Source organism: Leopardus geoffroyi, chromosome C2, assembly GCF_018350155.1.
Source record: "Leopardus geoffroyi isolate Oge1 chromosome C2, O.geoffroyi_Oge1_pat1.0, whole genome shotgun sequence".
NCBI lineage: Eukaryota > Metazoa > Chordata > Mammalia > Carnivora > Felidae > Leopardus > Leopardus geoffroyi.
Window position 1 is genome coordinate 139,543,118 of NC_059333.1, and position 72,089 is coordinate 139,615,206.

Genomic DNA, 72,089 nt, shown 5'->3' on the forward strand with positions numbered 1-72,089 from the left:
TCCCCTACGAGGCCTGCTGAGAAATTTTACAGCAGGCTTTAAAATTGTTGAGATGAAAGAGAGGATCAGAATTAAGTCCTGAAGTACATTTCTCTTTTCCTTCTCTAGCCAGGATATTTTTGTTAAATACAGTTTAGTGAAAGAAGTAGGATTAATCAAAAAGGATCTGCAGAAAGAAAAAAAACAATAATGAAGTCTGCAGTCTATCATTAAAATGTAAGCAAGAAGACAGTGTGTTGTAAAACAGGGAGTAAGGGCGGGATATGGGAAGGCTGAGTAAGACCAGGGAAATCTCCAGCTGGGAGGAGAACTTTGGATCCCATGTACTTAGTAATTTATAGCACCCTGACATGAGATAAGTCATCTTACCTTTGACTGTAGTTTTCCCTTAACTCATTTATTACAGCAAATGACTGGAAACCCAGAGCATGTGATTTATTTATCTATCAACTTGCTCAAGCCCAGAACTAACCCAGAGAGAAAACAGGGATGAGAAAACCATCTATCATTTTGAATTAAACACTTGTTACCAAATCAGGAAAATTTGTCCTTTGTCCAACCTATGTCCATGATCAATAATAAAAGGGCATGCCTCGGAAACAAGGTGACTTGAAGGCTTCAACTTAATCCCTAGACTTCTGCAAACTTGAGCTTTAACCTTCAAACACAACAGAGCATGGAGTTTGGCAGCAAATGATCCAATAATCTCAATGCTGATGGGAAAATTGTGACTTGCTTAATTTAAAATATAGTTTCACTGTGAATGTTTCAAGTTTTGTTTTGATTCTGGCCTTTAATACTTACTGATAAGTATGCAGAAAGAGATACTTTGGGACTTTTTATTACCATATTGCCTATTACTGCTTCTGTGTTTAAAAAATCTACTTATTGCAAGCAGAGTACAGTCAATTTGTGCATATTGGATTTAATTTTCTACTAAGCAAATAAAAATGCCTAAATGCAATTTACATATCTTCTTTTTTTCAAATATTGTATATGTACTTTGATTTCTAGTGCCTGAATGACCCCATGCTGAAAGATTTTCATTTCGCATTTCCAAAATACATACAGAACCCATTAAATGAAAGAAATGTAAGTCATAATTTATATAGGAAAGAAAATGCTCCAATCATAACCCAATGATTTTATATAACCAATATGTCCCTGGCCTCATTGGCCTACAATTGACCACAAAATGAGATCACATTTTCTTTTGTACACCCAAACTATTACACCAAAGTCTTGGCTACCACCCACACCCCTCCTCCAAACGACCTTCAGCTATTTCTGACAATGTTCCAGGATGCTGCCAGCTACGTGTGGACTCAGGTGAGGGGGGACAAGCCTCCCCTCTGACACTCCCCTTCAGCTATCTTCGTCATTCAACCTCTACTGCCCATGACCTGCCAGATATCGACCAGCCCATGACATGGTCATCCTCTGCCACTTACTGCTACTGCTCCCAGCTTTATCTGAGAGGACCCTGGTCCTCCTATCCTACTCCACAGCAAAGACAGGCAAAGACCTCTGTTGAACTCCCCCAAAACGTCAACAGACAATCTGGAAACAAAGCTAAGTTGATTCAAGTTCAGAGCAATAAGGAAAAATACCATCCTGACAAAGGCTCAGCAGTGTCTTAAGGCAGAGAAATCAAAGGTAGGGTATTTATAAGGCTTTAGAGCCTGGGTTCAAGAGGTTTAAGGTCTGTCTTTCAAGGTTAGGGACTGACTAGGATTGAGCAAAGTTTGTGACATAATAGTTGAGGATTGGTGGATGCAGAGGTAATGGTCTGGAAGTGAATCTTGATAAGTATTGTTTGAGAAGCAAGCTGTTTGCCCAGGTGAGCAGACTGCTGGCTCTAATAAGTTGATAAGTGGGAATTTCCTGAAGCAAACAGGTTATATATTGGTGTTATCTTTCCCAGGCAAAGGTCTCCTGGAGCAAATAACTAAGTTTTGTTAACATTGGTGGACTAGAGCCTAATTGACATCTTGTTGACATCAATGGGCTCGGTTTCACCTCCCTTCTTTGACAGGCCACACCTGCCTAGGGTCTCAAAGACCAGCTTCCTGCCCTACTCCAGATCCGTCTCATCTGCCCAAAGGAGGTTCATTCCCTTCTACCAAAGCATTCCAGAACCTCAGAATTGGCCCAACAGACTTTCAACCTCATTGGGAAAAAACAAGGAACACTTCCCTTCTTTCTCTTCCAGATTAAGGTCAGCCTTCCCTTTGTTCCTTTCTCCTGCCCAAACTTAACACAGACTTGCAATCAGAATGCCCTGACTCCCAGCGAGGGTACAGTCTGGCTCTAGCCCTATGATCCAATAAGAGAATCACACTGGCATATTTCTCAGTTTCTAGGTCAATTAGTCTTTTTCATGGTCTCTTTGTAACCAACATATCCTAGAAACTAGACCAAAATACACGTTCTTATACTTGTATGGCTACATTCCTACCCAGATTTTCCTTCAAGGCAACAAGAAAGAGATTGACTGTTGAAGATAATGAGAAAATGCCCTCTTCTGCCCTGTAATTTAAAATCGATTCTAGATAATGTGTTAATTTTTTTAAAAATTCTCATCTTAATTGTCCAAACCAAAGGAAGCCTAGAATGACTAAATATATAGGAACCTAAACTGAGAAAATAAATACTATGCAATACATACTTTTTTTTTAAACCTGTGTTTTTAAAGCCATTTAAGGAGATATTCTATCCCCAAGTTGGAGCCATTCATAAGCAGTCTAAATATGAGATTCTCCTCCTTTATGGCTTCAGTTAATGCCTTAATTTTAAATACAGTGACAAAATCATCTGACTCTAGGGTATAAATTCTGGAGTCACAAAAGCACTAAGGTCCCTCAACATCCTGTTTCATTAGGCAAATGTGTACAATTCCAAAATCAAGAGACAATTGGGGTATCTTGCAATTAATGCCATAATAAGTGCTCTCCTAGGAGGCAAACATCCAAATAATCATAGGAAAATCAAAAATACACATGGACTGGGATAAGTATTATTACCTTATCTGATCCTATCAACTCCTTGAAGTCAGAGCCTGTCCCTAGTAGCAAATACAAAATAATTGTTAAATGTTTGATGGTTGATTGACTGACTAAATGAATGAATGAATAAGTAAGTAAATGAATGACTACAATCAGCCCTCCTGAGGTTCAGCACACTGAATTTGGCAGAGAGATCTTGGAAATGCAATCAGGTAGAGCTACAAGAGAAAGAATTCTTCATTTTGAAAACTTTGCTGACACAGCAAATTAATATGAATTCCTAAGCTCCACAGGAAACTGATAGACCAAAACACGAATCTAGAAATAGTGGAGCGTACCAATATAGCAGCAGATCTGGAGGCAAATCCCTGGCAGGGGGCAGAATCAAGCAAAGAGGCTAAGAGATGGAAAACAGCTGGACCCACTCCTTTGAGCTGAAGCAGTCCCTCCGTTGAGCAGGACAGTGAATCCAGATGCAGTTAGGCCCTCAGACACTATCAATATCTTGCAAGCGGCTGTAGAACTTGGGGATCTTGCCATTCAGCATCTACTCTTTGGCTGTGGTGGGAAGTGGAGAGAAAATGGCCAGGTCAGAGTTCTGAGTGCCGAACAAATACCCAGCCACTGAAGAGAGAAATTGTCCCAGGCTTCTATGTCCTAGTCAATACAAGTATGAAGCTCCCTCAAAATAATTCAGGCCTTATGTCCCAAGCATCTCTAATGTAAGAGTCACATCTACAAATGCTGCATGCTCATTAATTCTGACTTCAAATAAGCAAAGTCTTAGAGTTGTTCCTAATTAAAACCTATGCTTCATGGTGAATATATATTTCAGTTTCTATTTAAAATCTGATCCTAGGGGCGCATGGTTGAGTACGGGCGGTTGAGTGTCCCACTTTGGCTCAGGTCACCATCTCACTGCTTGTGAGTTCGAGCCCCAGTTGGGGCTCTGTGCTGACAGCTCAGAGCCTGGAGTCTGCTTCAGATTCTGTCTCTGTCTCTCTTCCCCCTCCCTTGCCCCCCTCTGTCTCTCTCTCTCTCAAATATAAGTAAACATTTAAAAATAATAATAAGGGGTGCCTGGGTGGCTCAGTCGGTTAAGCATCCGACTTTGGCTCAGGTCATGATCTCGGAGTTCGTGGGTTTGAGCCCCATGTCAGGCCCTGTGCTGACAGCTCAGAGCCTGGAGCCTGTTTCAGATTTTGTGTCTCCCTCTCTCTCTCTGCTTCTCCCCAGCTAGCAATCTGTCTCTCACTCTCTTTCAAAAATAAACGTTAAAAATTTTTTATAAATAATAATAAAAATAAATAAAATCTGATCCTAACAACATCCATAGAAGCAACTCTTGTTTGGACCTTGAGATATTTTTTACAAATAATTTGTATGTAATTCAGTCTATTTCAAAGATAAAACAGACACACTGAACAATGTGATTTTATTCGGTGGCTACTAACATCTACACAGAATTTCAGATTACCAAGGGTTAATTAGCTCAGGCTCGTTGCAACCCAGAAGTATTTTTGCAAGATGGTTTATTTAAATATAATCCATTCCTGGAAATGTATTATACATTGAATTTCCAGACAGGCGGAGACTCTATTCCATTATGTTGAATGGGAAAAATAAATAATGTGTTTCCAGCCCATCCAAAATCCCCAACACATTTCCCTAACTATCACTAAAAAAACCCTTAGACACCTATACGACAGTACACCACGGATCTCTACAGAACGCAAACATTTAAAACACTAGTTACTGAATTATTGAACACTTAATGAGCTCATTAGTGGGTATGTTTATATGTAGTACTTACCGATTCTAAACAATATTAGACATGAAATACATTTTTTCTTCTAGTCTGCCACAAATACATACTTACTGTAGAAAATAAGCAGTATATTAAAGATTCTAAAGAACACCAAAGCTACTATATAAATTGAAGCAGGTTGGTAGGACAGGGAGTGGAGTGGGAGGTAGCAGTGCGCACAGAAAGGGGTAAAGGGGCCGATATCAAGCCAAACCCCACAAAGGGTGACTTTGGCTCAACCCCAGGAGAGGTGGCACTCTGAGACCACGTGGCCACACTTCAGACTTGCTCCAGTAGAGGGCAAGGGACTGGAAGTATGTTTACCCTCCACCTATCCATTTTTGGTTAAGGGTTGCCTTTGGGGTGAGGTATGACTAAATTCCCACCTATTTCTGACTCTCTGTGTATTTAAACAAAGCAGATTCTGGAAGCCTGAGGGCAGCCCTTAAACAAACGGGTGCTGGTTATTAGTAGTAAAAGCCCCCAGGCTGAACACAACCGCAGACATTCACTACTCTGGTACCTTTTCTGTACAGATATAGAACTGAGGCCTCCAGAGATGAAGTAATGTGTCACACGGTGACTGGGAGGTACGGGAAGAAACAGCAGGGCTTTTGACTTCTTCCTTTTCTATTTTGTTAATTTTGATCACATATATCAGCTAAGCTATCATTTTTCCCAACTGCAAATCCTGATTTCTTTGGTTTTCACTCATACAAAAGCACTCCATTGACTCAGGTGTCTTAGGTGACTTAGGTGGCTCTGGTACCTGTATTTGAAACTGGGTCTGTTATATCTTGACTTTCTAATCTTTTAATTCCAATTGACCAGAACTGATAATAACGTTTCAGAGGTGCAGCAAATGCAGTTTTGCATGTGAGGTAGAAGGCTTTCTCATTTTGGTATAGTGCTTTTACCATGGGTTTGGGTTGCCTATTTTGATTAGGGGAACCCATTCAGCTAATGACTCTGGTACCAGTTGACAGAGACTCCTGAACCTCATGCTATCACCCAAGGCCTTTTTTAAGACTTTCTGCCTGAAAAAACTCTCCCCCAATCACTATCCTCCATGAAACAAACTCCTACTCATTCATCTCTAGAAACTACTTCCTTTGGGAAGCTTTCCCTGCTTACCTCCAAGACCAGGCTGGATGATCCTGGGTGCTGAAGGAGCATGTAAAGGACACTAATGTGAGATTTACCATGCTGTCCTCTAATTGTCTTCTAGCTTTATTCTCCAATTATATAATCAGATATTGAAAATAATCACCATCTTATTACTATTATCCTCAGTGGTTGGCACATGGTATATTATCTGTAAATAACTGATGAATAAATAATGTGAAGGGGCGCCTGGGTGGTGCAGTCGGTTAAGCGTCCGACTTCAGCCAGGTCACGATCTCGCGGTCCGTGAGTTCGAGCCCCGCGTCAGGCTCTGGGCTGATGGCTCAGAGCCCGGAGCCTGTTTCCGATTCTGTGTCTCCCTCTCTCTCTGCCCCTCCCCTGTTCATGCTCTGTCTCTCTCTGTCCCGGAAAAAATAAAATAAAAAAAAAATAAATAATGTGAAAAAAAATTTCTTTCTGAATCATAACAGATGGTTCAAAGCTCTCAAAACACACACACACACACACACACACACACACACACACACACACACACCCAAGATCTATTTTTCACCAATAGGGAAATGAGCAAAGGTTTTCACACATTTAAAAGCATCTTCAGCTCACCTTTAAGCTTTAAAGGACACTGGACACAGGTCCTTTTGAATTTAGAGGCAATATCCTTTCCTACAATCACTAATAACCTATATAGCTACTGGGAAAGAACCAAACCCTAGTCCTCTCACACAATCCTAATAAAAGTAAATTACACCAGTACAGTAAAAGACAAAAGCTATTCTGGCCCTACCCTGTCTATCTATGTCCACAGGATTCGCTACACTTAGGCACACAGATTATCTACAACTATGACTACTAATCTTTTGTATAAGGATAAATATTTCCCAACAATTCAGAACTGCCTCCGGATGTAGCACTGGACTAAATTTCAAAGATTGTCTTAAGATACTTTATCTAGCTCCACTAGTCTTGTGAGATGCTCTTCAAACAGATACACTCTGCTACAGAGCACCGGGTACCATGTGGGATGCAAAGACTCTATCCAGTCACTATATTAAGAGTCAATGTTATGTGCCCTGACAGCCACCTCCATGCAATCCTTTCCTTTTTAAAATAAAAGGTCCAAGGCAACACTCTGAATTCTAGCTCTGTTCATAAAATAGCCCAGAGAGTTCAATAAACTCCATTCATAAAATATATCATAGCTAAACTGTTCCCAAGGTGACAAATTTTACTCTCACATCGAACATGCCTTCGAAAGAGATATTATTTTAATGACATATGCCCTCTCAGTCTTCTTCTTATCCAAGTGGAAAAACCTTCTGAGCTCACCTGGCCTTGCCTGGGCTTGGCTCCAGGTCATAGGCTCTATTCAGGTTTGATTCATGTGGCTTTCAATCTTCTGGGGCCAGTGGGCTGCCCAGGACTTGTTCTTCTCATTGTGATGGCAGAAGCTCAGGGACATAGTCCAACTGCACCAGCCTCTGCTAATATCCCATTGGAGGAAGCAAGCCATATGTCCACATGCAGAGTCAAGGGGATGGGAGTATATCCATCTCACATGGAGTTGGAGAGAAGAAAGAGAATTCAATAAAACTTTCGATTGCGAGTAACTTTTCTCCAAGTGTTCCGCACGACGAGCAAACATTTCTAATACATTTTAACTTGATAAATAAGCAATACGAGTAGTACATGATGCGGAATGTCACATGACCACAACTGAGCCAATGGTTCTTGAAATTTGCTTTGATATGCAAGTGCTTCGGATCACAAGCGTGTTTCTGGAACGGATTATGGTCACAAACCAAGGTTTTACTGTATTTGTTGTGCAATGGCCCAAGTGACCTCAAATGAACTGCATAAAATCTCTGCTGCATTGCTATTTTATTGCACTGTGGGCTCAACATCTTTGTAGATCAAATGAGGCTGGACATATAGGGAGGGATTTATAGCCCATGTTAATAATAATAACAATAGTAATAATGGTGGTTAACACAACAGCAGAATCTTATGCATCATGATAATAATTTAGTTTCCCCTCATGAAAAATACTCTCCATCTCCATAATGTCTTAGTTATACAGCTTTGAACTGAAGTCTGTTCCCTCCTGTCTTTCTCACTTAAGCTTATCATATTTGTCCATTTCTACATAGGTTAAAAAAAATGGACCCAATTCAATATTTTCATTAGGCCCTGAAGCACAAATGGTTTTTGGACCTTCACCGATGAGGGAGCATAAGGTAAGCTGACACCCCACGAACCCCCTCCGCCAAGGTGGGATATATGTGATATTCCTCAGGCACTCCTGACTACCCAAGAACAAAGGAAAGAACAGAAAATGGTTAAATGGATAGAGTCTCCATCAGTTTACAAATATCTTATTAGTAAAATTAGAAGAAAAGGGCAATCTTAACAATTGGCTTAACCTCCCGGAACTCTCTACCGTCTTAAGGATAATGTTTTGCTATTGGGAGAAACAACCTTAGCTTGACAAGAGCTAGGCCTCCAGGAATCTGTAAGAAGTAAGTCTTCTTTAGCATATGGAAACCCCTTAAAAAAAAACTTCCTCTTGACTTTATCTCCCCCAACTCCATAGTCTGTAACCAGTCACTCTTCGTTACGCCAGTGCAGTTCTTTCTGCCCACAGGTCCTGTCCCCGTGTTTTAATAAAATCATGCTTTTGCACTAAACATGTCTTCAAGAATTCTTTCTTGGTTCTCAGCTATGAACCCCCACCACCACTCCAAAACCCCATCATTCACCACTAGGGAAGAGATGTAAACAGAAGGAAAATAGAATAATAGCATGATACAGTCATGCGGTACACCAAGGTTCAGAGAATCCCCCTTCCTATTTTACAAATGGAGAAAATAAAGCTCTGAAAAGGCAAGTACTCAAGGCTATGGAATGGCTCCTCCAGCCAAAACTGGAACTTGAGTCACCAAAATTTCACATGGAACTTAAAATGTATTATCTAAATTTCTGATCAAATCAGTATCTTCCCCAACATTACTCCTATAAAACATGTAAATTCAGGTGTGTGTTCTACTAACCTTAATAACCTACCTTTCGGATAAAAAGAGACACAGTGCAGGATAGTGTAAGCAGAAAGAGTTAGGGATCCCCCAGATAAAGAAAGAGGAGATAGAGATTTCCTGACACAAATCAGTTTAGGCTTCCAGCTGTTTTCCTTGATCTATCCCCTATAGGCTCTACTTATCTAAGCACACTTCTTGCAGAAGTTCCTAAGAGGTGTCAGAATGACAGAGAAATGCAAAACCCTCAGTAATTAAGGATTTTAAGGGAACAAAGGGAATGCAATACTAACAGTTTCTACCAGGCCAGGAAATGGCCTAACCATATCAGAGACAATAAATCAATGGGAAAACTCCCAGGGCTATTTCAAAAGTAAGCAAAATTTACCCAACTTATTGAGCCCTAGACCCCATCCAGTTTACACTGGTTCTCAGAGCAGGCCCATAGCTCCTTTCCACCCCCACCCCTCTGCTTCATTATAATATTAAAGTCTCCATCCTAAGAGGAACACATCCTGTGTTCATTAACATAACATAGGATGCAGGTATAGACAACTTTTGTAAGTACACCTGTACAACCTTCTGCCCACCTTTACATCTAATGACAGTGCTCTCCTTTCTGAAAATTCATCCTAAACCCTAAATAAAAAGAACCTGCTCAGTCCTGCTTGGGGAGCCATGGCTATTCCCCATGGGATTATTCCCCACGATCTCATTAGCTACAAATAGTTTCCTTTGTGTGACAACTCCACCTGATATAGTCTCTATCTATAACTAACCAAGGAGATAACTCATGCTATTTTGGTTGCAATAGCAGAAGAACTAGAGGGGGAGCCTGGGTGGCTCAGTTGGTTAGGCTTCTTCCAACTTTGTCTCAGGTCATGATCTCACTGTTCATGAGCTCAAGCCCCGTGTCAGACTCTGAGCTGACAGCTCAGAGCCTGGAGCCTGCTTCAGATTCTGTGTCTTCCTCTCTCTCTGCCCCTCCCCCACTCACACTCTTTCTCTCAAAAAATAAGTAAACATTTAAAAACTCGCAGAAGAGCTGGAGACAAAGCCAGAGGACCTGAGTCCTACTCCTTGTCCTTCCACCAGCTGGCCATGAAACCGAGGGTAAGCCCATTCACCTTGTGACCTCAGTTTTCTCACACTGAGAATAATACACTGGTTCTGCTTTTGTCAAGAGTGGATGCCAGGGTCAAAATAAGCATGTGCGAAATTTATTGCTGTTCACCATCAATAACATGTGCCTTTGGTATTTTTCCCATATTGGTATTATTTTAAAAATATCCAACTAGGGGCGCCTGGGTGGCGCAGTCGGTTAAGCGTCCGACTTCAGCCAGGTCACGATCTCGCGGTCCGTGAGTTCGAGCCCCGCGTCGGGCTCTGGGCTGATGGCTCGGAGCCTGGAGCCTGTTTCCGGTTCTGTGTCTCCCTCTCTCTCTGCCCCTCCCCCGTTCATGCTCTGTCTCTCTCTGTCCCAAAAATGGATAAACGTTGAAAAAAAAAAATTAAAAAAAAAAAAGTCTTATCTTAAAAATATCCAACTAAATTAATTTGAAGATCTAATAGGCTTTATTCAATGATTCCTGAATCGGGCAGCATCCCATCTGGCAAACAGAAGGGATCTCCAAGGAGCTGTACAAAATGGAAAGGGCAAAACAAGGAGCTTATTAGAAAAAGAAAAGAAAGAATTGTCTCAGGCAAGATCATCTTCCCTCCTGGGGAAGGGCAGGGGTACTTATCATGCAGATTACCTCACTAGTGCTGATTGGGAAATTCCAGACTGGTTTAAAACTTTCTCTTGGGCAAGGCTGAAACTACAACTAGGTTAGGTATTAAGTCTTGGGGAGGTTTACTAAAATTGACTCCATTTGGTACATGTTTTTCCCCCAACAATATATAATAAGCCAAAGACCATGGCGAGTTATTAGATATTAAAAGTCTTAGTATTTACCTCAGAGGGATTGCAGGAAGGCAGGATTATTATGAATTCATCTATATGATGCATAAATAAATGATTATAGGCAAAACAAACTAGGAACTTCTGACTTAATATAGAACCAATTTCTCTGCAAAGCTATAGAATATTTATCCACATACAGCAAATATTTACTGTGAGCTTCTCCTATAGGCAGACACTGTTCCAAGCATTAGAATGTAGCATGAAATAAAACAGACCAAGAAATACAATTTAAAGATAGCTTTTTGTCTAGAGTCCTGCCAATTCAGAGAACAGCCAATTAATAAATCACTTTGACCACCAGACACTACAGCCCATATGGGTTTGTTGTCATTAAAGCAAAGTTTTCCAAGGTTGTGACTTTCACAGTGGTTTGTCTTTCTGTTTCCTTCAAATCACAGCCATCTTGATATCTTATATTAAGATATATCTGCTTCCAAAGGCCATTGACACTGACATTGGTTTTAACTGGGCCTAAATAAATGTCAATCCTAAATAGGAACCACTTGCTCATATGAAGAAGGGCACATCATTGCATTTGTAGCAAATCTGGTCATACAGGGCTTCACACATTCATGAGTGCCCAGAATGAAGCTGATAGGAGAAAGCAGGGAGGAACAGACTGAAAAACCTGCAAACTGGCCATTTTATGCAGATCTCCATGGAAATAGTTCATGGAAAGTCTGGTCTAAGATTTCAGGAAGGACAAAGTAGATAATAATGATAATTTTGTGTATTTTCTGTAATTACAGGTATTCTTATCATTCTCATACACATTAAAGGAGAATGGCTTGTAATACATCCAATGAAATAAAAGCACATCATTAAATGCACTGATTTGTGGGGGTGCGGGTGGGGGGGCATGGGAGGATAATCTTAATTTGCACTGGTGCAAGCCACCAACCGAGAATGACTCCTAGCCCCTAGTGCATACAATTAGGGACTAAAATAGAAGTAAAAGAACAATATAAAATGTTGTCCAAAGACTTGATACTGGGGGTATTTTCATTTAAAGCAGGAGGTGATAATCAGTCACCTATCTTATACTTGAATATAAGGGCACAATCCTCCATTTTCAGCTGGGAAGTCACTTACTTTGAGTAGAAAGAATAGTATGACTCCTGCCCAACTCAGATCTGAGTGAGCTTATCCCTCTGCACACACACAACTCACAGCACAATGAGTCCCCTTAGGGATACTCATATCACAGAATCATAACTGCTTGCATCCTTACCCCTTCTAGGGTAGGAGCTACACAGGAACTGTTGTGACTTCTATTTTCTATTATGTACAAACGTTATGGCCTATTTGTATGTATTGTGGAGTTAATGGGTAGAAGGAAGAATGTTGAAAGTAAACACTGAAGAATATATATACAAACACATGAGAGCAAATGAAGATAGGAAAACTGAACAAATAAATTTCTTAAAACCAATTTCTTAATTTCTTAAAACTGCTGATAGACAAAGAAAGGAACTGGTGGGTAGCTAGACTGTCTCCTTTATCAGGATCTCCCCAGCCCATGGAAGATGCTTAGAAAATATTGAATGAATGTATAATAAATGACTAGTTGAGTAACTAGAGAAGACAGGACTGTGAGGGTTTATCTCATTTTAAAATGTGCCCATAATAAGGGTTGCTTAACTAATTCTGATGCCTATCATGGATCTTCATCCTTCACAGTTAGGTCTCTATTCAATCTCAGAAAAAGTTAATTGCTATTTTTCAATAATCCCCTTTCTAAACAAGTATAAGAACAGAGATTCCTTGGCTCTTCCTGAAGCCTATCAAAGCAACAATACAAATCTCTCCTTTTGACTTGCCATTGGAAGCCATCTCCTATGGCCACCTTAAATTTTTTTAATGTTTATTTATTTATTTTGAGAGAGAGAGAATGCATGCACAAGAGGGAGAGGCACAGAGAGAGAGGGAGAGAGGGAATCCCAATCAGGTTCTGTGCTCTCAGCACAGAGCCCAATGAGGGGCTCAATCTCAGGAACTATGAGATCATGACCTGACCCCAAACCAAGAGTTGGACACTTAACTGACTGAGCCACCCAGGCACCCCTGGCCATCTTAACTTTAATCAAAATATTTTGCTCATTTTTTATTAAGTGATCTTCTTAAGGAAAACAAGTATAAACATGATTACAGGGGTCCTAACACATCACTAAGATATTGAAAAATCTTCTGGCTATAAATGTGAAGGCCACTATCAGGTACACAGGCTTGAGCAATGGAATATGCAAAGGGTCCCACAGGGACCACCTGGCTAAATACAAACAGGCCCATTAAGAGACCCACCTCAAAATATCCATAGGCCCTCACTAACCAATGGGCTACTTACAACTAGCAGAAATACCAAAAAAAGGGAAAATTCCATATAGCGCCATACCTCTTCACCTTCCCTCCTTCAAAGCAGCTCCCTCCCGCTGTCTCTGTTTCAGACAGCCTCTCCTCCACTGTCCTGCTGGCTCTGTATTCAATAAACTTCTATCTCCTTTGTTCTACCACAGGTGAATTTTTTCACCTCCTGTGACACTGGCTTCCACCTGATTGTTGCCCCACATCTGGGGACCCCATCTAATTGGCAGAGATGCCCCATTTAGGCACCACAATAAGCCCTACCTCTGACTATGTTTTTCTATGTTCTCTTTCTGTTTCAGCCTAATTTTTGATAATTTAGCTGATGGCACTCTCAAATGAGAAACAGTCTCCAGAAAGTACATCTCCAGAAGAATCTCCTAAAGAATTAGTCCACGGACTCCCTTCCTTCCAAAAACAGGGTTGAGATAGAGTTTTATTACTTTTGTCTATCATTTTAGACCTGGAAATCTATACTTGATTCTAATAAGCTCACCATTTCCTTATCTAAGTCCAATTACAGGGTGAGTTCAGTCACTGGAGAACCTAATCTAACTTTTCCAAGTCCCCAACAATCATCTGGTAAATCCTAGCCACATTAAAAATGAAATGAGAGCAAGATGGAAATGAAAACATTTTTTCTTCATTATCAGTAGATCCAAGTTGCAGATTTTCTTCTGAATCTTATTTTTAATGACTTTTGCTATGTAAATCATATATTTGGGGAAAATAGCTAATATTTTACTAATAGCTAATATTTACTGGGCAGAAAGCCTTGCTTTTTTTTTTTTTTTAGCTGTTTTTTTGTTTTGTTTTGTTTTGTTTTTTAAGTAGGTTCCACACCCATTGTTGGGCTTGAAGTCACAATTCTGAGATCAAGAGTCACATGTCCTACCAACTGAGCCAGCCAGTTGTCCCATAAAGCCTTGCTTTATATGAATGCCTGCTGTTTTCTATTTCCTAGATTTTTATCTCACAAACAGCCTCATGGACAGCAATTTATATTCAAAACACTTGTCCTGGCAGGTAAGGTGAGGGATGAATCTATTGTGCAGTAAACCACATTTGCCATTAAAATGACCTGTGGCTTTAATTTTGCCATTATAGTGGACGATGTCAGTGCTCCTCCCAGATACTGAAGATACCATTCAGATGCTATATCATGTATTGTTTCTTTGTGTAACACTCCCCTCTCAACCTTAAACCCCAATCCCTGTTTTGGTATTCATTTGCTTCCAAAAGCTAACACCTGTGGCAATTTTTCAGGACACTGCCCACAAGCTACTGGAAACTGCTTAGGCCACAATCCAGGGCTGGAGATAACTGAGTATTTACATGTCTCTATGGTGAGTGAGTGGAGGGAAAAGGAATTTATGGATGATTGAAGAGAAGAGAGTTATGAAAGCCCAGTTCCCTCATCTCACGCAGTGCAACTCTGAAATACAATTTCTTTTCCAGAGTTTTCCTCTGGCATCAGGCTGAAGCTCTCCTCTACAGGACACACACTACCTTGGCTTTGGCCCCTGCTCTGCCCTGCTTTCCAAACATCATCAGTGATTTCATTTGAGAGATAGCTTCCAAGGAAACTATCCTACCACAACCAATAAAAAATACTTACTTTTTAAATGTCAGAAATCACACAGTAATAATAAACAGTGGGTTTGTTAACATAAGTATTGTTGCTCAAACTTAAACTGATGACTCCAGTTATGTAAAGAAATGAGGAATCTTCCTAAATATTATTTTAGAATGATTAACAAGACATATTGCTAAATTTAAAAAGAACAATGGGGAAAAAGTGAGTATAGCAATGCTAACTTCTAAGAAGAAAGTAGATATAAAATGCACATATATATACTTGTAATGAACCGAATGTTTCCCCAAATTCATATGTTGAAGCCTTAAACCATATGCTTTATGGTTGAATAAAGCCCTCCAAAGATGTGACTATATTTGGAGATAGGGCCTCTGAGGAAGTGATAAAGGTTAAATGAGGTCATAAGGGTGGGGGCCTAGTCTCATAGGGCTGGTGCCCTCAGAAGAACAGGAAGAAACACCAGAGTTCTCTCTCTGCCATGTGAGGGCGCTGCAAGCCAGGAAAAGAAAGCTCACCAACCATCAAATCAGCCAGGACCTTCACAAACTTAGCTAGACTAGCCAACAATAAATAAAAGAAGATTTAAATTACTAAAATCAGGAAAGTAGAAGGGGATATCACTACCCACAATACAGAAATAAAAAACTGACTCAAGAAGATGCAAAATATCGGGGTGCCTGGGTGGCTCAGTTTAAGCATCTGATTTCATCTCAGGTCATGATCTCACAGTTTGTGAGTTCCAGCCCCCGCGTCGGGCTCTGTGCTGACAGCTCGGAGCCTGGAGCCTACTTCGGATTCTGTGTCTCCCTCTCTCTCTGTCTCTCTCAAAAATAAACTTTTTTTAAAAAAAGATACAAAATATCTAAATAGAATTATAACAAGTAAAAAAAGAAAGGCCCAGATAACTCCCACTGAATTCACCAACCTTTTGAAGAAGAGTTGACACCACCGAGCATTCATAAACTCTTCTAAAACATTGAGGAGGAACGCATTCCAACTCATTCCATGAAGTCAGAATTGCCCGGATACCAAAATACAAAGACGTCACAGAAAAGAAAACAACAGACCAATACCTCTTGTGACTATAAATGCAAAAACCTCAAGAAAATAGTAGCAAATTGAATCCAGCAACTCATAAGAAAGATTATACACGATGACCGAGTAGGTTTTATCTACAATGCCAGGTGAGTTTAATGTATCAAAATTAATTAAAGCAATATACAATACTAATAAAAATAAAGGATAAAAACCTATGGTCATTTCAGTGCATGCAGAAAAAGCATATGACAAAATCCAACACTATTTCATGAAAAAAACCCAATAAACTAGTAATAAAAGAGAACTTCTTCAACCTATTAAAGGGCATCTATGAAAAATACACAGCTAACATCAAAGTCCTTTAAAGAATCATCCTGCTAATAATAATTTTGGGTATTTTTACTTCAAATATTCTGGGCAACAAGATTGTTTCTCTAATTCCATATTCACCAAAATAAATGAAGATTTCTTAGAGAAATAATTGGTTTCAGGTCTATGACAGGAAATGAATAAGATAAGGCTAGAAGCTCAAAAGGTGAGAAATCTTTAAGATTATTGGGATGACATCTGAAAAATTTAGAAGGCAAATGGAATATTTGAGCATACCTAGAAATACAGATCAAATAGAAAAGATGTTTTTTAAAATCCATAAAGTCATAATGATATTCAAAAAACAAAAACTTATTACTTACCTTTGGAGAAAGCTAAGAAACTAACTCATACTGAAAACTGGCAAATGACAGGAAAGAATCAAACCTGTAAGCTATAAACTTACTTCTTGTATAAACTATACTGCAGGGTAATCAAATACATAATGAGGGAACATTTGTCTTTATAGAGATATTCTACCTAATAAAGAAAGAAATTATAGAATTAGAACATCACCATTTTAAATACTCTTAATGAAATAATGAATAGGCAATAATAATTCATGGCTGTTCACATAATAAAATAGGAATAATTGGATTTTATATGCCTCCTGATGGAAGTATATGTAGTAAAAATCATAGATGAATCAAACTAAGCCCCTAGTTCTAACAACCAATTATTTTAAAAATACAGAAGAGAGAGGAAATATTAACCTCATAGGCATGCAATAAGCAAACTCCAGGATGTGGAAAACTCTATAGAACAAATGATCTAGTTTCTTTGACAAATAAGTCATGCAATAGTGAAAGGATGGGAAAGAGGAACAGAAAGTATACTTTTGTAAGGTTCTTAAACTATGCATCGAGTGACATAATACTGCTCAAAAGTAGACTATGGCAAATCCCTAAAATCATTAGAAAATGAGGTACAATTACTTAACCAAATGGAGATAAAATGGAATAATACAAAATTTTCAATTAACCCCAAAACAGGACAAACACTAAGGAAAGGGAACAACAACAAAAAAACAGATGGAATCAATAGAAAACATCTAACAAGGTGGTAGATTTAAACCCAACCATATCAACAATGACATAAAAATGTAATGGTGCAAATACCCAAGTAAATAGGCAGAGATTTTTTTCAGATTAAATACAAAAGCAAGATACAACTAAAAGATATCCAAAGATACTCAGTTAAAGGTAAAATTATAGAAAATGGCATACCACGCAAACACTGATCAAAGGAAAGCTAGAATGGCTATGTTCCTATCAGACAAAGTATATATCAGACCAAGGAAGGTTATCAGTGGCAAATGGCGTCATTTCATAATGATAAAGGGGTTAATTAACCAAGAAGTTCTTCCTAAATACATACACACCCAACAACAGAGCTCCAAAAGTGAAGCAGCAACTGGTAGACCTAAAAGGAAAAATACACAAATCTGTAATTATAGTAAAAAATCCAATACTTCTCTCTCACTAATTGATAGAATTCGTATACAGAAAATCATATGGATATAGCAGATAACAGCATCAAACAACTTGACTTAACTGACATTCTAGAACACTTCAACCAACAAAGGCAAAATACACATTTTTTTTCTAAGTGCATATGAACGTTCACCAGGTTGGACCACATTCTAGCCCATAAAACAAACCAAATAATTTAAAAGAATTGAAATCATACAAAGTATATTGTCTGACTATAAGAAATTTTTGTAGAAATCAATAACAGAATTATCAGAACATCCTCAAATATTTGGAAATTAACAACACACTTCTAAATAACCCATGGGTCAAAGACAAAAATCACAAGAGAATTGGAACATATTTTTAATTGAATGAAAATGAAAACATAATATATGAAAATGTGAGGGATGCAGCTAAACAATGTTTCAAGATAAATGTATAGCATTGAATGCTCATGTTAGGGAAAAAAGGCCCCAAATCAATGATTTAAACTTCTACCCTACCAGAAAAAGAAGAGCAAATTGAACCCAAAGCAAGCAGAAGGAAGAAAATAACCTTGAGTGTAAGTCAATAAAATAATAATTATAATAATAATAATAATAATGAAAATCAATGAAACCATAATCTAGTTATTTGAAAAGTTCAATAAGAATGATAAACCTCTAGAAAGACTGACCAAGAAAAAAAAGAAGATCCACATTACCAATATGGGAATGAATCAGAAGACATCACAATAGATCCTAGAGGCATTAAAAGGATAATAAAGGGAATATTTTACGCCAATGAATCCAACAACCTAAATAAAGTGAACAATTTCCTTGAAAGGAATCAGCTAGGAAAGCTCCCTCAAAATAAAATAACCTCAATAATCCTATATCTATTAAGCAAACTGTGATTACAAAACTTTCACAAGGAAAACTCCAGGGCTGATGACTTCATTTCTACCAAACTTGTAAGAAACTAATAACATCAATTCTACGTAAAACCTTCCAGAAAAATAGACTAGGAGGGAACACTAACCAACTCAGTCTATGAGGCCAGTGTTATACTGATACAACTACCAGGCAGAAATATTACAGAAAAAGAAAACTATAGATCAATATCCCTCAGGATACAAACATATCACATGAAAATATTAGCAGAATCACCCACTAGTACATAAATTTTAAGGGATAAAAATAAAAGACTAAATGTATATATTAAAAGAGATTGAAGGTACTTATCAACTAGAAGCTTTATGTAGCTCATGTATAGGTCCTGGTTTAAAAAAAGAAAAAAGAAAAATTTGAATTACTCAACACTTATTGATATTAAGGATTTATTGTCAATGTCTTTAGTATGGTAATGGTTTTGAGATTATTTTTTTGAAAAGTGTCTTTTAGAGAAATAATTAATCATATATGCCGAAAAAAAGTACAGATCATATGATATAATCTCTAGGAACTGCTCTGAAATAATCTATGTGAGGGTGGTGAGGAATGGAAGGGGTTACAGGTGAAACACCATTGGGCATATGTTAATCATTGTTGGAACTAGTTTGACTACGCTATTCTATTTTTATATATGTTCAAAAATTCCATAAGACGTAGTTTAATAATATAGATGTAATACCAAGTTTAAAAAATAAGTGATTAAAAGTACAGCTCTCTCTCTCTCTAAAATAAGGTTCGTTCCATTAAAGAATAACCATGAGCCTGCTGAGCTACAGATCTTTTCCCCTCAACTTTGAAAGGAAGCTTTTGAAGCCCAAGCTAAACCACATGCCCTTCCCCCTTTAGGTTACTATGAAAATACTTAAAAGCCTTCAGATTTCAAGCCTTTTCTACATAATAGTAAATTAAGACCCACTTCTTATTGATAACCTTCTTCCCAGGAAAATCATTTTCTGATTTTTTTCCCTCTTTCATAATTATTAGGTGTCAGGCCCTCTGCAAACTTGCAGAGATATAGAGTTGAAAGTGAAATAAAGAGCACCTTAATTTTCAGTATATATCATGCAACAAACACAATGATGCCTATCATTTCATTAGGAGATATTTATCATCATCAATTTGTAAATGAGAAGAGACGTTTAGCAACTTGATTTGTGGCTTCAAACATATGTCATTGTTTAAACAACTTGTTTGTAAGGATAGGTAGGATGCCAGAAAATATTGTTTTGTTTTGCTCTACACCATGGGTCAGCAATCTCTTTCAGTGAAAGACCAGTTGATAAATACTTTAGGTTTTGTGGGCCATGTGTCACATATTCTTCTTTGTTTTGTTTTGCTTTGTTTGCAACCCTTTAAACATGAAAAACATTCTCTGTTCTCAGCCTTAAAAACAGGCCACAGGCCAGATTTGCATCGTGGGCTGGTCTGCCACCTCCTGGACTAGAGTATGGTATATTTTATTTTAATTCATTTATAATATCTCATTTCGACTAGAAGTATTGAAAGACTATACGGCACCATTTAGTACTAATCATGGTAGAAGGCAAATAAAGACTTTATATGTAGCCATGAGATTACTGCTCCTCCCTAGAAGTTTACCAAAAGGCTGAGAATGTTGGAAGCAAAACAATAGCACGTGGTCACCTAACCTGAAGGGCATGATTTTTGCAATTATTTTGCCAAGGGGGGAAAAATGTGATGTGCTTGTCTTAATTCTATGACAATACCATTCATTCTGTAGCCACAATAACATATAATAAAAGACTTAGATTAAGACAATTAGAGCAGAACGGAGTCGCCGGAGCCAAGTGCAGACAAGAGGCCCACGGAAGAGGGTAGGAAGGGCGGCGAGGCGGTGCATGCTCCACGGACTGGCGGGAGGGAGCCGGGGCGGAGGGGCGGCTCGCAGGCCAAGCAGAGCCCCGGAGTCTGGCCTGCAAAAGCGGAGGGGCCTGACGGACTGTGTTTCGACAACAAGCGCGACTTAGCGTCTGGGAGGTCATAAGTTAACAGCTCTGCTCTGAAAGCGGGAAGGCTGGAGGACAAAGGGAGGGAGAGCTGCTGAGCCCCCGGACGACAGAGCTCAGTTTGGTGGGGAACAAAGGCGCTCGCCAGCGCCATCTCCCCCGCCCATCCCCCAGCCAAAATCCCAAAGAGAACCAGTTCCTGCCAGGGAACTTCCTCGCTCCGCGCAAACACCCAACTCTGTACTTCTGCGGAGCCAAACCTCCGGCAGCGGATCTGACTCCCTCCCGCTGCCACAGGGCCCCTCCTGAAGTGGATCACCTAAGGAGAAGCGAGCTAAGCCTGCCCCTCCAGCCCCTGTGCACCTTGCCTACCCACCCCAGCTAATACGCCAGATCCCCAGCATCACAAGCCTGGCAGTGTGCAAGTAGCCCAGACGGGCCACGCCACCCCACAGTGAATCCCGCCCCTAGGGGAGGGGAAGAGAAGGCACACACCAGTTTGACTGTGGCCCCAGCGGTGGGCTGGGGGCAGACATCAGGCCGGACTGCGGCCCCGCCCACCAACTCCAGTTATACACCACAGCACAGGGGAAGTGCCCTGCAGGTCCTCACCACGCCAGGGACTATCCAAAATGACCAAGCGGAAGAATTCCCCTCAGAAGAATCTCCAGGAAATAACAACAGCTAATGAGCTGATCAAAAAGGATTTAAATAATATAACAGAAAGTGAATTTAGAATAATAGTCATAAAATTAATCGCCGGGCTTGAAAACAGTATACAGGACAGCAGAGAATCCCTTGCTACAGAGATCAAGGGACTAAGGAACAGTCATGAGGAGCTGAAAAACGCTTTAAATGAAATGCAAAACAAAATGGAGACCACCACAGCTCGGATTGAAGAGGCAGAGGAGAGAATAGGTGAACTAGAAGATAAAGTTATGGAAAAAGAGGAAGCTGAGAGAAAGAGAGATAAAAAAATCCAGGAGTATGAGGGGAAAATTAGAGAACTAAGTGATACACTAAAAAGAAATAATATACGCATAATTGGTATCCCAGAGGAGGAAGAGAGAGGGAAAGGTGCTGAAGGGGTACTTGAAGAAATAATAGCTGAGAACTTCCCTGAACTGGGGAAGGAAAAAGGCATTGAAATCCAAGAGGCACAGAGAACTCCCTTCAGACGGAACCTGAATCGATCTTCTGCACGACATATCATAGTGAAACTGGCAAAATACAAGGATAAAGAGAAAATTCTGAAAGCAGCAAGGGGTAAACGTGCCCTCACATATAAAGGGAGACCTATAAGACTCGTGACTGATCTCTCTTTTGAAACTTGGCAGGCCAGAAAGAATTGGCACGAGATTTTCAGTGTGCTAGACAGAAAACATATGCAGCCGAGAATCCTTTATCCAGCAAGTCTGTCATTTAGAATAGAAGGAGAGATAAAGGTCTTCCCAAACAAACAAAAACTGAAGGAATTTGTCACCACTAAACCAGCCCTACAAGAGATCCTAAGGGGGACCCTGTGAGACAAAATACCAGAGACATCACTACAAGCATAAAACATACAGACATCACAATGACTCTAAACCCATATCTTTCTATAATAACACTGAATGTAAATGGATTAAATGCGCCAACCAAAAGACATAGGGTATCAGAATGGATACAAAAACAAGACCCATCTATTTGCTGTCTACAAGAGACTCATTTTAGACCTGAGGACACCTTTAGATTGAGAGTGAGGGGATGGAGAACTATTTATCATGCTACTGGAAGCCAAAAGAAAGCTGGAGTAGCCATACTTATATCAGACAAACTAGACTTTAAATTAAAGGCTGTAACAAGAGATGAAGAAGGACATTATATAATAGTTACAGGGTCTATCCATCAGGAAGAGCTAACAATTATAAATGTCTATGCGCCGAATACCGGAGCCCCCAAATATATAAAACAACTACTCATAAACATAAGCAACCTTATTGATAAGAATGTGGTAATTGCAGGGGACTTTAACACCCCACTTACAGAAATGGATAGATCATCTAGACACACGGTCAATAAAGAAACAAGGGCCCTGAATGAGACATTGGATCAGATGGATTTGACAGATATATTTAGAACTCTGCATCCCAAAGCAACAGAATATACTTTCTTCTCGAGTGCACATGGAACATTCTCCAAGATAGATCATATACTGGGTCACAAAACAGCCCTCCATAAGTTTACCAGAATTGAAATTATACCATGCATACTTTCAGACCACAATGCTATGAAGCTTGAAATCAACCACAGAAAAAACTCTGGAAAACCTCCAAAAGCGTGGAGGTTAAAGAACACCCTACTAACGAATGAGTGGGTCAACCAGGCAATTAGAGAAGAAATAAAAAAATATATGGAAACAAACGAAAATGAAAATACAACAATCCAAACGCTTTGGGACGCAGCGAAGGCAGTCCTGAGAGGAAAATACATTGCAATCCAGGCCTATCTCAAGAAACAAGAAAAATCCCAAATACAAAATCTAACAGCACACCTAAAGGAAATAGAAGCAGAACAGCAAAGGCAGCCTAAACCCAGCAGAAGAAGAGAAATAATAAAGATCAGAGCAGAAATAAACAATATAGAGTCTAAAAAAACTGTAGAGCAGATCAACGAAACCAAGAGTTGGTTTTTTGAAAAAATAAACAAAATTGACAAACCTCTAGCCAGGCTTCTCAAAAAGAAAAGGGAGATGACCCAAATAGATAAAATCATGAATGAAAATGGAATTATTACAACCAATCCCTCAGAGATACAAACAATTATCAGGGAATACTATGAAAAATTATATGCCAACAAATTGGACAACCTGGAAGAAATGGACAAATTCCTGAACACCCACACTCTTCCAAAACTCAATCAGGAGGAAATAGAAAGCTTGAACAGACCCATAACCAGCGAAGAAATTGAATCGGTTATCAAAAATCTCCCAACAAATAAGAGTCCAGGACCAGATGGCTTCCCAGGGGAGTTCTACCAGACGTTTAAAGCAGAGATAATACCTATCCTTCTCAAGCTATTCCAAGAAATAGAAAGGGAAGGAAAACTTCCAGACTCATTCTATGAAGCCAGTATTACTTTGATTCCTAAACCAGACAGAGACCCAGTAAAAAAAGAGAACTACCGGCCAATATCCCTGATGAATATGGATGCAAAAATTCTCAATAAGATACTAGCAAATCGAATTCAACGGCATATAAAAAGAATTATTCACCATGATCAAGTGGGATTCATTCCTGGGATGCAGGGCTGGTTCAACATTCGCAAATCAAACAACGTGATCCATCACATTAACAAAAAAAAAGAGAAGAACCATATGATCCTGTCAATCGATGCAGAAAAGGCCTTTGACAAAATCCAGCACCCTTTCTTAATAAAAACCCTTGAGAGAGTCGGGATAGAAGGAACATACTTAAAGATCATAAAAGCCATTTATGAAAAGCCCACAGCTAACATCATCCTCAACGGGGAAAAACTGAGAGCTTTTTCCCTGAGATCAGGAACACGACAGGGATGCCCACTCTCACCGCTGTTGTTTAACATAGTGCTGGAAGTTCTAGCATCAGCAATCAGACAACAAAAGAAAATCAAAGGCATAAAAATTGGCAAAGATGAAGTCAAGCTTTCGCTTTTTGCAGATGACATGATATTATACATGGAAAATCCGATAGACTCCACCAAAAGTCTGCTAGAACTGATACATGAATTCAGCAAAGTCGCAGGATACAAAATCAATGTACAGAAATCAGTTGCATTCTTATACACTAACAATGAAGCAACAGAAAGACAAATAAAGAAACTGATCCCATTCACAATTGCACCAAGAAGCATAAAATACCTAGGAATAAATCTAACCAAAGATGTAAAGGATCTATATGCTGAAAACTATAGAAAGCTTACAAAGGAAATTGAAGAAGATTTAAAGAAATGGAAAGACATTCCCTGCTCATGGATTGGAAAAATAAATATTGTCAAAATGTCAATACTACCCAAAGCTATCTACACATTCAATGCAATCCCAATCAAAATTGCACCAGCATTCTTCTCGAAACTAGAACAAGCAATCCTAAAATTCATATGGAACCACAAAAGGCCCCGAATAGCCAAAGGAATTTTGAAGAAGAAGACCAAAGCAGGAGGCATCACAATCCCAGACTTTAGCCTCTACTACAAAGCTGTCATCATCAAGACAGCATGGTATTGGCACAAAAACAGACACATAGACCAATGGAATAGAATAGAAACCCCAGAACTAGACCCACAAACGTATGGTCAACTCATCTTTGACAAAGCAGGAAAGAACATCCAATGGAAAAAAGACAGCCTCTTTAACAAATGGTGCTGGGAGAACTGGACAGCAACATGCAGAAGGTTGAAACTAGACCACTTTCTCACACCATTCACAAAAATAAACTCAAAATGGATAAAGGACCTGAATGTGAGACAGGAAACCATCAAAACCTTAGAGGAGAAAGCAGGAAAAGACCTCTCTGACCTCAGCCGTAGCAATCTCTTACTCGACACATCCCCAAAGGCAAGGGAATTAAAAGCAAACGTGAATTACTGGGACATTATGAAGATAAAAAGCTTCTGCACAGCAAAGGAAACAACCAACAAAACTAAAAGGCAACCAACGGAATGGGAAAAGATATTTGCAAATGACATATCGGACAAAGGGCTAGTATCCAAAATCTATAAAGAGCTCACCAAACTCCACACCCGAAAAACAAATAACCCAGTGAAGAAATGGGCAGAAAACATGAATAGACACTTCTCTAAAGAAGACATCCGGATGGCCAACAGGCACATGAAAAGATGTTCAGTGTCGCTCCTTATCAGGGAAATACAAATCAAAACCACACTCAGGTATCACCTCACGCCAGTCAGAGTGGCCAAAATGAACAAATCAGGAGACTATAGATGCTGGCGAGGATGTGGAGAAACGGGAACCCTCTTGCACTGTTGGTGGGAATGCAAATTGGTGCAGCCGCTCTGGAAAACAGTGTGGAGGTTCCTCAGAAAATTAAAAATAGACCTACCCTATGACCCAGCAATAGCACTGCTGGGAATTTATCCAAGGGATACAGGAGTACTGATGCATAGGGGCACTTGTACCCCAATGTTCATAGCAGCACTCTCAACAATAGCCAAATTATGGAAAGAGCCTAAATGTCCATCAACTGATGAATGGATAAAGAAATTGTGGTTTATATACACAATGGAATACTACGTGGCAATGAGAAAAAATGAAATATGGCCTTTTGTAGCAACGTGGATGGAACTGGAGAGTGTGATGCTAAGTGAAATAAGCCATACAGAGAAAGACAGATACCATATGGTTTCACTCTTATGTGGATCCTGAGAAACGTAACAGGAACCCATGGGGGAGGGGGAGGAAAAAAGAAAAAAAAAAAAAAGAGGTTAGAGTGGGAGAGAGGCAAAGCATAAGAGACTGTTAAAAACTGAGAACAAACTGAGGGTTGATGGGGGGTGGGAGGGAGGAGAGGGTGGGTGATGGGTATTGAGGAGGGCACCTTTTGGGATGAGCACTGGGTGTTTTATGGAAACCAATTTGGACAATAAATTTCATATATTATAAAAAATAAATAAATAAATAAATAAATAAATAAATAAATAAAAGACAATTAGACATGTTTGTCCTCACAAGGGGGGTTAGAAATTAGGAATCAGTATTTCTTGTTCAGGTACTCTTTTTTTAAGCTTTTATTTATTTATTTTGAGAGAGAGAGAGAGCGTGCGTGAACAGGGGAGAGGGGCAGAGTGAGGGAGGGAAACAGAGAATCTGAAGTAGGCTTGATTCACGAATTGTGAGATCATGACCTGAGCCTAAATCAATAGTTTGATGCCCAACCAAATGAGCCACCAGGCACCCCTAGCTTCTAAATCAATTTTAAAATCCACAGAAGAGACTAGAGTCATTTTTTATTTTTATTTTTATTTATTTTTTATTTTAGAGACAGAGAGCATGAGAAGGGGAGAAGGGCAGATGGAGGGAGGGGGAAAAGAGAGAAAGAGAGAGAGAATCTCCAGTGCAGAGCCCAACAAGGAGCTCCATCCCACGACCCTGGGATCATGACCTGAACTGAAACCAAGAGTCGATGCTTAACCAACTGAGCCACCCCAGTGCCCAGAGACTGTAGTCTTAGTATGAAAGCATTTTATTTTTAACAGGCAGCATGCCTGAAGAAAGAACAATTTGGGAATCCAAAGTGATAAGACCTGAAGTTAAAAGGGCCTAGAGTTTATGCCATTAACAAGTGACTGGAATGAAATACAAATTAAAGTAGATGAGGGTTACTTGAATTACAAGGGGGAAGAGCAGTGGAGGGGACAAACTACCAAGGGGGACAGTGGTGAAGCCAGGAGGGGTCTTAGGGAGAAGAGAGGAATCCACTTGTAAGTGTACAAACAACCCTGAGCGTTGTTTGCACCAGGAACAGCTATACGCCTTCCCTGACAAAGGACTGCAGGTCCTTTGTTGATGATCCCTTGAAAACAATGCCCATTGAAGCCCTGAGAATTTGCTCAGCACAATTCGAACAAACAAGGTAGGACAGACTGGAACCAACTTGAAACCCCACCCCCCCTCCCTCCACACCCATCACACTCCAGCAAAGACAGTTAAACCCCTAACTCCTCCTGAGGCTCAGAGAGAATGTAACTGTACACAAGGACACCCTGCTAGCAAGTGACAAAGCCCAGCTTGGTCTTCCTCCAAAGCTACTTTCTCTCAACTGCAGTATTATAGTGTCTCCCAAAATTCATTTTGGGCCTAAATTTCTGTAATGCTTTTTTTAATGAAAGTCCACCCGCCTCGAATAAGCATAAGAGCAAGAAGAAATCTCATTTATATTACCACTGATGCACAAAGTTCCTTATATTTATCCGTACTACACCCAGAGTTCCTTGGAAGTGTCAGCTCACTGAATCCTCATAACCACCTGCAAAGTAAACGGTGTTAGAGATAGCAATTGGATGCTCAGACAGGTTAATTAATTTAACCAAGGTCACACAGCTAGTAAGTAGCAGAGCCAGGAATCAAGCCCAGATCTGGCTGATGCCAAAGATGCTATTCTTTTCCACTATAGCAAATCTGCAAACAAACACATATATAGAATTTATGAAAACAAATTGCATTGCATTTTTAAATTTGCCATTTATTTCATGTAAAATAAACTGCTCAAATTCCTGTCCATTACCCTCCAATTTCTTGGCCTACCACTAAATAGAAACTTAATTTTGTTCTGCTTACAATGCTGTTATTTTACAAATAACTTGTCTTATTAGATTAGATTCCTGACCTTAAATATCTATTTACTCTAAATTCCCAGCAGAGGATTCAGATACATAAATAGGAAGGAAGAAATAAAGGGAGGAGGAAGTAAGTCATGGAGAGAAGACAAAAAATTGATGATTGAAATTAGGAATTAAACTGATTATAAATATCTGCCTAGAATAGGAAGACTTTTAAAAATAACAAGTGGTGGGCGCCTGGGTGGTTCAGTCAGTTAAGTGTCAGACTTCGGCTCAGGTCATGATCTCACAGTCTGTGGGTTCGAGCCCCACGTCGGGTTCTGTGCTGACAGCTTGGAGCCTGGAGCCTGCTTCAGATTCTGTGTCTCCCCCTCTCTCTCTCTGCCCCTCCCCCACTTGCACTCTGTCTCTTTGTCTCTCAAAAATAAACAAAAAATTAAAAAAACAATAAAAATAAGTGTTATCTCAAGACTTCACATACAAATATGTAGTATTTTTTGTAAGTAAACTCTTCTATATTTTTATGTTCAATGTCTTTTCCTTTTAGCCATGACTGACTTAACTCTGTATTGTTAATTTCAAGACCAAAGTGCAATTATCTCTAGGAACTTGACTATTGAAGGTGAACCAGCTTTCAACAGCTCCTCCAAGTGGCCACATATCTAAAGCACTGCAGACCTTAACAGTTGAGGTTCTTTTTTTCTTAGTTGATTTGAAAGTTAATTTTAGACAAAAACAAAAAAACAACCTTATTGGCATTATTCACAATTACTTCTTTGTTAAATAGCAACTTATTTGTGAAATAGGAATTTTTCATCTTCAGCAATAATACAAATGAGTTATAAATACACACTATCAATGGGCTATAACATTTTTAGATTCACGAATTTATAATGTATGTTGCTTCTTGGCCACGATCATAAAATATTTGCTGACTATTACCGTAATTATAACATTACTGTAATATCACTATTACTAATGGCATGCACGTGGCATGGTCAGGCAGAGAGAATCTAAATTCTTCTCCAGGACAAAATGAAACACATTTCCTCCATCTGAATTCACTTCATCTATTTAACCAGATCTTCACAAAGCCATGCAGTGATTACTAATCCAGTGCAAATATCAGAAAGCAGCATTTGCTCTGGCAAGCCCACTTAGCAAACTGTTTATCTGGCAAAGACTTTAAATTGCCCCCTTAGGACAGTTTGCCTTTTCCTCTTTGGATAAATTTGTCAGGGTCAGTACCAGGGAAAGTTGTAAGAGAAGAAAGTTGCATTTCCTATTTCAATGCCTCAGTTTTCACAGGAGGTGACTTCCGGCCCCAGTACCTCCTACCTCCTGCCAGTCTACCTCACTCTCAACCTGTGGTTTTTTTTCTCAGTCTTAATCTACACCCCTGCCCCCATCCTAATCCCACACAGATCATAGATGTGTATTTAAAAGTTTTAGCAGCCATGTCTCCTGCAGAATTGGGAGGTTTATAAGGATGTTTAATACTGAAGTGCTTATTAGGAATCTCGAAAACGTGCGGACTCAAGGACCATGGTATTTTTCAAGCCACCATAACGTGAGAGGGTAAGAGCTGACATAAATCAATATACTATATTTTTAGAGTGGCAATCAAAGGCCACCTCCATTGCCTCTTTTGAAGTCGAAAAGGGACACGCCATACTAATACCAAATGTGTATAAAATGCAGCTTGCCCAAATCCGCTCCCTTTGTTCATTCCTCCTAAGACTGACCCTCCACTGGATGTAGGCACTGTGGTAGGTGTTGGGGCTACACAGATAGACTATACCTTTCCTCAAGGAATCAAATGATAGTGGGGGCAGCCACATAAATCAACAATCACCACACAGTGTGATAAGTATTTAAAAATTAAAGCTACCATGGGGCACCTAGGTGGATCAGTTGGTTAAACATCTGACTCTTGATTTCGGCTCAGGTCATGATCTCACCCTTCATGTGATCAAGCCCCATGTCCAACTCTGTGCTCACAGCATGGAGCCTGCTTAGAATTCTCTCTCTCTCTCTCTCTCTCTCTCTCACTCTCTCTCTCTCTGTCTTTCTGTCCCTTCCCTGCCCACTCTTTCTCTCTCTCCAAATAAATAAACATTAAAAAAAAATTAAAGCTACTTAACCCAGATTATAGGACAGGGCTGGGCAGGGAGAGGAAACAGAAGTGGAAGTTTTCAGGGAAATATTTCCAAAGGAGAAGACATTAGAGTTTAGTCTCTACCCTCGACTGGCAGAGAGGTAGGTGAAGCCACAGTGAGGTAGGTGAGGGAATGAAGGATGAGAAGATGGAATGATGGAAGGGCAGGGAAGTATTTTTTGTCTTTAACTCAAAGTGTTTTATTTGTACACTGCCGCTCCAAGGAACCTTCGAAGCATGAGAGTAGACAAAGGTCATGTGGGATCACTCCTCATTTATTCCAGAGAGCCCCAGCTCCTGTTAACCATGACCACAGCCCCAGTAGTGGAGCCTGGGGCTCCCCATGTGCACCCTCCCTGGATTAGCCTCTTCCTGCATCTATGAAGCATGTTGGTGAGCCCCACTCCGACCTGGCCTGCACAAACTGACTGAATCTCAGGTCCAGATGATTCCACGGTAGGGCTAGAGTGCCCTCCTCACACCTGGATTTTTTTTCTTAGAGAAGTTACCTGCAGAGGAACACCACATTCTAGGTTACAAAAGGCAAAACTCCCCCAGTGAATCATGGCCACATATTTTGGGAGCACATATCAATAATACTTCTGTTGTTGTTATTGTTGTTCTTGTTCTTGTGTTTGTTTGTTTTTTTGTTGTTGTTTGTTTTCAAGAAAATCATAATTCAGAACCTACTTCCAGACTTTGCTTCAGGCAACTTCTATTTCAATTTTGTATAGACACCCAAATTCTGAATCCACAATTCCAGGAGCCTATTATATACATCAGGCCCAAGCTGAAAGTCTTCTTCCAAACTGGAAGCTTGTTTTCTCTGGCAGATTTGGGGAGTTTCAAATCTTCTCAGTTTTATTTTACTCCATTGCAGATGATGAACCAGAAAATAGTTCTACCTGGGTGGTTATTGTCCCACTGGAGAGGCTGTTAATGAATGGAGACTCCTAGAGTAGTACCTGACACTGATGTATCAGCCCCACATCCCAAGAGCTGGGTTAAATGCCCTGTAGGTTCACCAGACAAGTGACTCTTCCTATTACCCCTGCTCCTTCCATTCAAGTTCAAGAAATGACCCCAACGGAGCCTCTTGTTACAAATGTCGATGACAGGGGCACCTGGGTGTCTCAGTCGGTTAAGCGTCCAACTTCAGCTCAGGTCATGATCTCGTGGTCCGTGAGTTCAAGCCCTGGGTCAGGCTCTGCGCTGACAGCTCAGAGCCTGGAGCCTGCTTTGGATTCTGTGTCTCCCTCTCTCTCTGACCCTCCCCTGTTCATGCTCTGTCTCTCTGTCTCAAAAATAAATAAACATTAAAAAAATTAAAAAAAAAACAAACGTCGATGACAAAAATCAACTTTTATTATTCTGTTCTTATATCTTTTCAGTGAAAAATATTAGAAAACTGTAGGCCTTAGGGGTTTTGTAAAGGTGGACATATCAGACCTTAACAAGCTTTAGAAATTTCCTCCATTAAAATAACTGTTAGATGTCAATGTCTACATCCTCTAAGCCAACGGTCTGGATGACACCATCCTACTACCTGTTTAAGATTTATTTGCCTCCTCAAGGAACCTCTGGTATGTCTACAGTGGCTCTCTCCATTCTCATCCACAAGGTCAATCACAAAGAAGATGATATTTTAACATTTCATTGTTTCCCTAAAACCACTGCACATAAATCACAAATTTTTGCCAGTCAGTTCTCAGATTAACTAGGAAGCTAGAGAACATAGACCACACAGAAAGGCCTAGAGATGTTTGTTCCAATATCATATGAACAAAAACAAACAAAAAAGCGCAATGTTAAAATGGGATATTACCAAGACAATTTTTAAATAAATGATGTCTGACTATCCGGAAGAAGAAAAAGTAATAAATGATCTGGAGTTAGTCATTTTGGAAGCACTGAGTTCCCTAGTTAAGCAAATCCAGACTGAAACTGGGATACAATTACCTCTAAGAAGTTAACTCAAATGGTTTCTACTGGGAGTGTATTCAAAAGCGATTTTGTAGCTCCAGTCTGGATTCACTTCCAGAAAAGGCAAAGAAGACTCCAGGCATATCTGATTTGATTTTTTCCACTAATGAGATTTTTGTGATTTCAGGAAAGAAATGTAAGAGGGTTATGCTGAAGTTTAATATGATGCATGGAGAGAAACAACATGTAAAATTCAGCGTGTAAATCACAAGACCTTCAGCTTTACCACAAAAATTGCAGCATCCAATTTACATAAGATTATGAATCTTGGATTGGGGATGACATAATTTTTCTTCTATCAAGATATACACACTGATCTGAAAGAGCACTATCATTTCATACCTGCTCAAGTGTGGCCTAGAAAACATCTAATCGCAGAGTGTTGCAGTGATTAGAAATCTTAGATAATCATTTCTTCCATCCTTTGATGACCAGGAAGAAACTGAGATGCAGAAAGGCCCATCCAAATCTCCTTTTATTAGTTTCTCCTCCTCCTCCCCTTCCTCTCTCCCTCCTTTTTCTCTCCCTCCTTTTCCTCTCCCTCCTCTTCCTTCCCTCCCTCCTTTTCTTCCTCCCTTCCCTCTGTCCTTCCTCTTCTTCCTCCCTTCCCTCTCTCCCTCTTCCTCCTCTCCCTTCCCCTCTTCCCCTCCTCCTCCCTGCCCTCTCTCCTCCCTTCTCTTCCTCCCTTCCCTCTCTCCCTCTTCCTCCTCTCCCTTCTCCTCCCTCCCCTTCCCTTCCTCCCATTTACTCCTCAACTCACAACTCTATCAGAGTTCTGCTCACTACAGGAACTCTTCTTCCCAATGACAAGAGTGCCTACTCTCTCTGTTTTGAAAATTCTCTTCCCTTCACTCAACACAACAAGTCCCTAATTTTCTTGCTACCTCTGATATCTTTGCCTTAGAATGCTCTCTTCTTCTACCTTCAACTTAAATGTTAATTGTCAGGGCTCTCTCACAAGCCCTCCTCTCCCAAAATCTCCATCTTTACCCCAACCTCTCTCCAGAGCATCATGTCTCCCAGTGCCTAGTTGACCTCTGCCTACTTATCCCACAGATTTCTCAAACTCAACATGTTCCAAACTGATGGAGTGCTTCCCCCCAACTCTTCCTCCCAGGTTTCCTAAATTATAAAATAACTTTCCAGTCTCTCAAGGCAGAAACCTATGTGACATCCTAAACTCCATCCTCCCTTCTCTTCTTCAACCCCAACATTGAATGAATCAGTAAGTCTTATATATCTCATTTGTTAAATGTTTCCCTGCTCTCTCCATTTACCTCCATCTCAACTGCCTCCATCCTAGCCCAAGCACTGCATTAGCCTCCCTATTGGCCTCTTCCTGAAGCTTAGGTCATTCTCCAACACATTTTCTTCAGAGAAGATGAAAAGATATTTCTTATCATTGCATTGCTAAATCCTTTGCATTTTCCCCAGTGCTCTTAAAATATGCTCAAATTATAACATTAAGTGTCAAGGCTCTGTGTTGTCTTGCTTCCTCTTACTCCCCAACAGGCACAAATACCTGCCTCAGTCATTCTCAAATGGAGATTTTTTTATGCATCTGTCTCCCCAGGAAGCTTTAAAAAATACATGCAAAGGCACATATACCGACGTACCTTAAAGCTCAGTTATGTGCTGTAACCTGGTTTTCTTTTGTTGCTGTACCTTCATTTTGTATGAATTCTGCCATATCACCAGGATTGAGCTGTTAATTCCTGCACACATGCTGAAGGACCAGAAAAATAATTACTGGTTTCTAGAAATACAGCAGCTATTTCTGTTTTCTCTTTTGACACTCCTCTTGATGCCCAAGTTCTACAAAACAGACCCTTCCACAGAAACGGGCTTTTGCTAAAGGAAACATCTGACATCTTTTTAAAATATGAAAGTGCACAGAGAACTGGGAATGGAGAGAAGACGAGAGAAGCAGTATCTCTGCCTATGACAACATATCCATGCCCGGCCAACAGCGTCCTAACATCACAATTAACCAACTTCAAATGGCCAACATCTTGCCAAGTGTCTCTCATGTAGGGGGTGGGGGGAAGCAGCTGTTAAAATATACTAATTGTTCTAAAGGATATCAGATACTTTTGGGAATCACCAAGAAAGCTATTGTAAAATATCTATGGTCTGGTATGACCCTCAGAACTCTGATTCAGTAGGTTCAAGCTTATGCTAGAGCATATACATTTTTTAAGCTTTATTTATTTTTGAGAGAGAGAGAAAGAGAGAGCGCGTGAGTGGGGGAGGAGCAGAGAGAGGGAGACACAAAATCCGAAGCAGGTTCCAGGCTCTGAGCTGTCAGCACAGAGCCCGATGCAGGGCTGGAACTCACGAACTGCGAGATCATGACCTGAGCCGAAGTCGGATGCCCACCCGACTGAGCCACCCAGGTGCCCCTAGAGCATACACGTTTTTAAAGCCTCACAGGTAATGATGATGCACAAAACATTTGACAACCACTGTGATACACACTTGTGATAAACCTGTAGAGAATGTACTCAGTCCTCTAGGCTGTCAGTTTTCTGCAATTGCTGTAAGTCTCAGAAAACACTGGGATGCCAGACTGACCAGACAAAGCTGTCAGGGGTAACAATCCACAGCTAATCTCTCCCTCATCTGGGAAAACAGGAAAAGCCATGATGTGATTCTGTGAAACAAATAAAAACCCATGCCAAGAAAAGGGAGAGGATGAAAATAAATCAAGATGGTTACCGTCCTTGTTTCTGTTGACAGGACAAATAGATGATTTTTCCATTCTTTTTATAAAGTATGCAGATGTTTTTAAAATGTATGTTTTGGGGAACATTGTAGGTATTTCTCGAAAATTTTCAGAATATGTTGTTTTTACAGTGAAAAATGTTTGGACTGACATATTTGGGATCATATGCTTGCTCTGTCACTCCCTAGCTATATAAGAGTAAGGAATTTGCTTACTTTTTCTGAACCTGTTTCCTCTGTTGTAACATTCAGGAAAAGGGAAAGTTCTTTACTGAATCAAATTGGCCCACAGATGTCTTGTAGAAGAGTAGTGACTTACAGGCAGAGGAGGAAGAGAAGGTGAGCACATCAGAAGTTGGATGGATAGGGGCACTTTATGGGAAAAGCTGAAATGCACTGTGCGGGAGGGACTAGAACTAGAGACCAAATAAATAAACAACAATGAAGAACGTATGAGAGCTCAAGACATTTACTTTAGTTTATGCTAAAGGTCAGGCCATTTCACCAGCCATGCAGCCCCCTAGCACAGAGTTTGTGCAACAAGACACAGCAGACAGTGGGAAATGGGAAATGTTTCCAAAGCACTTAAAAACAGCAGTTACAGGGGCGCCTGGGTGGCACAGTTGGTTAAGCGTCCGACTTCAGCCAGGTCACGATCTCGCGGTCCGTGAGTTCGAGCCCCGCGTCAGGCTCTGGGCTGATGGCTCAGAGCCTGGAGCCTGTTTCTGATTCTGTGTCTCCCTCTCTCTCTGCCCCTCCCCCGTTCATGCTCTGTCTCTCTCTGTCCCAAAAATAAATAAACGTTGAAAAAAAAAAAAATTAAAAAAAAAAAAAAAAACAGCAGTTACATAAATGTTCAGATTTCACCAGGAGGAGTTAACTCAACCACAGGGAAAACCAAAGCACTAAATGGGACCTGGAGAACTTCAGTTTGAACACATCAGGGATATCTCCAACCACACAGCATTCATGAAGTTTGGGCCAAATTCCACAAAGAGATGGAGAAGCTGAGAAAGGTGGCTGAAATTCAAAAATTGGTACTGAACTTTGGGTTAAAGCTTAATCATTTTTATTCTGAGTTGTATAAAACTGGTCAGATGTAAACAAAAATTATTTCATTGGTGTATAAAACTTCTAGCAGATACTAAGAAGTCAAAAAGTGTTCTTTTCCTTATCACAGTATCAGTTAAGTGACCAACCGTCTTGGAGAAACTCTTATCCTACCACCTCGCTAAACATTTCTAAAAATAAACAAGAATACCAGTCCATGGTATGGAGATTGCAAAGACTCTTTGTCACCGCTCATGATACTTTAACAACACTCATCTATAGTGCTAGCTTCTGACTGCAATAAATCTCAAGGGCTTCAGTAGACACTTATTTCTTACTGTCTGTCACTGGAGAAGACAGAGAATGAGGATCACAGCCTTCTGCATAATAGTCCTTTAATATGTAAAGAGAGCCAGTCATTGGGCAGCCACGCAGCAAATCACAGATGAGTGCAAAGCACATACAGAGAAAAGTTTGATCTTTTGCCTTACTCGCGATCTCCACTGGGGAGCTGGTCCAGCATAGGTCTCTAGGCTTCCTTGGAGTTATTTAAAAGTAGTGTTTCATACACATTATGCTGAACATCCCTATGGCATTGTGGTTATCCACTCAGTGCCCCTCTTTTAGGAACTGTCTCCCTCCCCCATCAGCACAATAAAATCCAGAACTGCTATCTTACAAGGTCGCCCCACAACTGGCTCCAGAAGTAGCTGCCTAGGCAAGCTGAGCCAATGGTCCCTTCTCCAGGACTTGGGATGATAAAAAAAAACTCGCTAATAGTCTATCTCTGGTTGTTCTGATATTTCATTTTCTCCATTATATGAGATGAAGCCACATGGAATGAGAAGCAGAGGCATGCCTCAAACCCTGGTTCCAGCTGCGTTCCTGTTCTTCCCAAGACCTGTGCTGTTCAGATTTTTTGACTGCGTGAGATATCCCATTATCTCTCCTTTGTTGTTGTTGTTGATTTTTAAGCTAGCTTAAGTCCATTTCTGCTGCATACATCCAAAAGGAACTAAACCAATGCTCAATAGTTGAGCTTACTGTCTTAGAAGGTTTCTAAGTGAAAAATAGACTACATAAGAATCAGTTAGTTTGATTCCGTGTTTAATCTCCTTTGATTGCCAACCACCCAACCAAGCATATTAACACTGCTTATTATTATTTACATACTACAATGCAGTATGTTGGTTAAGAACCTGAACTCTCAAGCCAGACATCCCAGCGTTGAATCCCAGCTCCACTTACATAGTGGATTCTGTGACAAGCCACCCAGATCCCTCTTCAGAAGTAAGGAATTTATTCCCCCAGCTGTTGGGAGTGGTGCCAGCAGACAAGTCTCCAGGAACTATCCTCTACTGAAGACAGCTGCCTCACCCCTCATCATAATCCACGCACATCTTGTGTAACATAAAGGCCATTGCTCACATCCCAATTCTGGGAAAATATGTAGAGACATCCTTAAACCAGAACTTCTCATAGGGTTGGCTGAAGCCTTTGTCAAGATAGCATACTGAACTTCTCCTTCTGACCAATCCTGCTTCCTTCTCTACCTCCTGAGTGTTGATCATGAGAGCAGTCCCTGACAAACCTCCTACATGCAAATCTCCATGCCACAGTCCACTTCCTGGAACACACAACCTGCAACAACTCACTTGCTGTGAGATCTCTGTACCTCAGCTCCATTATCTATAAAATAAGGCTGATAATATGACCCATTTTACAGTGATACCATGAAAATTAAATGAATTAATATATGAAAGGGCTTAGTCCAGAATAGCATCCGATACACGACAAGTGCTATTTAACTTTCAGTTACTCATATTTACCACAGGGTGGCAAATTGACCCTTCTTTTCATACAACTTAAATTGATTATTAAGATTAGACAAATTTCAAAGGGACCTTAACTTGGAACACAAAGAGGTTCAGGAGTACAAGGTCCCAGAATCAAACATTTCCTCTCTGCCTTGGTTCATTAAAAGTCCAAGAATGTAGGCCTTCAGGGCTCACAGAAGGCAATTCATCTATTGACTAGAGCTTGTGCTTGAGAAAGGGTGAGGGGGGTTAGCCTGGAAGCCTGATTTTTGCCAATCTGTTGTTTTTGTAAGTGGTGCTTTGTACTTGTGCCCAGAGGTGCTGGTGATGAGTGTGTTGCTATAAAACTAGACATAAAACATGTGAAATGGAGCCTAAATCATAAATACAAAAATTGTAACAGCAGGTTAGATTTTATGACTCTAATTTGTCTTAAATTGACGCATAACATTGCTCTTGGCATCACTTGGAGTGCTGTATGCAAATCAAAGGTAAATATGTGCCCAGATAATTAAATTTAGTTCTGCAGTGAGGTCAATATTGATAACTGAGCACTAACCATAATTCTTGATGAAGGGATGAATTTTCTTTTTATTATTCTGTTGTGAAAGATAAATAACATATTGCCCATTTGCGTACACCTACAAAGTGATTAATCGAATATTTCAATGTAAATGTCACATGAATCCAAGGCAAAAAAAAACAAAAATGGAGATTCTGTTAGGAAAACGAGACAGCATCTGGACCACACAAAATCTTCCCACTTCAGAAGTTAACGTCATCATTGGCTCAGAGTCCTGATGTAACAATGTGGTGGGACGTGGCAGGGAGAGGGAGGTCTCAAAGGAGGCTGGCTACCTGGCCACAGCTTTGAGAGGAGAAGAGATCATCCTGGGATAAGAGATTATCTCTTAGGTCAGTACCAGAGACTTTAAGACCATCTACATGTTAAGTCCCAAATCTACATCCTCTCCCGTGAAATATGGGTCTCCTACTAAAAGTTCTACTTGAATGTTCAATAAGGATCCCAACTATTGTACAATGCTTGGCAATTCCTCGAAACCTTTTCTCCCCTGGATTTCCCTCATCTCAGCAAATGGCACCAGCTTCTCTGTGTTTCCTCAAATACAACACCTAGGAGCCATCCTTGGTTTTCTTTTTCCCTCCACCTAGTTACTCTACACACACGTCCTGAATCCGCACCTTCACCACGACCACATCGCTCTCCTCTCCTGTGATGCTCCAGCCCCGCTGGCCTTCCTTCTGTTCCTCAACCACTCGTTGTCTTCTCTTCACACTAATCATCTCGGATCATTCCCATCCTCGTGTCTTTGTTAATTCCTTCCTCTGCTTAGATGGCTCATACCCCAGGTCTGCACAGCAGCAGCTCCTTTTTGTCACTCAAATCTTTGCTTCAAGGTTTCTCCCTTAAGGATGCCTTCTCTGACCAACCTAAAATGAAGAAAAGCCCAAAAACTTTTATCACATCTCCTTAATTTCCTACAGATTCCTCATGACTATCTGATAGTTTTTTATTGTTTATGTATCCAGTTGCTTATTGTCTGTCTTCCCTGTAGAATGTACCTTATAAGAGAACTGAGACCTTGCCTGTCTCTGTTACCACTGTAGGACCAAAAGCAGTACCCTGCCTAAAATAGGAGCTCGGCAAAATTTGTTAAATGAATGAATGAGCACTAGTCACTGAAAAGTAGACAAGTCTACTTGTTGGTAAAGCCAACCACCAAGTTGGTAAAGAAACGTACATATTAAGTAAATCACCCTTGCTCTGGGCACTATGTTAGCCACTTTTATGTACGTTATCTTACTTAATCTAATCTATATCTCTCTCAGAAGATTGTATTATGATAATCTCAAACGTCTCAGTCAATAAAACAAAAATCCAGGGAAGTTAAGTAGACTTTACCCAAGTTCAAACTGCTAATACATGCAAAGTTAGGTCTGACTGTACAATCCAGCCCCTTCCTACAATCACACTGGTTGGCCATCAGATCATCACTCTTCATTTTTCTTTTTAATTGGCAGTGGGAAATAGGGATTCATGATCAAAATAATGTATCATATACTAGCAAATTTTCTCAGATTCCAGTTATATTTTATGCAAAAAAACTACCAAGACTGATCGTCATACTAATCAAGGAAAAAGATATTTGTAAAGTAATAAAAGTTTAACAATAAAAATATATTTCATACTTAGTTATGCAAAAGAGACAAACATGCGTAGGTTGTTGGGCTAAGTTGTCTTTTGGTAGAAGCTTGCAAATAGGCAGCCTGGATTCATTCTCTTTCTCCTTTCCCTCCTCCTCTTCGTTTCCCTCCTCCTTTTCCTCTTCCTCATCCTCCTTCTTCTCACTCTTTCTATCACTCACACACAAAAATATTGCTCTTGGAGTTCATATCAAGTCACGTAAATACTATCTTATATAAGCTAGGGACCATGGGCAAGAGATTGAGCATCTATGTACTTTCAGTTTCATCCTCTACACGTAACCCATATGCTCCCAAATTTCCCCACCTTTGGGAGGATGTTGGGGAAGAAAGAATATTTGTGAACCATCCCAGAACTTCCCAAATCCATAGGTGAATCTCATTGCTTCTCTGGGATGTAGAAAACACACCAGATTTTTACAAATAGTACCATTTTTATCTTTTGGCTCACAACACTTGAAAAGGGGATTGTACCAGATGGCCTCTAACATCCCTGCCAGCTCTGGCCTCCCAGGAATCAACCAGCAGAGTGGAAAGAACATAGGATTTGAAGTAAAACAGATACAAATTGTAATAGTGAATCTCTCTGAACCTCTTTATTCTATAAAATTGACATAAAAAATTTGCTTCTCAGAGTGGTTGTAAAGACTAGTACTTAGGCACTTAGTACAAGGACTAGCACCTACGTATTTTAAATGGTGGCCATTATGATCATTTTGGTTTGAATTGTGTCCCCCACAAAAAAGACACATTGAAGCCCTCACCCTACCTAAATACCTCCGAATATGACCTTATTTGAAGATAATGTGTTTGCAGAGGTAATCAGGTTAAAAAGAGGTCATTAAGGTGGGCCCTAATCCAATATGACTGGTGTCCTTATAAAAAAAAAAAAAAGAAAGAAAAAAAAGGAAATTCAGGCACAGAGACAAACTCGAGCACAGGGAGAATGCTTTGTGAAGATGAAAGCAGAGATGGAAATGATGTATCTACCAGCCAAAGAACACCACAGATTGCCAGCTCACCACCAAAATCTAGGTGAGAGGCATGGAACAAATTCTCCTTCACAGCCCTTGGAAGGAACCAACCTCACCAACACCTTGATCTTGGTCTTCTGGCTTCCAGAACTGTCAGACAATAAACTGCTCTTGTTTAAACCACTCGGTTTGTGCTCCTTTGTTACTGCAGCTCTAGCAAACTAAGACACGATTCTGAGTGGCTAGCTGTTCCTGGTGGATTTGTATTATTTTTCCACCAAGAAGTCAATGTTTTCCAAACTTTTTTGACAGCAAGGTCAATTGGCAAAATATTTTACATAGGTACATATATCATACAAAATGACATTGGCTATTATTATCTAAAATGCACCTTGGTAATTTTGTTCTGTTATTTTTATTCTGGTGCTGACCTACCAAATTGATTTCACAACCCTCAGTCGGGGGTGACCCCACTTGAGAAATGCTAAGCTAGACTATACACTTCTTGAGAACAAGGACACACCTCTCCTCCTCATACCGCCTAGCCAACCCTGAACCTCTATTAATCAAAAAACCCTTGATTATTGACTGTTAAGGCCAAAATATACGATACCTTTTTATGCCATTACTTTGGGCTTTGTTTATAAATCTATACCAAAATATTTAATGCCCGTGGGAATTTAAAAATAACTTCCAGGAAGGTATGTACCAATGACTGGTGAATTTTCTTAGATCAAATCATATTATTATAAAAATATATGTTAGCTGTTTCTTTGATACACATATGGGCTCTATCCTGAATGATCTTAACTCTCTCCAAGGGCACTAAGATTCTAGGTGCTGTTTATCATCCAAAAAAAAAAAAAAAAAAAAAACCAGCATATGTAAAAAAAAAAAAAATAGTATATGTAAATCAAGGGTCCTTCTAATAAAAAGATAGCTTGTATGTTTTCCATCAGAGGATATATATACTGGCAAGGGAAAAGAATTTCTTTTAATATTTCATATCACATTTTTACATTTTAAAAGGAATTATATCAAGGGGCACCTGGGTGGCTCAGTCCATTAAGTGTCTGACTTTGGCTCAGTTCATGATCTCACAGTTCGTGGGTTTGAGCCCTGCATCCGTCTCTGTGCTGACAGCTCAGAGCCTGAAGCCTGCTTCAGATTCTGTGTCCCTCTCTCTCTGCCCCTCCCCCTCATGTGCTCTGTCTCTGTCTCTCAAAAACAAATAAACGTTAACAAACTTTTTTAAGAAAAGGAATTATATCGGGGCGCCTGGGTGGTGCAGTCGGTAAAGCGTCCGACTTCAGCCAGGTCACGATCTCACGGTCCGTGAGTTCGAGCCCCGCGTCGGGCTCTGGGCTGATGGCTCAGAGCCTGGAGCCTGTTTCTGATTCTGTGTCTCCCTCTCTCTCTGCCCCTCCCCCGTTCATGCTCTGTCTCTCTCTGTCCCAAAAATAAATAAACGTTGAAAAAAAAAAAAAAAAAGAAAAGAAAAGGAATTATATCAATAAATATTAGATAATAAGTGATAAATACTTCTCACTGGTAAAAAAAGATGTTATCAAATGATGCAATTTTGAGAATGTCTGTGAGTTTATTAGTTTATTATGTTTATTTCCTTGATAAAAATTCAGAATATATATAACCCAATATTAAAGCAAAAAATAATTATTCGGTTCCTACTGTATCTGCAAAAACTGATTAATAATATCTGCCCTCAAGACCTGCTTGAAACCTAGTGGAAATTGGGACACCTGGGTGGCTCAGTTGGTTTAGCATCTGACTCTTGATTTGGGCTGAGATATCTCACAGTTTCTGGGATCAAACCCCATGTCAGGCTCTGTGCTGAATGTGGAGCCTGTTAGGGATTCTCTCTCTCCTTCTCTCTTCTCTCTCTCAAACTAAATAAATAAGCATTTTTTTTTAATTAAAAAAAAAAACCTAGTGGAACTTAAAAGATACAGGGGTTCTAGAAAAGGTGCAGTGTGACTACAGATAAACCCATGCGTCCCCAAATTCATCACTCCCAAAACCACCTCCACCAACCACGGCTGCCAAATTATTCTCAATGAAAATAAGTAGTGAAGCAGAGATAAAACTTACACTGGCATTACGAACAAGGGCTGGGAGCTATTCATGTGCCAAAAAGCTTTAACACTCCCCTTCACACACTGCCTAGTAGGGCCGACCCATCCACCTTATGCCTCAAAATTTTATCCTGGTGTTGGCAACCATACCAAGAAGAAAACACCCCTCCCTTCCCTCACCCCCACAGGTAAATATGAAAACTTCAGTGCCTCACCCCCAAGGTCCTCACACTGTGTTCAGGCAGTTATGTTTTTAAAACTTACCAAAGTAAGATATTTTAACATACATTTCTACTTTGACTTCCCTCCATTGCCATTTCCCCTAATGTAGGGTGGTGTGGGAGTGGCCTCAGGCAATCCAGCAAAGCAAAGAGGTGTTGAACTGGAGATATATTTGGTTGGGATTAGCAGGATTTATTTGTGTGATTCACAGTTAATTCTGAAACAGCAAAATTAGTCCTCCAGAGGAAGAATGGGTTGTGGGAATTCTAATGCCCATTGTACCAACTCACTGAGCATCACAACATACAATTGTAGGGCCAGGGTTGTGTCATGATATCAACACTTTCTACAGTACCCAACAACAGGAGTGTGCGGGTTATGGATAAGGAGCAGCTATTTAAATGTAAGGAGCCAGAAGCAAGTCTGTAGAAAATTCTTCCAAAACGTATCTCTCATTTAGGAGAGAAACTTGACAGAAGCTTTGCCAAATTTGACAACACTAAGTACACGGTATTATCCATGTACTTCCATCCAAGGTGGGAGTTGAAAGAAACTTTTCAAAAGATAAATAAAAAATTTTTAATTAAATTAATAAAAAGCAATGAATTAAAAACAAACATTGATAATTCATTATAGAAAAAAACTAATGTATCTTTCTATTCTCTTTAAAAAGGTGATCAAAGACAAAGCAGGCAAAAAATGTAAGAAAAGTTCTTATTTTTTGTCAGGAAGTATAGCAATTGCCAGGCACCAAAGCAGTAAATACAGTCAGCCTAATGGCAGGAGATATCAGAAAAGAAAATGCTTGTTTAAAAAAACAAAAACAAAAACAAACAAACAAAAAAGCCTTTCTGGAGTAAGGGTTTGCCTTGAAGTGAAACTTAGATCATTTCTTTTTCTTTTTTTTTCTTTTTTTAATGTTTATTTATCTTGAAGGAGAGAGAGAGAGCACGTGACAGGAGAGGGGCAGAGAGAGAGGGAGACAAGAATCTGAAGCAGGCTCCAGGTTCTGAGCTGTCAGCACAGAGGCCGACGAGGGCTCAAACTCCTGAGCGGTGAGATCATGACCTGAGCTGAAGTCAGACGCTCAACTGACTGAGCCACCCAGGTGTCCCCAAAACTTGGATCGTTTCTGAGAGCTGAGCCATGTGGGGAAGCCCAGGTAGGAGACGAAGATGGGCTCCGTGGGAGTTGGTACAAAGGATAGTCAAGAAGAAAAGTGAAATATTCTGGGGTCAAAGTATCTCAAAACACAACAGGACAAACAATCTCCCTGAAGGGAGTTCTTGTAAATAGCTAAGCCAGGAAAATGCAACTCATTCTCTAAAGAGTAGTACAAAGTTGATACAACTTCAATACTACAATACTAGAAGAAAAATGGTCCTGTCAGCAAAACTGACCAGACAAAAACACCTCCCAGGGAAAGCTTGCCACAGAACTGATGAAAATAGGGACCATGTATTTTGCCATGAATTTTTTAAAGTTATTTTTCTCTAAAAAGTAAGCACAGGAAGCAGAAATGCAGAAACTTGGGGAACAGATTATGAGAAAACAAGAGGAAATGGCAAGAAAAAGGAATGAGATGAATTAAATATTGTGAGAACTCATGAGAATAATTAAAAGGAAAAAAGCATTCATGAGGACCAAACTGAAATGAAAACAAAAAAGGATAAATATTGTGGGGGAAGGAGTGGTTACTACCAATTATACATGTTATTTTTTTTTTCAACGTTTATTTATTTTTGGGATAGAGAGAGACAGAGCATGAACGGGGGAGGGGCAGAGAGAGAGGGAGACACAGAATCGGAAACAGGCTCCAGGCTCTGAGCCATCAGCCCAGAGCCCGACGCGGGGCTCGAACTCACGGACCGCGAGATCGTGACCTGGCTGAAGTCAGACGCTTAACCGACTACGCCACCCAGGCGCCCCTATACATGTTAGAAAAGCAGTCAAAATAAGACAAATAAGGCAAAAGTTATCAAAGAAGAGAGACATTGCAAGAAGAGAGAAAAAAAAACAGGTAAATGAGTTCTACCATAAATATAACTTGAACAGTAGGTTAGAACAAAATTTTAACTTTCTTGAAATAAGAATTTACACATTGAAATACCATACCATGTGCCAGAGAAAACTGACCCAGGAAAGTCAGGACTGAAACAAACCCTAGTAAAATTATTGGAATTTAAATATTAAAAGAAATTATTCCATCTGTCAGGCATAATGATTAAGACACTTATAAGGGAAAGAAATGGCCTCAGATCAGATTTTCCACAGCATCCTTCAAAGCCAAAGACAGTAGAGTAATCTCTAGTAGACCCTCAAGGAGAAAAGTGAGCAAAGGATTTTATAGCCAGCCAAGCTATCTTCCTGAATAAAGGCTACAGAAAAACATTGTTGTACATTTAACTCAGGGAATATTTTTCTAATAAACCCTTATTGAGGAAATATCTAGGAAATGAATTCCAGCCAACTGAGAGAAGATTTGGGAAACTGCAGCAAAATGACTGATAGAGCACATTAAATGTATTTAACTGCAGAACTAATATTAAAATAAATGTGAGGATTATGGAGACATCATATTATAAATATTAAATAAGTACATACTCTGTGCCAAGCAACTACCTTCATAGTTGTATTTCACACGTATCCAAAAGGATATCTTTAAGCATTTTATTGCAGCATTATTTATAATAGCCCCCCAAAATTTCAAACAATGTAACTGTCCATGAAAATTTTAATGCAGGCAGAAGAGTACAATATAATGCTTATGGATAAATATATAGTTAAAATCAGGACTGGCTACATAATTTGCAGAGCTTAGTGAAAAATGAAAATGTAGGGCTGTACTGTAATATTTCATAAGTGCTGTCTTGACACAGTTTTGAAGTCATGGCTGAAAAACCTCAATTTCCCTTCACTAGCAGTTTGCTAAACCCCAACTCCAACCACTTGCCTTGTCAGACTCTCACTCTCTGGGGCCACTATGCACATATCCAACTGCCTCCCTTATGAAGACCCAATACTTTAGGGCCAGGTACCAGACAACTAGAGACAGCCCTTTCTCCCAGGAGCATATAAAATTATTCAAATTAACCAATTCACAGGGACCCCAGGAAACATAGCTAACCCCACAGCCTGCCTTACATAAACTATTACATTAAATAGCTCCAGCTTGCTGTTACCCTGTCCCAGGAGCAACTCTCTTTGTTGTCTTGCACAGTCGCTTTCTCTTATCTGCAGTAAGAAGGATTTCTGCCTTTCATCCACTTTCATGCCCATGTGTTGTACCCCATCATCAAAAGAATTTTTAAATCTTATAAAACAGAGGTCACTTGCCTTTGTTAACATTTCAAAAGGGCAACAGCAGGACCGTAAACCAAGGACAGGACCCATCTAAACACAGACCCCAGGCAACTGCACAGGTTATGTAGCCATAAAACTGGCCCTGGTTAAAACTTTGTAACACATGTAACTCATAAGCACTGAATTCAAAAGAGTATTTACTCCTAGAGAAGGAAGGAGGAGAATTAGACAATAGGAGAACTGAGGGTTTCAATCGCAACTAATCTTATTTTGCTTAATGAAAAAAAAAAAAAAATTCAAAGCCAAGTATGTTAAAACCCTAACACTTTATAAATCTAGGTGACAGATATATGGGTGTTTGCTATATTTTATGAAAGCCTGAACTATTTCACTTTTTAAAAAATAATTAAAACAGTAATATAATTAGATGCACAAATGTTCAACAAAAGCGTAGCAAACAAATCCAACAATACATTAAAAAAAATCATTCACTGGGATGCCTGGGTGGCTCAGTCGGTTAAGTGTCCGACTTCAGCTCAGGTCATGACCTCACGGTCCGTGAGTTCGAGCCCCCTGCATCAGGCTCTGTGCTGACAGCTCAGAGACTGGAGCCTGCTTCAGATTCTGTGTCTCCCTCTCTCTCTGCCCCTCCCCTGTTCATGCTCTGTCTGTCTCTGTCTCAAAAATAAATAAAAACATTTAAAAAAAATCGTTCACCACAATCAAATGGGATACAAGGGTGGTTCAATATTCACAAATCAATCAATGTGATATATCATATCAACAAGAGAAACAATAAAAATCATATGATCATTTCAATAGATGCAGAAAAAGCATTGGACAAAGTACAACATCCATTCATGATAAAAGCCTTCAACAAAGTAGATTTGGAGGGAACATACCTCAACATAATAAAGGCCATCTATGAAAAACCCACAGTTAAGGGGAAAGACAGATTTTCCTCTATAGTCAGGAACAAGACAGGGATATCCATTATAACCACCTTCACTCAACCTAGTCCTGGGAGTCCTGCCCATAGCAATCAGACAAGAAAAAGAAATAAAAGACATCCAAATTGGTAAGGAAGAAGTAAAACTTCCACTATTTACAGATGACAGGATACTATATATAGAAAACTCAAAATACTCCACCAAAACTACTAGAACTGTTAAACAATTCATGAAGATTGTATAATACAAAATATCAGAAATCCATTGCATTTCTTTACACTAATAATGAAGCAGCAGAGAGATATTAAGAAAATAATCTCATTTGCAATTGCACCAAAAAAATAAAATAAAATAAAATAAAATAAAATAAAATACCCAGGAATAAACTTGGCCAAGGAGGTGGAAAGACCTGTACTCTGAAAACTATAAAACACTGATAAAAGAAACTGAAGATGACACAAACAAATGGAAAGATATGCCATGCTCATAGATTGGAAAACAAATATTATTAAAATGTCCATACTACCTAAAGCAATCTTTAGATTTACCTATTAAAATACCAACAGCATTTTTCCAGAACTAAAACAAAAAAATCATAAAATTTGTATGGAACTACAAAAAATCCTGAATAGCTAAAGCAACCTTGAATAAGAAAAGCAAAACTGGATGTATCACAATACCAGTTTTCAAGTTACACTGCAAATCTGTAGGAATCAATATAATATGGTTCTGGCACAAAAATAGACACATAGACCAGTAGAACAGAACAGGGAGCCCAGAAATAAACCCACAATTATATGTTCAATTAATCTTCAACAAAGGAGGCAAGAATATGCAATGGGAAAAAGAATCTCTTCAACAAATGGTGTTGGGAGAACTGGAGAGCTACTTGCAAAATAATGAAACTGGACCACTTTCTTACACCACACACAATACTAAATTCAAAATGGATTAAGGACCTAAATTTGAGGCTGAAACCATAAAAATCCTAAAAGAAAGCCCAGGCAGTAATTTCTCTGACATCAGCTGTAACTGCTTTGTCTAGCTATGTCTCCTGAGACAAGGGAAATAAAAGCAAAAATAACCTATTGGGACATCAAAATACAAAAGTTTCTGCACAGCAAAGGAAACAATCAACAAAACTAAAAGACAACCTACTGAATAAGAGAAGATATTTGCAAATGGCATATCCGAAAAAGGGTCAGTATCCAAGATATATAAAGAACTGCTACAACTCAATACCCAAAAAAACAAATAGTCCAATTAAAAATGGGCAGAAGATATGAACAGACATTTCTCCAAAGAAGACATACATATGGCTGACAGACACATGAAAAGATGCTCAACAGCACTTATCTTCAAGGAAATGCAAATTAAAACCACAATGAGATACCACTTCACACCTGTCAGAATGGCTAAAATTAACAACACAGGAAACAACAGATGTTGCTGAGGATGGAGAAGGGGAAACCCTCTTACACTGATGGTGGGAACGTAAACTGGTACAGCCACTCTGGAAAACAGTATGGAGTTTCCTCAAAAATTTAAAAATGAATTACCCTACAACCCAGCAATTGCACTACTAGGTATTTACCAAAAGGATATAAAAATACATATTGGAAGGGTCACATGCACCCCAATGTTTATAGCAGCATTATCAACAATAGCCAAACTACAAAAAGAGTCCAAATATTCATCGACTGATGAATGGATAAAAAAGATGTGGTATGCATACACCATGGAATATTACTCAGCCATCAAAAAGGATGAAATCTTGCCACCTGCAATGTCATGGATAGAACTAGACTGTATTATGCTATGCAAAATAAGTCAGTCAGAGAAAGACAAATACAGTATGATTTCATTCATATGTGGACTTTAAGAAAAAAAACAGATGAACATTTGGGAAGGGAAAAAGAGAGAGAGAGAAGGAAGCAAAACCATAAGAAACTCTTAACTATATAACAAACTGAGGGTTGATGGAGGGAGGTGGGGGGGATGGACTAAATGGACAATGGAGGGTACTTGTTATGATGAGAACTGTTATATATAAGTGATGAATTACTAAATTCTACTCCTGAAACCAATATTATACTATATGTTAATTAACTAGAATTTAAATAAAAATTTGAAACAACAACAACAAAAAAGAAAAACAGAACTACCATATGATCCAGTAATTCCACTACTGGATATTTACCCAAAGCATACCAAAACACTAATTTGAAAAGATATATGCACCTCTATGTTTATTGCGGTATTATTTGCAATAGCCAAACTATGGAAGCAGCCCAAGTATCCAGTGATAGATGAAAGGATAAAGAACAAGTGGTATATATATACAATGGAATATTACTTGGCCATAAATAAGAATGAAATCTTGCCATTTGCAACAAATGGATGGAACTAGAGAGTATAATGCTAAGTGAAATAAATTAGCCAGAGAAAGACAAATACTATATTATTTCACTCATATGTGGAATTTCAGAAACACAACAAACATACAAATAAAAATGAGAGAGACAAACCAAAAAACAGACTTAACCATAGAGAACAAATTGATGGTTACCAAAGGTAACAGACTCTTAACCAGAGAGAACAAATTGATGGTTACCACAGGTCACTATATTGTATACCTGAAACTAATAAAACACTGTATATTAACTCTACTGAGTTTAAAATAAAATAAAAACAATAATATAATTAATGCAGAGAACAGTTCACAATTAAATGCTAGAATGGTATTCAAAAATTTTTAGGATGTACTTTAGAGTCTCCAAGCCTTAAGAATGATTTTGAAAGCAGATTAAAATTAAGGAAAATGAATTTGGAAATGTTGAAACAAAGGAAAATGGTGGTTGCCAGGGTCTGGGAGAGGGGGAAAGGGGAGCTGCTGTTCAATGAGCATAGAGTTTCATTCATACAAGATGAAAAAGTTCCAGAGATCCTCTTTAGAACTTGTACTTATGGAGCACCTGGGTCTCAGTTGGTTAAGTGTCTGACCTCAGCTCAGGTCATGATCTCATGGTTTGTGAGTTCGAGCCCACATCGGGCTCTGTGCTGACACCTCAGGGCCTGGAGCCTGCTTCGGATTCTGTGTCTCCCTCTCTCTCTGTCCCTCCCCTACTCACTTGCACTTTCTCTCTCTCAAAAATAAACATTAAAAAAATTTTTTTTAATAAAAAAAGAACTTGTACTTATAAATTGTACTTACAGTTAACAACATTGTACTACACACTTAAAATTTTGTTAAGAGGTTAATTCTCATGTTATGTGCTTTTTACCACAAAAAAAAAGAAAAATCCACCTTGGATATTAGTGTATATCCCTAAGCTTTAATTTGCTCTACATTTAAATGATATTAATAATAATTTGGTGTATTTTTAGCATTATAATAAGAATTAAAGAATGCATGTTAATCATTAAATACAATATTCATGCTTAACATTGGTATTATTATTATCAACACATCATTGAGAAATCCAAGTAGATGGTTCACCAAAAAAACCAAACAGAACAAGAAAGTGGGAATATATGTTATTGTAATATAAAGTATAAAGAAAGATAAATCAAAATAAGTTACAAATATTTTCCAAAAAATAAAGAAAATAGTTACTTCCATATTTCCTAATTTTTGAATTTTTCCCTTTTCTAGTATGAAAAGGAAATTGAGACTCATTATTTCTCTGCATAATGTCTACCATCTATTAATTTTTTTTCTTTTTTTAAACAGCATCAACTGTCATCTGAAGACTTAGAAACATTCATGAGTGTCCAGATTTGTGAGACAGCAGCATAGGTAAGACTGCTTGAGTAAAATAAAGGGCAAGATTTATTTATTAATTGCCATTTATTCACTATTCTTTAGTAAATGCAATTAGGGAGAATGTCAGAAATCTTATTTAATATTCATGGTCACCTATCTGGTCACAATGAATAGGAATGATGACTGGAAAATCGTACAGATGTGTCTCACAAGCCATAATCCCAACAGCAACATGTGGCCCTGCAGTGACTTTATTTCTGGGGTGTGGAAGTTGGCAAGAGGGTAGAATGTCTTCACTTTGCCCCTTTGGACTTCACCACACCCTTCCCTTCACAGACTTTGTGTTCTGGAGCTGATCTCCTTTCCCTCCTCTGTCTTCATCCAAATGATTTTATCCAAGTGGAGGACAGGGGTAGGAGACTGGAAAAAGGGCAGCAGTGAGATCAGGTATTTCTATCCCCAGCTCCCCACCCCCAGTTTGCAGTTCACACCCTCACTTTACCTGAGCTTGGGGCTCCTGGGCAGCCCTATCTGTAGAGCTCCCTGCCCTTGTCCAGACATGGATATGGGCTCTCCACAATTGCTTGCTTCAGGGTACTGCCCTGTTTCCCTAAATCCTGCCCACAGTTCTACTAGGCTCTTCTCAAACCACCCAATTTCAAGGTCCCAATGATGTCTTGCTGGGACTGGGAGGAAGAGAAGAAAAGTTCAAAACCAAAATGAGGAAGAGGTACATGCATAAATGTTAAGGTGCCTATAGGTGATCAGCTACACAACCCTCCACCACACCACTGTAATGTCTCTATTTTTGTGGGAAAAAATAGAATTAAGTAAATGTTATGCAACTAAAACACCACATTACAAGCATATATCATTTTATTGCACTTTACTGTGCTTGTTTTATTTTACAAATTGAAGGTTCAAGACTTCAGTGGGGGAAGTAACTGCAGATGTGTAGAAATAGCAAGAGAACTAGAGTTAGAAGTGGAGCCTGAAGATGGGACGGAACGGCTGCTATCTCATGATAAATCTTGAACAGATGAGGACTTGCTTCTTACGGATAAGCAGAGAAAGTGATTTCTTGAGATGAACCTACTGCTGGGGAAGATGCTGTGAACACTGTTGAAATGACAACAAAGGATTTAGAGTATCACATAAACTTAGTTGCTAAAGCAGAGCAGGGTTTGAGAGAATTGACTCCGATTTTGAAAGAAGTTCTCCTGTGAGTAAAATGCTATCGGACAGCATTGCATGCTGGAGAGAAATCGTTCATGAAAGGACAGGTCAATAGATGTGGCAAATTTCATTGTCTTATTTTAAGAAATTGCCACAGCCACTCCAACCTTTGGCAACCACCACCCTGATCAGTCAGCAGCCATCAACATGGAGGCAAGACCTCCACCAGCAAAAAGATTACAACTCGCTGAAAGCCCAGGAGATTCTTAGCTTTTTTTTTTAACAATAAAGTATTTTTAAATTAAGTCATGAACACTTTTTAGACATAATGGCATTGCACACTTAACAGACTACAGTGTAGTGTAAGCATAACTTTTATATGCACTGGACAAGCAAAAAATTCATTTGGTTTGACTGCAATATTCACATTGTTGAGTGGTCTCAATCAGACCTGCAATATCTCTGAGGTCTGACTGCATTATGAGCACCCTAACTGTAATTATTCCATGCTTCTAAACAAGTCTATATTTTGTAGAATGCTTTTGACTACTTTTTAAATCATTTAGTCACTTAAACCCCCACTCCCAAAACACGTAAGCAGCTTAAGACAGATTTGAGTCACTCTTAAAGATGAAGAAATTGAGGGTCGCGTGGGTGGCTCAGTCGGTTGAACTACCGACTGGCTCAGGTCATGGTCTCACAGCTGGTGAGTTCGAGCCCCATGTTGGGCTCTGTGCTGACAGCTCAGAGCCTGGAACCTGCTTCGGATTCTGTGTCTCCCTCTCTCTCTGCCCCTAACCCACTCACATTCTGTCTCTGTCTCTCTCAAAAATAAACAAACATTAAAGAAAGAAAAAAGATGAAGAAATTGAGCCCTGGCCCAAAACAATTAAATGATTTGCAACGTAAGTGTTTCATAAGAGGCCAGAAACCCCATTTGGGGGATTTAAACTCATTGCATGGATTCTGAATGGTTTCTGACATTTTTAACTCACTAGAAGTGCCACCTACAAGTTTTAATAAAGATTTAATATAAATCTTTGTGAGTTCACTAACATAAATGATGCCTTTCACTGCCTGACAACCTATGTTGCAAAGGAGAGCTGAATTGAAATTAATAATATCCTACAATGGAAAAATTTGCTGCCTTGTCATTCCCACTCTGAATTAAGTATTCTGGGTCAAGGGGAGACTTCCAGAGGGAAGTTAGTCCCAGAATTTTTCATCTTCTTCCTTTGCAAACAGAATCCAGAGTGCCCCCCTGTGTATAAAGTGGAAATAAATCCCTACTCTTGCCATTATTACCAAGGTAAATTTATGTATGTGTGCTTATTTTTTCTCATAAAATATTTTATTTTGGTGACAGTTTTTAAGCACAAATATTATTTAATAAATTGTCATATGGTTGGCATCCCTATTTATAATTCAAGCCATATCTTGTTGATAGTTGGACTGAGGAATCTAAGAAATGGGGACAAGTCCAAAACAGAAGCCTCATTTTATTCTAAGTGAAAATTAAAGGCCCAGATATCTAAATGATATTCATATCTTATAAATAATTACAATTTGAGATTTAAAATCTTGAACAGCATGGTCACACACTTGAAAACATATTATGACAAAGTTTACAAACCTTCACCATGGATGTCAAAGGTTTCCTCTCATCAGGGCTTTTGCCTAAATTAATTTGCCTCAGGTAACTCCCTTCTGCAGCAAAAAGAATCCCTGAGTTTTTTTTCTATGAGCCTTATAAAGTTTTCTATTATCAGAGAGATTGTTACACAAACTATGTTTAACAACCTGCAAACAAGGACACCATTTACCTATCAGTGAAGATTTGATTAAGATTAGCAGAACTTCTAACCAACTCCCACATAAATGTTCCGGTTATTAAAATATTTTATCCAGTTACCTCCTGGGGAAACCATCCATCACATTTCTAAAATTACAATTTTGAAACACTAGGTACACCAGTGATAGAATATGTTTTGTGGTACAAATATTGATAATCAGTCATATTTTTATAGTTAGAGAGAATTAGATTAAATTTTGGAGAGTAAATTGTCTGATTTTGTGCACAGACCTTACTTTAAGTTACTTATGTATTCCTACATTCTCATCTATTTGTTGTGTTCTAGTGTCCTCCAATGGATATTCCTGATAGTACTGGTATTACAGAATCTATTTGAATTTAAGAATCACCAGGAGGCTGGATGGTATATGAGCTTTATGAGCAAACTATTCCTGAAAGAAACCCAGTTCTCCCAGTCTGAGCAAAAATCAACCACTCTTGTGGCACATCCAAAAATCATTCTCCTTTATAGACAATGAGCTCCAGAGTTGTTCAGATTAAATGCTATCATTTCCCTTCTCTTATTTACATACTGAATAATCTTGAAAGTAATAGACCTATATATATGAAAGTGGTTGTTGAAAGTGTAGTGAGTATGATTTAGTGACTGGAGTTCAGAGGTATGGAGTACAGAGTTAGATTTTGGAGATCAAGTAAGATACAATTAATATTCTTTTATTGGCCTAGAGAATAATAGGAAGTATTCCAGAACACATGAAGTTTGATTCTAAAGCAGTTTGTTATGCAAACTAAGAAAAGATTAAGAAATAATCTTAACATCAATAAATAGATCAGTCTGAAATATTGAGAAGTCTGAATCCAAACACAGAATTTAAAGAACAGTGCTTTTGTATTTTCATGGCCACGATTAGGATGTAGTTTCAATAGATAGGCCAAATAATAAAACCCAGGGCTATTCTTGGAAATTGATTATGACCAGGGGTATTTAGCAACAACATGCCTCAAGTTTTCTGATTGCCATTTTAAATAATCCTTCTTATTCCCACAACAGGTGTTAGATCTTATAGTAGATCAAGCGTCCCAGTTTTGATCCAGAAAACAGTGACTCAAACTGTGGGTGGAAGGAAGGAGGTACATAAAGAGGAACTTGAATCTATTGGATATATATGAATAACTAACTCCTTGGGAAAATAAGAATGTGGGCTATGCCCTGCTTTCCCACAGAGTTAGAGACAGCTAAAATATGGTGTTTTCTGATATTTTCAGAATGTAATTACTAGGGCATTTAAAATAGCCATATAGCACTATTATATTATCTGTAGGGACAATATCATAGGTGTGAGTCTTTCACTTACCTATCCATTTCATGGGAATTCCAAAGATCTGCTGTTGTGCCTGCAAAATACGAGGTCTGAAAAGGTCCTGAGCACTAAATGGCAGTCAGATATATCAATAAAATGATGAATAATAGTCCTCAAGGAACTCCAACGATTCAATGTTAATCTGAGATTATGAGTGTATCCTGAATTGAAATAAAATCATGCTTATGGCACATCCTAAAAGTAAGTAAGAAATAACTCCTGTGAGTTGAATGCAAATGTGAAAGTATATGGGCTTGCGTGTACCTTCCTGGGGTGGGGGGGGACCTGATTATAGTTATGAATACAATGTTATGAGTCCCACTGAGCTGTACCATCAAGAAGAGAGTAGGTTACTTGTCAGTTCCCTCATCCATGCTTATTGACAAACATGAACTACAGAGCACAGACGAGTACATGAAGGTACTACATGCATGTAAGTGTGCACATATGGGTGAATATGAATGTGGATATGGCTGTATCAGTAACCACTGGAGGCCCACAGCACCTAGCATCTCCTGAGAGAAAATCCACCAAGTTTTTGAGAGTCTGTGTGAGATAATTAGCAGAGATGAAAGAAAAAGTGATATTTCCTAAATGCACTTATACCAGTATCTGTGGTACCCAGCACAGATGCAGAGCTGCTTACATGCAGAATTACTCCAGCTTTAGGTGACTTAGAAATAGTGCTTGAGCTCCCACAAGTTCTGGTGTAACTCTTGCACACTTAGGCATTTTCATTTGCAACTGTGCTCTTCTGATAAGATTCTGGGTGTCCAGAAGCTTATAACTTTTGGAGAATGTAGCTGATGTCTCTGCTAAGTATCCTGACTACATGGACTTCCTTAGCTATCCTTTAGATAAATAAATCTGGTATCACTCATCCATGAGCTGTCTCTGGTGCTCTATCAATCTGAATCTAGTATTTTCATTTGTCAATGTAATTATCGCACAGTGATTTAAATAAAGCTAAAACCTACACATAAATTTCATTATGAAATTTCTTATAATGAATATACTGTCTCCTGTGATTATCGCATTCACTCTGGTGACTCTATAATCACACATTTCAGGAAAACCATAGCTCCAAAGAGCCAACTAGTCACAAGACATCTCAGCATAAATATCCTGGTAGCATGACTACCTCTCTTATTCTGAAATCTAGGCATTAGGGTTGCCCGGGGTATGTTCTTTTCATGGAAATGGAAGAAGTTCAAAAAGGCAAACCCAACCATGCAAGGAAATCATTGGCCAAAGCAAGTTACATGGCCAAGTCCAAAGTCAAGAGTCATGGAAATACACTCTGTCCATCATGAAATGATGGTAAGAATTTGGATATATAAAAACCAGTACAGGGAAATAAAAAAGTAGTACAAATAGCTCAATCAAACACAATCACCAAGGTAAACAGGAAAAATAACTAGATTAGGAGACAGAATACGTGGATTCTAAATCTTGTCCACCCACTATTTATTTGAGCAAGGGAACCAGGTAGATATGAAGGAAGTAGACTGAATGATTCATGAAGCTTTATGTAGTTCCAATTATTCTCTTGAGTTCATTATCTCTTACTTCAAATCAATTCCATCTCCTAGCATGCATATTGCTTTCATAGTTAACAGTCTCTAGCTCAGGATCAATAGATTAGTCTTTGACTTCTATAAGTGAACAGTGAGTCACTTCCATTAATATTGCCCTTACATTATATTTTCTAGAGGCATCTATCCTTGGCCCTTCACATGTACTCCTTCCTGTGCTTGATGTTTAAACTCAATCCTTAATTGCTGAAAAAGTGTCCTAGAATGTCTCAAAATTTTTATATCATTTAGCTTAATTAATTTTTCTAAACTACCCCTTAATCAAGTCCATACCCAAACTTTGACTGAGTCCCTCCCCATCCTTTCTTACAGGTCCAAATTCATTAGCCTACCATTCAAAGATATCAAACTCTCCTCTGCTTTCTTTTGGTTATTCACTATATCCACTCCGCTTGAAGAAAATAAAATCCTCCAAGTATTATAAGCTTTCTACTGGTAACCTTTCTATGGGTAACAAAACTATCCAAAACTTAGAAATAAAGCAAAAGAACTATTACCATGTCCTTTCAATGATATTTGGAGGCATTGCTTAAAGGTCCACCCAAAAATTATTTAATATTCTTTGTTCAACTCACTGTTTACCATTAAAGATCTAGATATAATGAAGTCACATTTTGACATGTAGATTTTTGTCCAGTAGAAAATATAACCTCAAGGTTATAGTTTATTGTCTTATAGAATATCACCTAGTTTTATATCTAGCCCAGCAATCATATCCTAATTTTTCTTTATGACAATTCTAAGGATATCTAGCTCCTCAAATGCTCTTTGAACCAGCCACGCCATCATACTGGTTTCCTCATTAACTAATGAGATGAATAAAGTCTTTGATGTGTGTTCATCTAAAATTTATAAAACAGCTATGTTTTCAACTTTTTGAAAAACACACTTTAGCATTAATCTGTTTTTAAAAGCCTTTTCTCATTCTTTCTTCCATTGCTCATACCATTGCCCCCTAACAGAAATGTCTGCCAATTATCTAAGCTTATCAAAATCCTACCCCTCCTTCAAATTCTTGTTCTAGTACTATTTGCTAGCAAGGGCCTTCTCTTTCTTTTTAAACTGATCAGGCATTTATAGCCTGTATTATTACTCTTGCATCTTTGTGATTTTATCTATTTTTAAACCTTTATTTTGTTTTCTTGACCCGATGAGAGCCTAAGCAACAAGCTCATTGTTGACTTTTAATCATAACAAAATAAATTAAAAGTATGTTTAAACACTAATATTTATACTTACACCAAAAAAAATGACTGCTGTGTGACAATTTACCCAACTTTTGAAAGCATAATAATTGATACCTTGATATTTCATAGACTATTACAGAGTATTTAAAAAGAGAAAAAATTAAACAAGGAACCATTCAAAATCAAAAGCATATTAATTAACACAGGAACTACTTTCCTAGGCCAGCTTAGACAACATCTGGGAAACACTAAATAAATAAAGTGTTTGCAAAGTGAAAAAGAATCAGCACAGATAGAAAGAGGGTGCCAGACACAGCTGCAGAGTCAGTCTTTTCTGAGAAATTCACTTTTAAAGAATAACTTGTAAATTTATGTAGCACAAAAAGTACTGTCATCTCAAAAGTAAAAACAATGCAGCAGTCCCCAAGAAGAGGAGTATGGGTGCTTCCTTGCACATGCTCACCTACGGCTCAAGGTCCTTCTACGTACATACTTACTTAAGATATTCTACATCAGCACCTAAACACTATGACAGCTATATTCCAACACAAAACAATGGGAAAAGCTAATTCTGAATTTCAGCTATATTTTTCTTAAAAATTATTTTCATTATTAACTAGTTGTTTCAGCTGGAAATATGATTGAAAGACACAATGCAAAATTAAAATTGAAAGAAGCTGAAATTCTATATTTTTTCCATTCATCTAGAAAGGCATCCTTACTCCCAGCCCTTTTTTTTTTTTAATTTTTTAAAATATTTATTTATTTATGAGAGCTAGAGGCAGAGTGTGAGTGGAGGGGCAGAGAGAGAGAGAGGGAGACACAGAGTCGGAAGCAGGCTCCAGGCTGTCAGCACAGAGCCCGATGCGGGGCTCAAATCCACGAACCGTGAGATCATGACCTGAGCTGAAGTCTGACACTCAGGTGTCGGACTGAGCCACCCAGGTGCCCCCTCTCCAGCCCATTAACCAAGTTTCCCTTTCTGGATAGTTCCCCACATCTAGGCTTATGGGTAACTGAAGAGCAATATTGACATCAGGTTCATGATTCCAGGAACTTTGTGTGGCTTGCCCTAGGCTATGTCTTATGTCCACGGCTTTATTCTCCCACTTCCCACTTCATTTTCCTAGAGTACCACTTATTAACATCACTCTCAGAAACCTTCAATAGGCACTCCCAGTGAAGCTTCTTGTACTCCTGCTTTTAGGTAATTTGGCCTTATTAAAGTACCTGGGGTATTGTCTGTTGGGGAACTGCCCTCGGCAGGCCCCCTGGGAAAAGAACCATTAGGGAAGAAAATACGGTTCCGCAAGGAATTGTGCGGCCTTGTGTCTAGCCCTTGCCATCTCCTATGGAGACTCCTCTACTTGCAGGAAGGATAGCCTCATTCATTTGCCAGCAAAGGAGGCTGACAAAGGAGAGACAGATGGGTTTGAAAGCCTCACTCCGGCAACTAAGGAGTGTATCTCTGGGTGCAGGTGACTTCAACCCCTAGGCCCAGCTGGCCCCCCGGAGGCATTCCAGATGATGACTGAACCTAGTCGGTTAAGCTACAGAATGGTTCATTGGTTCCTAGGTGCATTGTCCCTCTGAGAATGTATGAGGCATGGGTTTCTAAGGCTTTTTCAGCCCCTTCCTGGCACCTCGAACCGAGCAAACACATTGTTCTTTTGGCCTCATGTGGTTAGGAGGTCATGTCCCTGTAACTGTTCCACTTGAGGTGTTGAGAAAAGAAGGGCCTTTCATGAGAACAGCAAAGCAAATGCTTTGTAGATTACAGATAAACGCAGATGCATAATGGAATAATGTAAGACATTAATCAATAATCAAAGGGTATGCGGGAAAATTAGGGGAAAATCACCATGTTATTTCTTAAAGGTTGTTTACATATAGGAACATTTTCAAAATTAGGTAATGTTAGAAAAACATAGATGACGTATGTTACAAGGAAATCACTAGCATATATAATGCCACGTTTACTACAATAAATCGGCCAGTTCAACACACTGCTGTTGTCTATGTCTATTTTTATTTTTTGTTTTTATTTTAGTTTTTTTATTTTTTAGTTTTTTATTTTAGTTTTGTTTTATTTTCACTGATGTCGTTCATCCCTGGTTCCCAAAAAGAATTCAAATTTCTCATCCCACCATTCAAGATGTTCACAATCTAATTCCAAACTACCTCTCTTATGATATGGGAAGTCTACATGACAAGTTCAGTCCTAGGTGAACCGAATACTTCAACTAAACTGATATTCTCCAATATTACTTATATTTCTTCAGGTGTATATCTTATTCCTATTCTTTTATTTGACACATTCTTTACCAATCATCTCTGCTTATTATTCTAGGCTCTACTCAAATGCCACAGGATTCTTGAAACCTTTCCCAATCACCACTACTCAATTTCTTTTCTAAATTCCTATATATTTCTTTTTCTTTTTCTAAATTCCTATATATTTTTTGCTTTGTAGTATTTTGTTTTATTAATTATATAATAGACACATGTATTATCTCCTTGACAAGATGAAAAGGACAGCAACTATCTTATATATTGCTCTCAGTCCCACAGCGTAGCAAACCTTCAATAATTACTTGCTGAATGAATGAAATGCAAAGAAGTTGTAATCTCTGTGTACTCTGCTGATTTTATGAATTCAATTATTAGGACCCGGGATGGATCTTTTAATAATTTGTTTTACTTTTTCCCCCCATAATCTGGTTATAACAAACCATTTTTTTAGAAAATCGAGTTGTCCAGAAGGCTGACAAAACTATAAAATGCTAGTTGATTCATACTAGCTTCTTGGTTTGGACCTAAGCATGACCCTCTGAAAATATGGTACCAAATCTCTTTGACACCAAGTTCTTTCATCTTCCAAGAAAATTATTTAACAGTTTCAATCAAAAGCTAAGTTCAACTGCCTAAAGAACATTCAGCAAAATCTGAGAGATCCGAGCCTCTGGTGCAGATTGTGTTAAATAAAGGCTTTTGTGTGGGATGTTTGTTGAGAGACAAATACCTGCTCAGGGGCAATACCTGTAGGGGCAGGGAAGGAAAGAGGACTTGTGGGGGGAGGGGGGAGGGGGAGTCAGGCTTCAGCACAGGCAGGACTAAGGCCTGATTGCATCAAGAGCTCTGGGTTGGGATATCCCTGTTCATTCCAGGAGGGAATCGGACCCTTATACCACTAAACTGGTCAGTCACTCAATGCGGACTGCCTTGGGAAGCCAGCACCCTTGGGCAAAGTGGTGCTCTTCAGTGGAGGCAATTATCAAAGAGAGCTGAGGAGACATCCCAGAAGACAGCCTTCCCGGCAGCTGAGGGAATAGATCCTTCAGTTCTGAAGTAGAGATTTTGGCCAGTTGCAGTTCAGTATCCACAATTACGTCTAAATATCAATACATCTAACATTCTTTCCATTAAGCACCAGAGTCTGATTTAGTTTTGTTTGTGGAACATGCTGTAATTCTGTAAGGCAAAGAACCATTTGAAGCTCTTTATTTCTTATATATTATTCCTGTACAAGTCTAAAACACGTATCACAGTGCTTTCCCCTAACCCCAGTAGTTTTTATTCTCAGAACTAATTAAACATGTGTTCATATTCCTTCCTTTGCTTTAGTGGTCGTATCACAAGAATGATAAAAGCAAAGACTTATATTTAGAAAGTAATGAGGAAGAAAGGGGAAATATGTCCAGCATCACTGCAGGAAACTTCTTTCTATTTCACCTAGAAATGCATCTAAGGCAATATTTTATAATCTAAAACATTCTGAAGACTCAGCTAATATCTGGCAAATTTAGACAAACAGGATAATTCAGGGGCCTGCATGAATTTATTTGTCCCTTCGGACTAACTCTCTAGTTTTGATGTCTTTTCTTTTGAGTTTATAACGTGCTTTCACATACGTTACTTTGTCATTTTATCAATGATTCTGTGAAGTAGCTGAAGATTATAACTCTCTCTACTTTAAAAGGTACAAACCGTGACTCAGAGAGCTTTGGTGATCTTTTTCAATATCACACAGCTAGCAAGGAGAAGAGTGAATCCCTCATCTCACAACTCTAAAGTATACAAACATGTCTAACTTCACACCAGCAGATGTCAACCATGGTACTGCCATCCACGGTGAGACGGTCACAAATCATTTGCCACTAGAAATAACATACAAAGCCTGCAAATGATTTACTTTTATACATAAGGAGGAGCTGTCTGCATCAAAAAAATCGCTCATTTGTGTTAGGAAATGCTTCCTCTAGTAAGAAGGAAATGGCTAGAGCAGGAAGAAGTTTAGGGCTTTGAAAAGCCTGTGGGAATGTGTCTGCCACATGAATGTGTGAAAATAAATAAAGGAAACCTCATTTAAAATGAAGTCGGGAAGCCCTGAAGGGGAACTCTCACGCATGTATCGCTCATCTCAGGCTGCATAACCAACGGAAAGAGGGAAGGTAAGAGGACATCTTTCACATAGGAATTTTATCTTCTGCTTTTAAGAAAATGAAGGAAGATCCCTTCCTATTTTAGCTCAATGCACCAACCACCACTTGCGGCCAATGAGAAGCTGCTACAACCTCAAACCTGTCCTTCTCCACCCAACTTTTCTTCAAAACAACCCTTCCCAATTTCCTCCTAAAACCTCATCAAAGCTGATTGTCCCTTTTTCTTTTACTTACCTGCAGCTCACCATAGTTTGCTTGTCCTGAACTGCCATTTCTCCGCTATTCCCGAATAAGCTCGTTTTGCTAGTAAATAGCTGGATGTTCTTTTTTCAAGCTTGATGAATGTCATTAACCAGTGAGTCTTGGCGCCATGTTGTGCTGCATCATCCTGCCTCTAAGATCTATGATCACATCTCCCTTACGTTTGCCTCTATAGACAGCTCCTGAATTTCAGTTTCATGTCTAGAGCTCTTTTTTAAAATACAGTGAACCCCATATTATTACCCCCTAAAAGTACTCATTAGCTGCATATACAATTTTACTAACCAAAGTCACTAGCCCCATGTCTTCCTCCCCTTTCCTCCACCTTATCATGTCTAGTTGCTTTTCTTCTTTTGCACCTAATTCTGTGGCATGACAACGTTTTACCAGTATAAAGTTTACAAAGTTTAGAAGACTAAAATCAGGACAGCAATAGAATATTTATTTATTAGCAATTGCAGAATTGCACACACCTACCAAAGACCAGTGTTTCAACTATATTAGAGAAGACCATGAGTCAGAAAAGACTGCCAAAGCAATCACTGATGGAGGGCATTACAATATTTCTAAAAATACATTGTTCGTATCTTGCACACAATAGGGCTTTTAAAGAACAATAAGATGACAAAGGAAAATCAGCGTCTAGCCAACAAACTCTAATTTGCCGCAATAAATTACAGAATATATTAGGTATATGAGGTATATTATATTAGGGTATATGAGGTATATATATTAGGATAACGAGAAGGGCTCAGAAATCTGTCTAAGCATCCTTCCCTCAGCATGATATGTACTCTTCTTGTTTACAAAAGACTGAAAATAAATCATATAAGAAAACATGATGCTGTTGCCAAAAGAGAGTGAAGCTGATTTTCAAACAAGCTGATTCCAAAATACAATCAAATGAATCAGTGCTCCTCTTAAGACAAGTCACCCAGGAGGCTATACAATGAATGGCTCTAACATAGTGAAACTTGTTTCAAAAGCTACACATAAAAATGAGCTTCACCTAGGAATGAATAGATAAATAAAATGTGATATATATATGATACATATAATGGAGATATAGAGAGAGAGAGATTATTCAGCCATAAAAAAGAAGGAAATCCTGCCATTTGTGACAACACAGATGGACCTTGAGGGCATTATGCAGAGAAAGCTAAATACTATGTCATCTCATTCATATGCGGAATCTAAAACAAATAAAACAAAAGCAAAAAATGAACTCATAGATAGAACAGACTGGTGATTGCCAGAGGTAGGGGGTGGGTAAAACGGGAGGTGGTCAAAAGGTACAAACTCTCAGTTATAAAAGAAGTACAGCATGGCGACCATAGTTAACAACGCTACATTGTACACATTAAGACCGTGGAATGCATGTAACTCGTTCTGCGAGTGTTCTGCAAGACGAGCAAACATTTCTAATAAATTTTGACTTGAGGGGCACCTGGGTGGCTCATTCGGTTAAGTGTCAACTTCGGCTCAGTTCATGATTAATGAGTTCCAGACCTGCATCGGGCTCTGTGCTGACAGCTCAGGGCCTGGAGCCTGCTTCAGATTCTGTCTCTGCTTCTCTCTTTGCCCCTCTTCCGTTCACGTTCTGGCTCTCTCTCTCTCTCTCAAAAATAAACAAACATTAAAAATCTTAAAAATTTGAAAAACTAAATAAATTTTAACTTGATAAGCAAGCGATGTCTTGCAATGCGAGTAGTATGTGCCACCAAATGTCACATGATCACAAGTGAGCCAATGGTTCTTTCTCTCTCTCTCTCTTACTCACTATGGGATTGTGGATTATGGTCTCCCAGGCTCAGATGCTCCATCTCAGGCCCCGGTGTCTGGCAGAAAAAAGTGATCTTTCAGAAGGTTGGAAGGTTCTGACAACTGGCACTAGTGTGTTTTTTGTCACTTCAAAGCACCTATGGACAGCCCTTTGTTTTTCCATACAAGAGTAAGCTTAGGAATGTTTTGCGTCATTCTAGGTCATTGGCTAGGTTCCTTGTTAAAGTTGTGTGAAAAGAAAAAGATTAAATTGAGTCAACAGACAGCAGTGATTCTGTTAGTGATAGTGAAAGTCGTCTTACACAATAACCCTCCCATCTCGTGTCTCCCTCACACCAGCCACAAAGGTTTTCAAAGGTAAGTATAGGTTGATTTGTTTTTCTTCGTATTTTGTATTTTCTTTATTATTTTGTATTATATTGCAGTATTACAGTCATTTTCATATGAATATTTTTGGGTTGTGGAACGAAGCATCTGAGTTTCCATTATTTCTTAGGGGGAAATTTGCTTTGATATACAAGTGCCTTGGATTAAAAGCATGTTTCCAGGATGAATTATGCTCGCAAACCAAGGTTTCGCTATATTTGAAAGTTGCTAAAAGAGTGTATCTTAAAAGCTTTCATCACAAGAAAAATAAAACTGTAACTATATGTGGTGATGGATGTTAACCAAATTTATTGTAATGATCATTTCTCCATATATACATATATCAACTTATTATGTTGTATACCTGAAACTAATACAATGTTTTGTGTCAATGATATCTCAATTTTAAAAAATGAGTCTCTTCTTTGTAGTCTCCTCTAGGAAAATTATGACTGCGATATAGCTTTGGCCCAGAACATTTTTTATAAATCCTTCCTGTGAACTATCTTCAGAATAAGTAACTGTAACTACTAATTACTGAGCTCTTAACAATATGCCATGTGTTGTACAATTTATACATGTTGCCTAATATAAATTTTTTAAATGTTTATTTATTTTTGAGAGACAGAGACAGAGCGTGAGCGGGGGAGGGGCAGAGAGAGAGAGGGAGACACAGAATCCGAAGCAGGCTCCAGGCTCCAAGCTGTCGGCACAGAGCTGGACGCAGGGCTTGAACTCAACAGACTGTGAGATCATGAACTGAGCAGAAGTCGGACACTTAACCGACTGAGCCATGCAGGCGCCCCACATATTGCTTAATATAGTTCTTCACAGCAGCTGCATGAGGTGGGAATTATCAGCTCCATGTCCCAGATGCGAAAAACTGAAGCTCACAAAGGTTACGACACTTAAAGTGGTCCCAAGTCACAGAACTGCCAAGTGAAGAAGCTAGTATTTGCACCTGCCTTTCTGCTTCCAAATCACTTTACTATACAGTCACACAGATCACATCATGAAGTCAACCAGATTTATGACTTTGCACATTGCTAACAGTTTCACAAGCTTGTGCGGAGCGCTCACAGTTTTCTAGTCACCACTCCAAGGATATGAAATACAAGAGATATCTCACGAGAATACAACATACAGGCCCTCAAGAGGCCTCCAATCTGGTGAAATTGGTCCTGGTTAGTACCAAGCTGTCACCAAAAGATAATCCACCAGCAAAAGATTAATATTTGCCACCAATGAAGATAATTTTAAAAACTTAGTGGGGTGCACCTGGGTCGCTCAGTCAGCTAAGCATCTGACTCTTGATTTCAGCTCAAGTCATGATCTCACACTGGTGAGATTAAGCCCCACATCAGGCTCCAAAATGAGTATAGAGCTTGCTTGGGATTCTCTCTCTCCCTCTCTCTCTCTCTCTGCTCCTCCCCTGCTTGGGCTCTCTCTCTCTCTCTCTCTGAAAAATAAATAGATTAACATTTTTTTAATAAAAATAAAAACTTGGGGGGGGCAGGGGGAGGACTTGCTAATGACACACAATACTCGGAAGACCATGCCACAATACTCGGAAGACATCAGTCACAAATATGCTGAGGAATGATACCAATGTGGCGATTATTGTGCATCCTCCCAAGGCAAATACTCAGGACAAAACAAAGTTGTTTTGTTTGTAAAAGCCCTATTGCTCTGTGGTCACTATTTTTTTTTTAAGTTCATTTATTTATTTTGAGAGAGAGAGAGAGAGTGCGAGCAAGGGAGGGGCAGAGAAAGAGAATTCCAAGGAGACCCAGCAGTCAGCACAGAGCCCAATGGGGGGCTCGATCTCCTGCACTGAGAGATTATGACCTGAGTGGAAATGAAGAGTTGGACTCTTAATGGACTGAGCCACCCAGGCACCCCAATGATGGTGACTTTTAAAGTGCTTTTGAGTTCATGAACATATCCTTTATTAACTAAATCGACCAATTAAACTGTTAATAAAACCAGATTTCCTTGTGATTTTATTTACTTTGAGGACAAACCACTAGCTGGGTTCACTTATTAAAGTTATATTTCCGCTTTACAGATTTTTAATACAGAATATTATTTTAAATGCAACTTATATACTGACCTGTGTATACATACCCCCAGAGCACACTATCAATTTGATAGAAGTTATAAAATTACATAAGCTGTTGTTAAGACTTCTGTTTCAAGCACGGTATAAGACAGATTGTAACATCATAAATTTATTGATTTAGCAATCATTTTTAAATATACAGCACTTACTTTTGAAGTAGATATAGAGCACACTTCAATAAGGCCCAAAAACTGATTTCAGTATAAATTAACTTTATGGCTATATCCTCTCAAATTCTTAAGAAACAGAAATCGTCACTTTTCAGTCAATGAAAGCTTTATTTTTACAAAATCAACACTTTCTGGGATTGCTGCAGAAGATGGCAAAATTCTCTTTTCTGAAATTAGAAAAATTCTGGAAATTTGTTTTTTCTAATTTTTTTTTTAATGTTTATTTATTTTTGAGAGACGGAGAGAGGCAGCATGAGTGGGGAGGGGCAGAGAGAGAGAGGGAGACCCAGACTATGAAGCAGGCTCCAGGCTCTGAGCTGTCAGCACAGAGCCCGATGCAGGGCTCGAACTCACAAGCCGTGAGATCATGACCTGAGCAGAAGTCGGAAGCTCAACCGACTGAGCCACCCAGGCGCCCTGAAAAATTCTGGGAATTTGTAATTTTTGTATGTGTTTTGTTCAGGACAAACTATGCTCAGAGCCTGAGATTGTTTTGCAAATAGTTTATTTAATACAGGTCACCACAAGAATTACCATTTATAATAATAATATTTCACAAGCAAATAGCACACAAGATTATCTCAAAATAAGCCAATAAAGAAGTAATATACGGGGCGCCTGGGTGGCTCAGTCCGTTAAGTGCCTGACTCTTAGTTTCAGCTCAGGTCATGATTTCCCAGCTTTGTGGAGAGTCTTCACGGAAAACACAGAGTCTACCTGGGATTCTTTCTCTCTCCTCTCTCTCTGCTCCTCCCCCCACTGGCACTGTCTCTGTCTTTCTCAAAATTAAATAAAAACTTTAAAAAAATCAAAATGCATAAAAAAAAGAAGTAACATACTAATTCTCTCATCGTGGTCTAGTAATTTCCTTTCCCTCTTTTTTCAGCTTCATCATTTTCCATAATTTTATTTTCTATTTCACCTATTCTCTCCTCTGCTTCTTCCTTCACTGTCGCGGCATCTAGTTTATTTTGCATCTCATTTATAGCATTTCTTAATTCATAGTGACCATTTCTCAGATCTCTGATCTCTGCAGCCATAGATTCTCTGCTGTCTTCTATGCTTTTTTTCAAGCCCAGCTATTAGTCTTATGACTGTTATACTAAATTCTTATTCAGGTATGTTGTTTATACCTGTTTTGAGCAATTCTCTGGCTGTCATTTTCTCCCGGAATCTCTTTTGAGGAGAATTTGTCCGTTTTGTCATTTGGGCCAGGTTTCTGTCTTTCACGCGTTTTAATAACTTTTTACGTGTCCTGCACCGGCGAGAATATGAAAAAGGAGTCACACACTGTCCAGGGCCTGGCACTTCCAGAAGTGTTTCTGGAGTGTGTGGTGTGCACTCCGTTGTTGCGTGTTTGGCTGCTCCATCCCACTGGTCTGTCCTCTGCAAAGCTCCTCTTTGCTTGTAGTGGTGGATAGTTTGGGCCTTCGGCCAGGTGTGCTTTCATTTGTTCCTTGAAGTAACCCTCTGTCCTGCCAAGCCATTTCCCTCCGTCTTTGAAGATTTTTCTGTCACTCAGCAGACTGATTTCCTGGGTGTTCCGAGTGTTCTGACATCAACAGCTGTGTTTGAGGGACGAGGGGAAATCCCGGTCCACCTACTTCTCTGCCATCTTAACTCCTCCTCAATACTTTTTTTCTTCTTAACTCTTGCAATTGCCCTCACCTTCCTTTGCCTCATAAAAACCTCTTGCTTTCACCTGATAAGCAGGAACACTCTAGGGTATCTCCTTGAATCTGTGCTCCCCCGACTGCAATTCTTTGATCCCAACTTAACACTTGTTTGCCTTTTATTGCAGTTCTTTATTTTCAGGTTGACACATGGCTTCTGCCCCTACTGACAAAGAACAGCCTTATCAAGGCAGAAAGAGGTGTCCTTCCCTTCCTGAGACTGCGACACAGTTTAACACCCCTTCTGAACAAGAGCAGCCTGGCCGTGGCGGAAACAAGCCTCTCAAGAATCTTCAGAGAGTTATTTAGATCAGCAGAGTACCTCAACCAGGCCAAACACTCGAGTGTTTAAAAGCCTCTTGGTTTTTAAAGTTTAAAAGTTCATCGCCTAATGGATACCACTGCCATTACTATAGTGTCAATGCAATAATGATTCTGCTCACTCCAAGTGCAGGAGTTTGATAAGAAAGTCCTAATATCCAGCTTCAAAACCGTTGCATCAAAACAAGTTACTCAAAGCAAGTTCAAATCACAAACAATTTTGTTCAAAATAAGCTTTCGAAACATGGCTTTGAAATCATAACAAGTCAATCCACAGCAGTATGAACATAGATTTTCAAGGGCTTAGGGAAAAATTAGGAAATAAGACAAATGGATTTGTAAAACTGACATTCAAACAAAAAGGTGAGGCATTTTAAAATCACCCCAACAGTAGGTGCACATTTCATTGTGCAACGTTTGTTGATTTGTCTGAGATTTTAATATTTATCAGTTCTAAGGACCAGTCCAGAGTATAGCTTTCCTATTGTCATTTTAATTTTTTTTTAATTTTTTATGTTAATTTATTTTTTAGAGAGTGAGAGGCAGAATGGGAGCAGGGGAAGGGCAAAGAGAGGACACATCGACTCAGAAACAGGCTCCAGCTCCAAGCAGTCAGCACAGAGCCCTAGGTAGGGCTCAAGCCCCAACCCTTGAGATCATGACCTGAGGGGCAGCCTGAGGCTTAACTGACTGAGCCACCCAGGCGCCCCTCCTATTGTCATTTTAAAAGAATATAAATTCCACCTTTTCAGGAAGGGTCAGACCTTTGTAGTCTCTATTGCTGAGAAATCAGTTGTATTAACTTACCCACTAATGTCATTCAAAATAATGACTCAAAATAAAAGCAAATACAAATTATTATGAATAATATCAAGCTATTAAAACTTTGATACCTAGATTCTAAAGTTTTAATCTTCCCAATATAGCACTAATACAACTCTTTGCAAATTACAAACGCAATATAATTATTTGAGAATGATTACATACATCTTTTTAAAGTAAGGGGAAAAGAATGACAATAAGAGCAATAATAAAGTCAGATAATTTTACAGACTTTTAAAATAATAATTATTTACATCTTATAATTCACCAAGTGGGTATACACCTAGCCTTATTTACAGTGCTTTCCTAGGATAGATACTTTATTCCATTTTAGAGCTGAAACAGAAATAAAAAAGATTATGACTTGTCCAACTTTGTTTTTTTTAATGCATCTAGAACTGAAAAGTAAATAGGCAAAACAGAGTTGAATTATTCAAGCTAGAAATATTTAAATCCCTAGGCTCAAATAAATTATATTCTTGGGTAACTAAATAATCATTCAAAGTCTTCAGATAACCAACAGCTGTCATTTTAAGCATCTATGAAATTAAGACAGTATTTGGAGACAAGAATATTTGAGAAATGTTTCGCACCAATATGAGAAAAAACTTCCTCAGTTATAAAAACTGTCCTTTATTTTATATTCCTCAAGAATGCTGGGTTATAAAATATTAAAGCAAATAGGATTTTCAACAATCCCAGCAACTTGGCAAACAATACACTTCTTTGTAAGTCACAGGTGACTTCAGATGAATCTAATTTACGTTTAACTTATCAAAACTGCAAACAAGGAAATGAAGATAGTAAAAATATCTTTACCCTGATAATATTTCTTATTTTCATTTCATCCTAAATAACGAAACATACATGTGGCAATTGCAATTCAAATCAAACTACTCGGTGGTATTCTCAAGTTTGGAAGACTTCTTGGTAAGGGAGAAAATAGCAAACAATGACCACGATGCATCATTGCATAGCTTTTATTTTTAAATTGCTACCATCATTTGAAAGAAACACTGTAAGTACTCATGTGATTCATAGATTCATGTAATTGGAACAGGAAAAAGTGCTCCTTACATACGCTGGCTCTGGACACAGGAAAAATAAACTTATATTGCCTACCTTTTGCTGAGAGGCTGGGTGAGAAAGCCCTGCCTAAGAACATGAACACATTAAAGTAAATGTTGTAATTTCAAAGTACTGCTAGTGCTTTGTGTACTCACGGGCCTCATATGCACGGACAGGAAATGAAACCACTATACCACAGTTGTTAAAATAGTGAAATATCTTTTCCTACCAGCTTCTAGGTAAGTGCTATACTGGCCACCCCGACCATACCCTCCCACAGCATCATTACCCTCAACCCTCTCCTAGAACCACGCCCCCAACACCAACTAACAGAGTTAGGCCTGGCTCAGTACGAAATCTCTGGCACAGCTTCCAGTGGCTGTTAAATATCATCCCTAACTAGGGACCCAGAGTCAACAGATTTATTCAGAGAATTTTAATGGCAGGTTCTTCAGATATAAAAAGGAAAATACAGAATTTAGTTTGAGGTAGGGCTGGGAAAGCTAAGTATCTCTGAATAAGTATATAGCAACGATGTGGGGGTTGGAGGAAGCCAAAGAGAAGAGAGCAAAGGTCTCAGAAAGAAAAGAGCTCTGAGTAACATAATCCTTTGATGTGAGGATTGAGAGCTGGGAAAGAAATGTGCCCCCTGGCACAGTAAGCAATAAAAGAACTTAAG